Source organism: Lepidothrix coronata, unplaced genomic scaffold (genome assembly GCF_001604755.1).
Source record: "Lepidothrix coronata isolate B3197 unplaced genomic scaffold, Lepidothrix_coronata-1.0 Scaffold1, whole genome shotgun sequence".
Classification (NCBI taxonomy): domain Eukaryota; kingdom Metazoa; phylum Chordata; class Aves; order Passeriformes; family Pipridae; genus Lepidothrix; species Lepidothrix coronata.
The window spans coordinates 758,168-821,216 of NW_016690181.1; the positions used below are offsets into that span (position 1 = coordinate 758,168).

Below are 63,049 nucleotides of genomic sequence, written 5' to 3' on the forward strand. Positions count from 1 at the left end.
TTCTCAATAGTTCCTGCAGAACTTTTTACCAGGGAAGCTCAAGATGTGTGGAAACAGAAGCCCAGAGAAGTGACTTGCCCATGACTACAGAACATATCAGATGCATAACCAGGTTTCTCTGACGAGTCCCAGGTCAGTAGTCTAATTACCACACCCAATCTTTTCCTGTCACAGTGCAGAGAATAACAGTGAGAGACACATGGAGGTAAAGAGCAAAACAGTAGCCACGGCTACTACTGGTAAAGCTTTTTTTCTTTCTTAACCATGGGTATCATTTGATGCAATTGTCTCAATAGACACTGCCTCAACCTTCAAGGAAAACTCTTGAATTACCATTAATTCATTTGCTCTTCCAAACTTCTGAATAGACAGGAGCAATAGGTCTATAACTATATAAATCAGTACAAAAAGGATATTCACAGGTGTTCACAAATTACCTAATATGTAAAGCAAATATAATTAATTGAACATATAATGACTAGCTGTAGTCAAAGGCATAAAACCCATTCTCTTAATTTGCCCTAGTAAAGATTGAAAAGACAGGTTTCATAAGCTGGAGTTATTTCCTCTCTGTTACAAATGTTAGGCAATCAGTGCCTCCCATGAAGCACATCAGATATTGATAAGATTATAATTGCTTATCTTACTTTTCACTGGAGGGAAAAAACCCAACAAAACCAACAACAACAAACACAAACACCACCAGTCTTCTGCGACTGTAAATCATATTGTTACAGCAAAGTGTATCTCTTCCTTGCAGACAGAACAAATGCATGTTGTACTTCACCTCTTTGGAGGTTGGAGCAAAATGATGACCAGTGTCTTGTGTTTCACAATACTTAATCGTGTAAAAGCAGCAGACAATGGCAGAAACGTCATCATCCGGCTACAGAAGCTAACATTGCGCAGGCCAGGGAGTGTGCTGTCTGCCCTGCTCTGGGAGACATTCTAACGTTGTTGGTTTTGATAATTGCCCCTTAAATAACATATAAGGTAGATAGGAATCCTGCTGAGCCAAAGAAAGCATAGTAACCACAAGGACAAAGCTGAAACACGCTATAAGGTGCAAAATCTGTAGGAAAGGATGGTCGTATTTCCTAAACATACCAAATAGGATAAGAACAAAAACAAGTGAACTGGTAGGTACACCAACTAGTTTATAGACCTAAAATAGAAGCAGCACACTTAGACAACATGGTGTTTATAGAACTGTATGTTACTGTTTTATCTTACTGATATCTTACTGAGCAATAAAAGTTTTATGAAGTGTTTTGTAAAAATTTTGCCATTATACACTCACTCTTAGGTGTATAGTCTAGTTCCTAGACTGTTCCTCACGTTACACAGTCCTTACATCTTCTCTGGAACCAGCCATCATAATTTCTTCTTTTCAGTAGCAGCTTTTGCTATGCTTTTTCAGTTTACTTTTTCTTTCTCCTTTTCTCAGCAATTGCTGATGCTACATGACAGCTGCACTTCCATCAGTTTTACAGTAACAAAACTTAATACATACACATTCCCTGTTACGTCGTTATTTTATTGCTACATTGAGGAAGGAAGATTTCCTAGCTATCAGCATATAAAATCTCAGGTTTCTTTGGCTTGTACAGACACATCTTGTAGTGTAACAGCATCAACTCATATCATTAATAAACTGGATTGCACTGAGTCAGAATTTGGATTAAAGACTATGCTTTACATACTTAGATTTGCAAAACTGGGCCACAGGCTCAGTAGGTGGCACTCTTTTCACCACGTCAGAGTAGAGCCAAGGTCCCATCCTCTTTCTAGCCCTCAGAAGCTGAACTATTGCTCCAGCATGATAGGAGACAATAAGGAGCTAGTAGTTCTCGCTGAAATTCAGTATAAAATGAAGGTTTTAACCTCTGTAGCTAGTAAGAAAGTATTTACACCCTTTGTAATAGGAGTTTCAGATTCCGATAAGCCAAAAATTTCCACCTCATAATCACACTGAAATTTCCTCTAAAATTGGATGTGATATTTATTTTAAAAAACTAATGTCAGCATAAGCCAGTAATGAATAGCTGCAATGTTTATCCCATAAATATACTCAATGCTCAAGGGCAGGGCTGTCTCTAGACAAGGTAGAAAATGGACTGACAGGAACCACACGAAGTTCAACACAGACTAATATAAAGCCCTGCACTTTGACCAGACTAATCTTTTGCCATTGCACAGGCTGGGACTGACAGGCCACCCAGCACCACTGAATAAGAGCTGGGGATCCTGGTGGACAGTGGGTTAACACCAGCCAGCAGTGAAGGCTCACAGCATCCTGGCTTGGATAAAGAAAAGCAGAGCTAGGTCAAGGGAAATGGCTATTCCCCTTTGCTCATCATTTAGTAGTCTGCATCTGAAATACTGTGTCCAGTTTTGGGCACCCCAATACAAAAAAGATGTTGATAAACTAGAGCCAGAAGGAAGCCAAGATGCTGAGGTGCTGGCAGATGTTCTATGAAAGGAGAGGCTGATGGAAGCCAGAGTTGTCTACTGTGGCAGGAACAGGTAAAAGAGACAACACCAGTCTTCTAGTAGCTGCAAGATTAGATCTTTTCCTACAAGAGAAGACAAAACAAGGCCCTTTGTTGAGGTACACAGTGGGAGAAAGACAATTATCATAAATTGAAACAGTGGAAATTTCAATAGCTAGTGAGGATAGTGAAGCAATGAGCAATGCAGTCTGATTTCAGTGTTGACCCTGCTTTCAGCAGCAGATTGAACTGGTGACCTCCCAAAATCCCCTCCAACCTGAGTGATAGTGTGATTCAAGAAGCAAATCCCCTTATCTCATGTAAGAGGAGACTTAATTAAAAAATACTAAAATAGTTTGAAAAATTATCATAGGAAGTACAAGTGATTGTATGTGTTTCAGGTTTGTTGGGCTTTAGTTTTGAATTTGTCAATTTAGAAGACCATCAGCCTAAATACAAAGAAGCCCATTCCCTCACAGCCACCATTTTCCAGCATTATTGCAGAAGAAAATGTTTATAAAAATGTTTTTTATACAAGATCAATTACTCTTTACTACAGAGAAATTTGAATTTCCCCAGTATCAATGTCTATCTCCCATCTCTGTCATAATTAAAATTAATTACTCAAGATTTACATTTGAAATATTATTCTAGGGTACAACTTCTCTAGGGAAACTTGATGCAGACAGAGATAGAATGTTCGGAAAGAAGAGGTTTGCCTTTTCAAAAAGAGTTTTCAAAATGAAAAAAAAACCTGGCACATTTATTTGACTCTTCATATCTGAATTTAAAATTAAAACACTGAGTTTACTTCACTAACTTGAGCAAGATTCAGCTTCTTTGATCAACTTAGGAAGAAAATACATGTATTTACTTATAAAGCATGTGTGTGTAAATACAAATATATACACGTCCACACACACTATCATGAACTGGCTCCCTGAGAACCAGGATTATACCTTTGTTACATGAGGGAAAGGGAGAGACACTGTGGTTTAGAGAAGAAACCACATGTTAAACAAAATTATTCACGTTGCTTAAATGCTGCTGAAAGAAGCTCAGACACTGGGGTGAGAAACACAGTGCAAGAATCTATGAAGTATCAAATTATATGGCATGCTGAAAAACAGAACTATTGACCTTTCTTCCTAATTTTGCTAGCTTGTGAAGCCTTAAAAACTTTACAGTCCTTTCTGCATTTGCTATCACTTTTCCCAGAATCCCACATTATTTGTATACAAACAATAGTCTGTGGTAACACTGTTCACTGTTCATTGCAACTGAGAAAAATACAATATTTGAAGAAGCTAAGTGGTGAGCTGAAGGCCACAGAGGGGTTCAATAGCTGAGTTTTGGTTAGCTCCAAATGCTCAAGTGCACATGTAAACTCATCTGTTACACTATACTTTTCCTGTATTTTAGGAGCTCGGAATGCAGATTGTACTAAACTACAACATGTCTTCTCATCTAAGTGTCAGTAGTCTACACATACAATTATAGGATACCAAATGTTTCTTGCTCTTCAACTGACTGAACAATGACACAAGTTCTTCTGAAAATTAGGTTCAAATAACCTTAAGCAGGATGACGTTAAAAAAACAACCAGCCAAACAAACAAAAAACCACTTAAAATAAGACAATTTTTTAAAAAGCTGGCTGCAAACTTCATCTAATTATTTCTTAAGTATTTAGAGATTTTATTTTCTTATCCACTGTGTGAGAGGAACTGTTAGAAGATGAACTAATTAATATACATAGTATTCTATATTAGAATTCTGAAAATGTTAAGCACTATAAAGTAATTAGCTCTATTTAGCTATTTATCATTAAAATTTAGATAATATAAATAATAATACTACTACTTCAGAAAAAGTGCATGGACTAATAGATCTCAGCAAGATCAAGAATACTTCAGATCAGTGGAAATACTCCTGAAAAATATGGTGGGCAAGAATTATGAAGAACTAGTGGGCATATGCATATTTTAAATTCTAATACATATTTTTAATGCTAGAATCATTAAATGGTTTGATGACTACTACTATAGCAGATTTCTTTCTGGAATTTACCTCTCATTATGCATTACAAGAGTGCAACACGTCTTAAAGGAACACACTCTGCTACTACAGGCCACATCCAAGAGCCTTAGCTTAAAGCAGCTCCCAAGAAAATATGGCAGAAGCCACCACTGAGGCTTGTTTTGGCAGGTGACTTCCAGTAAAGCTTATTCTGTCTCTTCTTCCCCAAGATAACCAGCTGTGCTTTCTTTAGGTTGGCTTTGATCCCAGGCAGAGAAATCCCCTAGAAGCACTCAGAGTCCCAACAAACAAAAGAAAAAGAAATATTGACAGCATGTACTGTGGAGTAAAGTCACAGCTTGGTTGAATTTAGTGTAATAACAGAAATAAAGACTGGAATTTGAAACAATGAGCTGGAATATTTTTCTTTTTATAACATTAATGCTATTTACTAGGTATTAGTTTTACAGATGACAATCCAGTCTGTTCCTTTAATAGTCTGAGTAGACCAATTTTTTATTGAAGCACACAGAAGTTAATGAATTTGATCATTAGTCTATTTAATAATATGAAAATATTATTTGCCCCATTGACATCAAGAAACTACTCATAACTAGTGGTGTATTGTATATAAAGATTTGCAAGATTCTGGAATATTTCTATTATGTCTTATTTTTATGTGCAATTTTTATATATCCATTTATGTATGTGCATATGTAGAAGAGCATCCTTAAAATCATCTCTTAATCAACCAGGAACTTCTGAGGTTCAGTAGCTGATATATTACAAGTAGCAATCTCAAAACCCATTTCAAATCATTTGACACTTACAATCATTCAAGGAGCTTTCAGCACAAACAGATTTTAGTGGCAATGACTCAGTACCATGGCAATTACATATGCAGTATGTTTCAAACCTAGGACCAGCAGGGGAATCAAAAAGCAAGCATTTGCTAACATCAGGTTCCACAGGTAGCACATGGTACTCTGTCTCATGAGGACTCATTCCTGTTCCATCCCATAAATAAATGGTAGAAGGGCAGGGAGACATAAATCAATCATAGTGGGAGACACAAACATGCGAGATATATATGCCATGCATGTACCAAATAATCTGCAGCCACTTAGTTATGCACCTTGATGACCTTATCTGTCCCTCTACTCTTTAATCCTTCTTTACTGACACTCCGTTCCCGCCTGTGCTGGCAGTTTGCATTGGTGCAAGCCAGGCTGCAGAGCTTTTCCTGTCATCACTGTTATGGTGCAGTGTATTTGGTGAATTGCTGTGCAGTTTTTATTCTTCTTGAATTCGTGTGCAAGTTGCATCATACTGATTTCCAGGCCTGGACTCCAGAAGTATTTTGGTAATCCTCCAGATGCCTTTCAATACCAAGTTGTGACCTATCCCAACTAGCTGGTCTGCTTATCTCTGTGATCTCTGATTATTCCTTAGTTCTCTTATAAAGTACATAGCATGTACTTGCCATTATAAGGAAAATTAATTCACTTACTCTCTGTGTGTTTATCACCACAAATGTCATTATGGATGTTCCTCTTTTTTGTCTCTCCTTCTCTTTTTTTAATAGAAACCTGCTAATTTTTTTTTTCTTGTCAACAGGAACCTCAAAAGCCTTGTACTCATAGTACAGTCTACAACTAGACCTATTTATCAATATCTACATAGGGCATAAAATGCAATTTCAAAGCAACAGCCCTAGCTAGGATGTGGTATTCCAAGGCAGAAATATGGGTGTGGTTATACTGGTATATTGTCCACTGAGCATTTGCACATTATTAGTGTATTTCTGTTAGTCAACAGAAACACATACCTTCATGCTGCCACAAGATTGCTGGCCTGAAGAAAACAGGGAGCAGCAGTTCAAACAGGCAGCAAGGATGTCTTTCATCAATGCATCTCAGACATTTTGCAAGTACCCTCAAAACCCTCCCCTGCTATAAACTAAGCATGATTTTTCCTCTCTTGCAAATGCATGCTCCTCCTTCATCTCCCCCTGCCCCTGCTCCTGCAGAGACTTGTCTGGTTCCTTGAAGCCACAGTGGACTGAGAAAGCAAAGGATATGAGCTGCAGGAGGATAGTTTAACTGAGATCTGCAGTAGAACAGACAGGAATACATATGACCTACAAAGGCAGCAATTGAAAAAATATTCAAATACCAAGCAAAACCACTTGCTCAAGTGTTCTGTCTCTGCTGGATTCACCATAGCCTCTGTTTATTAGATACTTGTAAGTTAGTTTATTTGCTCTTTCCTCATATGTATGAGAGGCATCCTCTGATATCACCACTGCCTCAAGCAATAAAAAAAGCAATCACTATCTTGCTTTCAGCAGAATCTCCTCCCCACAAGAAGTGCTCCCCACAAGAATATGCTTATGTTGTCTTCATGGTGCCACTAACAAGAAACAGCAGAAATCAACCATGTTCAAGGCAAGGAGTAGCAAATCCATTGTCCACCAGCAATCACTGTAGAAGCATGATATTGGGCTTTACATATCAAAGTGCATCACAGAAAAGATGGAGAAAACCTATCTCTTCTAGAGTTTCTCAAGAATGGGAAGTGGTTCAGGAAAATCGCATCCAAAATCTGCAAGGGAAAAAACCAGCCCAATTAAGAAAAAAAACCAAAACAACAAAAAATCCCAACCCCCCCAAAACAAACCAACAAAAAGCCCACCACAGACAACCCTCAAACCTCCTCTTATCTTGAAACTATGTATAGTAATAAAAGTTATAGGATCATAATTAGTAATATCTGCACTAGCAAGAAAACAATGTTACTGCTATTCAATTCAGGTAACTATAACAGTTGGGTGTTCAGGGATTTTTTCCTTTTTGTGAAAGATTAGTGGAGGCTCTTGAAAGATGCAGATTGGCTAGGGAGCAGAAGACATTATCAGATGTTCAAAGCAACAGAGAGGACAAGAAAGAGGACTTCCTAACAACAAAACACTGTCACAATTCATTATGACAGATGACTTTCTAATTGCAGGGTGGAGCTTTGCTGCATAGGGGGCACACACAAAAATGAACAGGGACATAAAAGAATCAGGTAGTGGAGTTAAACAGGAACATATTTTTGGAGAGCATTGGTTTTAAAAATTGAACTCTCTCCTACTGCGTGCACTTCAGTCTTAGAGTCATCAGCTGTGATACAAGTATCACCAGCAGACCCTCAGCCACAATTCTTCCAGTCTGTTCCAGAAAACAGCATCCTGATTACATTTCTCTGACATCCAAGCATAAATCTGTAATGTCATTTCAGCTTCCAAAAAGTAGTGCTGGGAACTGTGAGAAAAGACTAATTGTAGAAATAGTGTCACAAGTTTACTTGGACAGCTCCTTGAGTTGTAGACCTGATATCTCCAATTAGTCATGTATTGCTATAATTAAAATATCCAACATTTTTGCCAGAACTAAGATACAGCCTATTTATTCCTGTCAATTTTCATTTACCATTCTACCTTAAATTAATGCAATTTGCAGTATTTGTAAAGCCAGTACCCACTAAGTGGCCTAGAGGAGTATCCTGTTACTACTATCTTGCATGGCACATCACAGAAAGCTGCACAAAGTACTCATTTCCTAAGAAGATGCACAAATGTTTTCCCCAAAATGCCCTGAGTCAGTCATTTAGAAATGGTATGAAGCCACTTCACTGCCTACCAGCTACGCTGGTGAAACTTGGTGTGCAGTTTTGATCTGAAGCCTGTTTTGCTGAGCTGCCTCAGCCCTGCCAGCTATCAATTGTTAAACACCCTCCAAAAGACAATGCTCACAGTTATCCTACAGCTGCTAAGCAGAGACTCAAAACAGTTGTCATCTAAGTTTCACATGTCAAATAAAATACTTTATCACCCATGATAATAAGGGCAAGCACAGTCTTAAAGAATATAGTAACTGGCATCGTTAATTCCTTCCAGGCCATTTCTGCTTACTGATCACTTTTCTTTTCCTTGGAGAAAACAGGTGAATATCTCTGCAAATTCTCATTTCCAGGACAGTGAAATACAACAGATGATTTACTGATATTATAGTCATTAATAAGTGGCTGATAACAACCAAGTGCTGTAAATTTTCAGAAGGGAACATCCATATCCTGAATGGATGAGAAACTTTTTACTTATATCCAGCAGCTCTGGAATAAGCCTTACACAGAGCTCCAAAAATATCCCTTTGGTTATCTTGAGATTTTGCAAATCTGCAGCTTAATTTACAATAATCTCAGTTCTTTCTAAATGTTTTCTTTTCAATAAATGTTTCAAATTTCCATTCACATTAGTGGGAAACAAGACAAAATAAGAGATCACTTAAATTTAACAACTGTGTTTCAAATCTCGCAGCATATTTTAGACAAAGTGGAAAAAACAGCAGTAAGAGAAATACTTTCAAGATTATCAGTATTCTTCACTTAAAAACCCTTCAATCTTTCCTGTTTTGAATTACAATTTTGCATGACAAAGCATGTACAACAACTACAGGCCATGACAACAACATTCACATTTTAACTGTTCAGTGGTGTCTTTTCATCTAATTTCCTCACCTGTTCTGCAATAAAAAATGAAAGATGTGATCCTGATATGATGCTGCACAGCAACAGGATAGTTTTCATCTACAATATGCTCAGGTCATTTATAAACATTAAATAAGTAGTTATACCAAAATGTAGCTTGGATTTAAGAAACTGTCACTAAAAAAATAAAGACAAAAGGAAAATCAGTCTGCAACAAGCATTTCAGTATTTTATTTCTTCTCTTAAGGATGAAAAAAAGGCACAGACATATAAGGAAGCAAAATTATGAATAAAGTTTATGATGGTCAAACAGTAGTAATCAGTATCAATTAAACTGATAACATATTATGCTCACTTTTTATGGCTTTAAAAGCTATTATTAAATACCAAATAGTTCAAGATCAGGCCCAACATCATTTATGGAAAAACCTTTTAAGCCTGTGTTCTCCTTACAGAAGCCACATATAAAGGTGTGTTACTGACATATTTTTCTTTACTAATAAAAGAAGTTATTTACCTTAAAATGAATGTGATTCTTCAAGATGTGACCTACAGATAGTCTTCTGTGTAAATCTGTATCAAAATCAATAGTTCTGACTGGCAAAGTGTGTCTATAGAGCAAAGCTTCTTTACCATCACAAAAATTGTAAGCAACAGAGCAAATCCAGATCCTGCCTGTGCCCTTCGGCCAGTCAGAACCCAGATGAAAGTTTTGAAATGATGACAAAGAAAGATGGGTTGGGGCATTCCCAATCATTAAACATCAGAAAAACAAATTATCATTAAAAGTAGCAATTGCTTCTTATCTGTATTCTTACCTGTACAGATGAAGCTCACTTTGTGATTAACCCAGCAATTAGCACCAGAAGACGTTAGTCTCTTATGACAGCTAAGCGTCCACCTGCAAAACTTTCCCACAAATATCTCTGCCTCAAGCTAATGCTCAGTCCACCAGGGATACATTGTTGGATACATTGCAGGACATGCATAAATATGAACTGCAAAAGCAGAAACAATTCAGAAGTGGATGGCATAACTTGAGTCAGCTGATAACTTGCTTTCCCCAGCAGTCTACCCTTTCTAACATTTTCAGCTAACAGGTAGCTGAGCTGCTCATAAATCACCTTTAAACTGCACTCCATGACATGGGATGTCACTCTGAAGTGATGGCAGCTGAATAGCTCAATTCAACCTCAGCAGCTTTCTCAAGCTAAAATTTTTCCATTCATATATTGCATCACTTACACTGATTCAAATAGTCACTGCAAATGGCTGTGATGACCTATGGTGTTACTGTCCTCTGCTGAAGTTATTGCATCCACAGCTCAGCTGCCAGAATGAATCATCTGCAAACTCTTAAGCCATTTCATGCAAACATACATGGATTAGCTCAAACTACGCTCAGCAGCACTTCAGGCTGTTGGCTGACATTTCATCGAGTGAACAAGGGAGGTTTCTCATTGTCTGGTCTTCTGGCTCAGCAAGGAGGGCACGAAACTTAACTGAAGACTGGTAAACTAATAGTTTAGAAAATCAGAAATATCAAGTCTACCACAGAAAATTTTGCAATAGTCTTTCCTACCGCAGCCTGAAACAGTGTTTTAGAATTTGTAGGACAAGTGAACTGATTTTGTTACCCAAGAACACGGGGTTCACAGAGCTCTTCCATAAGGCCTCTTTGTAAATGGAGAAACACACCTTCTCTCAAGATACCTCCATCAACATTTCATCACTTCTCCAAAGAACAGTTTAAAAAATGTTTCTCTAACTTTCTGCACCCTTGGAAAAAATGCTTCCCCACAGCAGAAGATGACATCTTACTTTCCTATCATGAAAGAGACTTGTTACATCAAAAAGAAAGATTTAAATTGTGCTGGATTTGAGTAATCTAATTGATCATTCCTATCCACAGAATCCATGAAGGATGTTTCCTGAGAGACCTCATAAACTGCTTTGCTCCCTAACACACATAGGCTAAAGCATCTGGTGTCATTTAAAGCTCATGCAAACCCCAGAGGATTTTGATTGCCAAAACCCACCTGCACTTCAATTACATAAGCAACATCTGTATTATTCATCTAGACAGATTTAAAGACTACTTATTATAGTGACATTTATTAAAAATAACAAAGAAAGGGCACACATCTGCCAAGAGCAAGTTACCCATGAACATGGCAATGTGTAAAAGGTGAATTATTTTGATGTAGACTCATCAAAATGACCCATGAGTCCAGCAAATCTTGGAAAATGAACAGGATTACTTTGTACTTTAAAAACATCTAAGCCTCACAGTATAGGCAGAACATGTAACTTTGTTTCTATATTAAGGGCAGGTAAACAGGAACAAAAAGGTAATTTGGAGTCAGACAGTCAGTTAAAGAAACTAAAAAAAAAGAAATCCTTGAGACTTTGATTTTTAACTTCTATTTTAACTATTACTTTTGGCTTCACTAAAATTGATGGCAATATGATTTTTACCAATGAACAAGGCAGCTGCTTCACTTTTACAGTTTGTCCAAGTTTACACATGATTTTGCGAGGTAATGACTTTGTATCCATGAGCCTTTTTTGGTTTTTGTTTCCTCTTTGTTCTAAAAGGATCAAATGGGACTAATTTTTTATCCCACTAGGTGACCAAGAAATGTTTTTACTTTCTCAAATTTGCCTGAAGTTGGTCAGAGAATACCTTGAGGATCTGTTCAGTGAAGTAAGGCTCAACTGAATGACATTCCCTATTTGGGTAGGCAGCAATAGTTTGTTGACAATTACCTCAACCATCTCCCAGCTCAAACACATCTTCCATTTCATCTCTGCCCCATCTCTGACTGACTTTAAAATTATGACATCCAGGTTGGTGTAGCCTTGTTTATAAGTGGTAACAACCCTTAATATCTGTTATGTAACAACTATTCTAAAATGGCCTGCTTGCTTAGACAGTTTTATTTCACATAAGGGGTAAATTTGTATGTTTGAGTCTGAGGTGAATCAAGCTGAACCACAAAAAGGGATTTTTAGAGTAGAAAATGTATCCAGAAGGCAAGTCAGTGCAGAATAGCTACTGCAGTGTAAGTACACAACTAAGCTTATTTTATAATAGCTTCACTTAACAATTACTTAACAAAAGAGACAAGGGGGAGGTGAGCGTGACCATAAGGGTTAAACAGCAAAATGCAGATGATTGCTGTAACTACCTTTCAGGATAACCTTGTTCGTGGAGGAAACACAGCCAGTCTGCTAGGTAAGAGAATGTAGGGTTGCACAGAACTTTTGAAATACTATTTAATGTGTTTGGGGTTTAGGGTTTTGGTTTTTGGTTTTTTTTTGTATTTTTATAAAATACCTATAGTTGTTTTGTGGTCATATAATACAGAGGAAAAAGATAGGTACATGTGCCCATATAGAGCATACCTTTTCCCTTTCCCCATTTTTCTTTCAATTATTACTAGTTATTGAGATACACAACTTCTAAATTAACAGGGTGCTCTCCAGTAATACATTCATTTTCATGTTTGCTCATGTAGTGACACGTAACATTGTTTTCTGAAATAATTATTTCTGTAATAATTGTGCTGCTTTTTTCTTGCACAAGTATGAGGCAAGTCAGTGCTCATTCATTTGAATGCAGGCCTCCTACATGCAAGATATGCCCATCCGAAACTATGAAGACATATTCAACCCTGAAGACCTGCTTTCAGTGCATTGCAATCACAATAAGTTGACCTGTCATTAGATCAACTGATTCAAGTTGGGGAAAAAAAAAAAGTATGGAGGTATAAATGCCCTTATTAAGACTTAATTTTTCGCCCCCTAGACCATCTCAGTTACAATTATGTCATTTTAACTAATGTGAAATGCAAAGTTTTATATATTATGGTGGCACAAATAAAAATCATTCACTTACACCTATATTACAGCGCTATGGGTAAAGCTACAACAGAAAGGCTTTGCCTGCCTTTATGTGAGAGGCAGAGTACAAAGTCATTGGGATCATTAGTCAGAGCTTTTCCAGTCTTAAGTGGTCACTCCAAGCTTTGCAGTAATTGCCACCAACTCAGTGGCCACTTCACAGACCTGTTTGCCCTTCCAGCATGGTGAGTCACTATGACATAGGGCATACACATAGGAATCCTGTCAGGCAGTGCCAGGACCTAAGCCCCATCCCAGGAAAGTTATGGCTCTTCCTGCAGCCTCTTTTTTAAGGAAAGAAACATCTTCATCTGTATTCAAGCATAGAAAAAGCGTGTATATAGTAAATACATTATATTGCACACAACAGCAATTTTACTGGAATTTTAGGAATGGCTATAAACAGCCCTATATCACAGCAATGAACAGAATCTCATCCACTGGAATATGCAAGGAGCAAACATCTCCTGGTGTTAACTGTGCTCTCAAAGAAAAAACCCTCACAAACTCTAAGCGGCTTTTCTCAGTGACTCAGTTTAATAAATTGAAGTGCTAGGTCCTGCACTTAGGTCACAACCACCCCATGCAGCACTACGGGCTTAGGGAAGAGTGGCTGGAAAATGCCCAGTGGAAAAGTACCTGGGGTGCTGGTCGACAGCAGCTGAACAGAAGCCAGCAGTGTGCCCAGGTGGCCAAGAAGGCCAATGGCATCCTGGCCTGTATCAGAAATAGCGTGGCCAGCAGGACCCGGGCAGTGACTGTTCCCCCGTACTCAGCACCGGTGAGGCCACACCTCGAGTACTGTTTGTACTGGCCCCCTCTCTGCAACAAGGACATTGAGGTGCTGAAGTGAGTCTAGAGAAGGGCAACAGAGCTGGCGAAGGGCCTTATGAGAAGCAGCTGAGGGAGCTGGGCTTGTTTAGCCTGGAGAAAAGGAGGCTCAAGGTGTAGTGAGGTGGGGGTTGGCCTCTTCTTTCAGGCAACAAGTGACTGGATGAGAGGACATAGTCTCAAGTTGCACCAAGGTAGGCTCAGGTTGACATCAGGAAGAATTTCTTCACGGACAGCGTTGTCAGGTATTGGAACAGACTTCCCAAGGAGGTAGTGGAGTCACCATTCCTGGAGGTGTTCAAGAAACGACTGGACGTGGCACTTAGTGCCATGGTCTAGTTGACAAGGTGTAGATCTGTCAAAGGTTGGACTCGATAATCTTGGAGGCCTTTTCCAGCCGTAATGATTCAATATGGTTTTGTGTGATTCTGCGATTCAGACGATGAGCCGCCATCCGCACCACAGCTCTGCGCGCCCGCCGGGCCGGGCTGGGCCATCGCCGCTTTAAGGGGGTGTCCCAGCGTTTCCCTGTTTAAGGCCCGCGCGCGCGCGGCGGGCCCGGGGTGGTGCCGGTTGTTGTCGGGCGGTCGGGGCGGCTCAAGGTGAGCGGGAACCTCGGGGGTCCTGGGGAATGGAGCCGTGCCGAGGGTCCGCCGGGGGGGAGCTCCGCAGAGTCCACTCGGTCCTCCTTCCCGGGAGTCGTTTCGTCAGGGATTAGCGCCTCCTCGCTGCGGGGCAGGCGGGGACACAGGTGTGGCGCTTGGGAGAGGCTGCTGGGATTGCCCGATCCCTGGAACGAGAGCGGGAATGGAGCTTTACTGGGCTCCGGGGTGCCGGGGCGGTGGAGCGATCACGGAGGAGAGGAGAGGGAGAGGAGCCCATGGCACCTCCAGATGAGCCCGTAGGACCGAACCCCCTGCGCTGCCTCTCGCCCCTCTCGGTTTCCCTCTCCGGGGCTGTTCTGTCCGCAGCTTCTGACACTGATCACGACCTGCCTGCAGGGGCTCCTCCACCTTTGGCAGCAATGATTTCTAACGTGGTCTTTAGGCATACCTGCTAAGGTGGATAATCAGTGCGCTCTCTGGGATTGCGTGGGAGCCTGCATACTGCATCATAGGCTTCCCCCAAAAAAATCCCGTCAGGTGATGCATCTGCCTTTCTGGGAACAGTCTACATTCCTTATGTAAAATTCTGCTAAGAAAAAAATAGGCCTTGTGTATATATACTATATAAATATATGGTATTTTAAAATAATTTTCAGCAACTCCAATACAACTATTTATATATATATATAAAAAAGCCTAGGATGCAGTACATGAGAACTTTTAGTTTTGGGTTTTTCTGGCACCTAAATCCGAAAAAGTAAAGTTTATATAGTCCTGTTGTATGTAGATATGAATGTGTATACTTACTGGAACTTTTGCTCTGTATGTCAGTGAAATCTGATAAAAAGCTCAAAAATATTAGGCTTCTTGGAATATATATATAAAAAAGATGGCTGGATCAAGATCCTACTACTATGGTCGTTCTTTCTTTTTCATCTGCTTCTTTCTTGGAGGAAAGACTGCATCTTTCCTCAGCCCTTAACAGTGTGTCAGAAAGCCCACATGAAGAAAACACTGTGGGAGGAACTTCACACCAGAGAATTCAGTGATAAGACATAGAACATTAGGAAATCTGGATTTATTAGTTCAGTTCATGAAAGTACTCAACCTTTTTATGGCATGTGCTTTTCTCCATTCATGACAGTCAGTATTGATTCTGGCTTGTGATTAATTAATATTCATCAAATGTAGAGCTCCTTAGGGATGTGGTGAAGACTTTGGTACTTAATCTACTACATTTTCTTTTCCATTTCCATTTACCTCACTTTACTAGTTACACTTTTGGTTTTTTTTTTTTCTTTTTGACTAGTCATTCCTGTCTCCATTTCCTTGATTCTGTCCCATTCATCATTCCCAGTTTCTTCAGTTCTCTCTCCCCATGCTGTTTCTCTTTTGTGTGCTTTACTGACCTTTAAGTTGCTATTCTTGCCACGTTTCCGTGTTCTGATTCCTAGTCCCAGTTCTTTCTCATCTTTCTTTCCTGTGCATTCCTCATTCAGAATCATTCTTTCCTGAAATTTCTTTTCTTGAGGTTTCCTCTGAGGATCCTTGCTCCAGCCATTTTGACACTGCAGTTTCAGAAGTCTTCCAAGTATTCTTGTCCTCTGTTTAAATTGACTGCTTTCTTCCTTCATGCTGCCTGGGCCTAATACAGGGCAACCTTCTCTTCCTTTTTTTTTTTTTTTTTTTTTTTTTTAACTAGGCTGCACGTGGCATGGGCTTTAACAACTTGAAAGCAGGTGAATCATTCTGGCAAAAGTATATGTAACTGAAAAGTGTGTCTTACAGGCAGTCTCAGAAACAAGAAGTTCTAGGAACCAAGCCTAGGACAAACGAACAAACTGGAGCATTTTAGCGTTGAGGAATTTATTTAATGCTTTTAAAAGGAATTGTCATGTGTGTCTGCAAAAATGGGGAAAGGCAAGGGAGCAAAGGGATAAGAATAAAACTGGGCTAAAACATACTTATGCTCCCATGCAGATACTGCTGTTGTGCTGCTTAATGGTCCTGTTGTACTTATAGTATGGGTCAGATAGTGTGAACTTGGCATAGAATGATGATGTTAAAACTTGCTATTGATTTTTACTCTATTTGATGTTTAAGTGTAAAACCAACTCAGACTGCTTTTGTTTGGAAAAGCTAAACAATGCTAATGTGTGTTGCTCTGTGTTGTCTTTTATAAAAAACAGAGTCAAAAACATCCTTCATGTTGACATTATGCATGTATTGGAAAAGATTGTGTATATGATACAAATCCCTTTTATTTCACTTTTAAAAAATCTGTTCTCTCTCTCCAAAAGCTTTCCTCAGTTTACAGTGCTAAAGGATGGTGCCTCTACTTATTTTCTTAAGTCACTTGCTTATTGTTTATAAGGTGAGGAAAGCTTGATTCGCAGTATGCTGTGCTGTTAGTGTGACCATTTGCTTGCATAATGGTGTTGCTGACTTCCACTGTAAGTGCACTCATATTTAGAAATAAATGGTCCATCTGCAGTGTTGTATTTACTGTGACAGTTATCATAAAATGAGTGACAATTCACTTGCCAGCTTAGCTTTCTGTCCACCCACTCACAGTGTCTGGAAGATCTTCAAATTAAATTAGTACACATGCTCCTCAAACAAAAGCTGTGAGAATGACCAGGGAAATAAACGGCATTTTTGTTCCCTCAAAATGTCAGGCATTCAAAGAAGTAGTCAAAACTTATATTGGATACTTTTTCCACTCTTTTTCTAGACTGTTGTTCTAAATTGTTTTGTCCAAAGAACTCTGCAGGTCACTCATTTTTCAGTGATGTGATGCTGTAAAGACACATTTGAGGTTCATTCCTTATAGCTTGTAGCATCCTTAGGTCTTGAAATACTGAAAAGAAATTAACTCTAGAATAAATTTTGCCAAATAAGTAGCTTTTCAAGTGCAAACACAATCAAGTGCTAAACCTTTATCTTTTTAATAAGATACTTGTGTTTTGAGTCAGTTGTGGGTTTTAGAGGAGAGGGAAAGGCCAGGGACACCTTTTCTCCTGATAACTTTTTAATTATGTTTTCAGCACTCCAGGCTGTAGTTTTTGATGGTCTGTGAGTGCTGTAATGTAAATACTAACGATACAGAAGAAGGTTCTGTATGTTGCAGTGTTTAAAGAATAAAGGTGTTGGATAAGTGGTGGTGAGGTACTCTTTCAAGGCTCATCTTTTAGCTTCACTCCAATTTGCCGTTCTTGTCAGCAAAATAAACATTATGACAAAGACATCAGCTATCATGTTTCATTCCATAATGTCCTTGGTTCATGTGGATGTTGGTTATTTATGACACTCTGCTGAGAACAGTAGTAACACTTTTATTTTGTATTAGCTCCGAAAGCATGCAAGATCATGATTTTTCTCCTGTTAAATCAGTTTAATTCCCTCTTAATCACTTTGCATCTCACAGGTGCAAGACCACAGATTTACAGTCCTCTTTTATACTGTTTAAAGTCAAGGAAAAATTATTCTGTAGATCAGATCAAGTGGAAATCTAATTCTTTCTTATCTCGGCCAGACCATTTCTTAGGAGAAAATGCACTGCTAGTAGGAAGAATTACTGTTTCACACAACACATCTTACACAACAATCTCTTTTTATCAAGTACCTGCAAACTGATATTCTGAAGTGCCTGTGTGCCTTTTATTGAGTGGCACCTGACTTTGCATGCAAAGCTGTCTCTGTGTCTTTTTGGTGGGAACAGAGTATTCTCAGTCAGCACACGAAAGCGAATCAAACACATTTCCTGCAACCTGGTAGGAGGTGGTGATGGTCTTACAAGGAGCATGGGACATTATAATTTTCAGTCTTTCCAGCATGTGCTACTGCAAAGTTGTATAAAATCTGGGCTTTAACAAGATAAACAGGGAAACTCCTTACTCACACATTTATTTATTTTATGTGTGAGGTTGGTTTAAATGATTCCTTGTATGATTCTTGGGCATGGATGCTGAAGCTGGTGGGGCCCGTGTTTCATCCCCAGTTTCCAAATTCTTTTTTTGCCCCATATTCTTTTTTTGAAGAAAACTTGTGTTTCAGTCCTTCAAACAACATTTTCTTTTGTAGAGATCCAGTGCGAAATTGCTGCAAAGCAGGGATGATTATACAGAGAGTAGTGCTGAATTCACGGCCTGGTATGTATTTCTCTCCGATAAAGAAGCCATTGTGTGTGTTATGGTTGCCTTATGCTCCAACATGGTGAGGGTAGAAACAGGCACTAACTTGAGATATTGGCATTTGTATGCCTTAATATTGCATGCAGCAATAAATAAAGTTTATTGTGAAGTGCTTTTATTTAGTCCGTATATACTGATTTCTAAACTCTTGGGTGAGAAAAAAAGGATTAATGCATAATATATGAGAAGTGTAGGGACTCAAAGGGAAGAAAGATTAGCAAACAGAGCTTTTTAGTTCTGACATTTGTTCTTTTTACATTTTAAGAGATGACTAAAATATTTTGTTACTATTAATTTTTGCTTCTTTTTAGTAAATATTGAATCTTTTATTCCATGTTTCAAAGTGTTTATTTTTTAAATTTATAAATTTATACTCCTGAGGGTTTGTTTACTTTCTTGCTTACACATTTGCTGTGTTATGGATGTCAGCAGAATAGTCTGAATAGTGAATTCATAAATTTTCTGTTGTAGAAGACATTAAGTTTTGCAGGGAGTATTGTATGCTGTTTAATGCCAAAATAGTCCTAAGCAGTAAGAATTATTGTTTGACCTGCAAATAAGTCTTTCAAAATGTTACAAAGGTAGCCTGCTGGAGTTGTGCAGTCACTCTGACTTAAAATATACAAGGGTGTCTGGCTGTCTCCTTTTAGTGCCAGTGGTTCCAGTTGTCAGTCTGATTGACCTGCTGCATGTGGTACCAACCCGAGGGTGAAGGCTCCAGTTCTGGGGCTCTTGGCACAGTTTTTCAGGTGTTTCTGGGAAGCTTTAATTTAAAGAGGTCTGTCTGTATATGCAAAGGGATGCTCTTGAAGCATATGCATGTGCAGTGGCTGTGATCTGTATTCCCTCAATCCTGCTTGAGTCAAAAGAGGCAGAAAGGTGAGAGTTTAAAACTGGTTAAAATTTATGGTCATTTGCTATTGGCAGAATAGTGCATGATGATTTTGTTGTGTGTGAGAAGTCCCAGTGCATATCTTAGTTTTGACCACTAGGGGCTTTTCAGCGTATAAGAGTATACAGAACCATTTTTAAGAATGGGAACAGTCCCTGATTTTATTTTTTTAAATTTGCCCTAATTGTTCATAACAATCATGTGTAGCAAACAGCATGGAAACTGAAAGTTGGTAGGTAGTTTTATACCTGAGTAAATATATAACCTAACTTACTCTAAAAAGGACTAACTTGAAAAAAGGCCTTCCTGTATTGATTTAGGGAAGCTCTATATTGATTCATTTATTTGTTTGATTTTAAAATAACTCTAGGGAAGAATGGAGTGCCAGTGGCTGAAAACTTCCAACTAGAACAAAGTACAATAGCGGATACGGTCCAAGCAGGACAAGTGCGTGTTAAAACCCTCTATCTCTCTGTGGACCCTTACATGGTAGGTGATGGACTTAGGGCTAAGCCAGAATTTGTTTTATAACATATCTTCAACTCTGTACCTGTCACGATGTTTAACACTGAAGTTACTAATTAAAGGACTCCAGTATATCTCTAGTATAACTTAATAATTGTATTCATTCTGATGGAGTTATGTTGGGAAGGAATTCAGCTTTAATGTGCCTTGGATATATGTAGAAATATGACTTTATAGAACCAGGAAGGGACTGTGAGCCCTGGTATACCATTACAGATTTGTTTGTATCAGCTTTTCCTTTAACCTTTAAAATTCTATAAGAATTTTGCCTTTCTTATGTATGTATTTTCCAATTCTATACAATTGTAAAAATCATGTGGTTGGGAGAGTTGGGGTTGAAATGAAAGTGAAGGTGGAAGAAGAACCAAAGAGACACAGTCTGTAGAAGTTTGCTATAAAGAGAATTCTGAGCATTTATTACCTGCATAGATGGAGATAGTAGAAAAGTCTACATTTCTGGAAAGTAGGTTTAGCTTGGGAGTTAAGAAAAAGTTTAATAATCCTGAAGTACTGACTTAGGCAACAGAGGGAGATGTAAAGAAAATACTTCTGATTTCAAGATATTTCATTAAACAGATCTCTGTCAAGGATGGTCTACATACGTTTGACTGCCCTTCAGTGCATAGGCACAGACTAAGTGATTTGTGGGTGTTTTTTTCAATCCTGCATTTCTAAGATCCATTCAGTTAAGAAATGGAATTTGTAGTATTCTTGTCAGATCTGAGCCAGTCATCTTTGGTTGCATGGGTGCCTTTGAGGCAACATCTGTAGAACGTGTTGGCTTTGGTAACACTGCCGGAGGAGAACAGAATGGTCCATCCTCCTTTTGTAGTGAGCAAACAAGGGGAAAGATAAGACAAGATTATGAATATTTGGGGCTTATTGAGAGATTTTTGAGGAGCCCTTTGTGTTTGAAGTTTTAAACACATCTCCTCAAGTTAAAGCCTTGTCTTTCAGCGCTGCCGAATGAATGAGGACACTGGCTCCGATTACCTCCAGCCCTGGCAGCTCTCTGAAGTTGCTGATGGTGGCGGTGTTGGGGTTGTGGAGGAGAGCAAGCATGATAACTTCGCTGAAGGAGACTTTGTAACTTCCTTCACCTGGCCCTGGCAGACAGTGGCAATTCTCGATGGAAGCTTGCTACAAAAGGTAATATAAATGCAAAGCCCGGATTATCTTTTACTATTTCTTTTACTAAACCTTTTTTTTTTTTTTCTAAATAACTGCTGATACTACTAGTGTTAACTACCGTTAATGATACTATTTTTTAGTCAAAAACAAGCCAACGTTACTCAAACAACTAGTTTTCAGAAGGCAGATCCAGTCATAGGTGCCAAAATCTGTATCAATTTCTCTTTTTTCATAGCAAAGAAAAATTTAGATGCTTTTGTTGGTTAGCAGGCACGCCAGTATTATTTCAATTGTTGTTTTTTTAATAAATTTGCCTGAAACTCCTTCTGCTAATTAATTCTGATAATTATTCTAATTCTAGTAGAACTCCTGATCCATGAGAGTGTAGTTGCAAGACATGAAAAGCTTTCAACATGTTTAATTTAATTTATTTCACTAATATATGTTAGTAAAAGCTTTTACTTGAGATTTTACATCCACAGAAGAAAGGGTATTCAATATTAAGTTGAAAGTGGAGAGGGAACAGTGCACTAGATATATTGTGTTGCTCGTTCTCTTGTAACACAGCAAATGACTGTAGTTAGAGAATTTATACTTTCCAATAAACTCCTCCCTTTAGGACCCTTTGCCACCAATCTGCAATCACAATATTTGATAAAATGGTGAATTGTCATTCCTTATAGGGATTGTTCACTTACTGGAAACTTCTTGTCTCCCAACTGCTTTTTGACACTTTCATAATTTAAGTTTTAAAAATTTTTTCTAAAACTATGGAAATATAAAGTTTTTGTATGAACTTGTTGTTAGGATAGAACTAGTCCAGAGATAGCTCCTCCCTACCAGTTGTGCCTTGCCTGGAAAATATCCTGAGTTAGTCTTCTATCCTCAGGCAATCAAACGGCAAAACCTCACCTTAAAAACAAATGAAGACCACACGCGTTTCTGTTTTGTAGCTTGTTCCACAGCTTGTAAATGGACGCCTTTCCTACTTTCTCGGTGCAGCTGGGATCACGGGACTGACGGCCCTGCTGGGTGTCAGGGAGAAGGGACACGTGGCTGTGGGTGCAAATCAGACAATGGTGGTGAGTGGAGCAGCCGGTGCTTGCGGCTCTTTGGCTGGCCAGGTAGGATGGGCTTAAGACACATGAACATACTCTGTGAGTAGGTATGACCACATGGGGAGAGCCAGTTTCACAGATTTGGCACACACTCTCACTGGGAAAGATTTTAGATGTGAAACTAAGTGTCATGAAACTGGGATAGGAGAGAGCAGCCCGTGGTGATTACTTGTTGCTAGCATAAGTAAAGTAGATGGTGTAAATACCTGTATTTATATACATTTATATAGTAGCCTGCCACCTCAACACTGTCTTTGTATTGACTAGAGACTTTAATTTTTTTTCTGTGGTCAGTAGGAAAAAATGTGGTAAACCCTTTGTGCTGTGTTCTGTGACATTCTTCGTGTTTTGAGGTTTACAGCCGTTTTGTCCTCCTCAGTTTGCTTTGCACACTGTTGCAGTGTGTATATGCATATCTACAAATATATATATAATACATACTCATATATACACAAATACAATAGCTATTAAGCAAGCTTTAGACTTACTAATAGAGAGAAGCTACGAAGAAACAATGCATAAGCAAATGGATGAAGAATGTATTTATATCCATTATTGTCTAATTTTTTTTCCCTTTTATTAGCTAAGTTATGTTACTTAGCAGATGTAATTGTATACTATATTTGGTTCTCAAGTACTACCAGTCATTGGTGACTCCACAAATTAAATCTTCTGCAGTCAGTGAGTTATGGAAAGATGGCAAATTGTACCTGCCCCTTATCTAGGTGTGAGGAGGGAGTGACAAGAGGCAATTGTATCACATGGGATAGGAACATGCACTGGACTTTGCTGCCTGCGGTTTGGTGGATGGGGGATAACTGTAACACTCTCTAAGGTCCCCTTTCACCCACTGGTACCTGTATGCAGATGAATGATTTGACTTGTCTTTATAGTTTGGGGGTTTTAGTTGGTTTGTTGTTATTTTTTTTTTAACTGTGTGCCTGCAGATTGGCCGTCTGGAGGGCTGCTCTAGAGTGGTGGGAATCGCTGGCACAGATGAAAAGTGCTCCATTTTGGTCCAAGAAATGGGGTTTGATGCTGCTATCAATTACAAGAAGGGAAATGTGGCAGAACAGCTACGTGAACTCTGCCCAGGCGGTGTGGATGTTTACTTTGACAATGTTGGTGGAGACATCAGTGATACGGTTATAAGTCAGGTGATTATTCCAGCTGTCAGGCTTATTCTAGTTATTCTGCAGTGTCTGCATGCCCAGCTTTGAATTAATTCATACTAGAGTCCATCCTGTAATACAGCAGAGCAGGTTTTCCACTTCAGTGATCTAATCCAGGTGCCGATTCTGGTCTTGAGGAGAAATCAGATATTTGAAATCAGTATCTGTCATTTGGACTAACCTGGCAGTACAGTAATTGAAACATGATTTCTGCTTCTTGTCTCTCACATCTTAGGCCAGGAGACTTGGTAATATTCTATAAAAATTTTGTCTATCACCACAGTAATCTTGTCTTTTGCCAGCTTTCGTTTTCTGGCTTGATGCAAGACTAGTTCTGCAGGGCCTCCATAAAGACTTCATTGTTAACATACAACCACTCTGTGTCGTGACAGGGAGGCTTCGGTGGCAATGCCATCTTTGGGAGTTCTAAATCACAGCTGTATCCAACAGCTGTATTAAATTTCTCTGTCCTATTATCCCTCTTCTGAAAAAAGGGCACACAGTAAGATAACAATTTCTCATATTCCTTTTATTTAGTGCCTTTTAAAATTACAGTAGGCTGTATAGCATTTATTTTTCCACTATTGCCTTGCATTTACCCATTTGAGTGCTGTCATAGGTTGAATGAGACTGCATGCAATTTTCCCACTCTTTTACAGGAAGTGTGGTTCATGTGAAAGTTTTGCAATATAATCTATTGCATCTCTGAAAAATTTAGTTTTTGAGACAGAGGAATGTAATTTTTCCCACTTTGTGCTGTCCCAAACAGATGAATCAGAACAGCCATATCATCCTGTGTGGACAGATTTCTCAATATAACAAAGATGTGCCTTATCCTCCTCCGCTGCCTCCTGACATAGAAAAAATACAGAAAGAAAGGAACATCACAAGGTACATTTCTCCTCCAGGACTAATGACCAGGTTCCAGGTCGATTGCACATGTGTTGTTGTGACTTTGATGTTTGGAAGGTAGTCTGTAGATCCTCAATAGACATGTGTAATCTGAGCAGAGTGTTGCCATGCCTAAAAAGGAAACTGTAATCGCAATGTCAGTAAATCCCTTCTCTTACATTTATCTTTATCAGCATAAAAAATGGGAAGTGATGTTGTTACACATGCTCATACATATCTATTGTTACACTTTTTTTGTGATGGATAAATGTAGTCCTGGAATTTCTAATAGATTCTTTAGTACAAGAGCAGGTATTGCTGTGGTTCTGTTCTCAAATGTGCCTTCTCAGAGTGCCTTCTCTCAAAGTGTAGTAATTCAGGCAAAGAGAAAATCAAATATTTTTGAAGTAAGGATGCAGCTGATGCAGTTAATTTTATTGAAATTACATTTTTAGTATTTGGAGGTTTTTTTATATAATGGGACTGTAGGTGTGACATATACAGGTAAAACAGTTTTGCTATGACTCTGGGAATTGCTGAATCTCCTATCAGGATTCAGATGCAGCTAAAGTAGAGATTGGGAGCAGAGTCTTAGGAGAGTTTTCAGTCATTGCATTGCAGAAAGTTGGGGAGACTTTTGATTTCTGTGCAAATGGATTGACCTCTTCTAATTAAAATTCTTTTCTTGTCCCTGTTACTCTTGTCTGCATTTCAAAAAATGGATAAAATTAGTAGAATACAGTGCAGAATTTAGTCAGTATGTTGCTACAAGTAATTAGGATTTTTGATGATCATTTCTGTTTCTTGATTGCTATAGAAAGCTGTGACAGCACGATATGCAAAATTTTGAGTAGCCTGAAGTTAATTTATAGCACCATCTAATTGCAGCCCCACTAATTATTCTCTCTACTACCAAAAAAAAAAAAGGTAAAAAATAATAGGAATTTGCTTACATTTTATGGACATTTGCTTATTCTGGTGATATCAGTTTTATTACTCTTATCTCTGATACTTTAACAGAATTACTTGTCTAAGACAGATGTTTCTGTCAAGTTCCCACTGCAGGGAGCTGTCACAACAAGCTGGCAAAGGTCTGAGCTACATCTCATTGTAATTTGTACTCATAACCCTTCAGTTTCAACAATGCTGTTTCCTGAAAATTTTTTGTAAATATTTTAAAATGTTTACCAGTGTTTCTTAAATCAAAACTCATTCTTTTCTTTCACAGAGAAAGATTCTTAGTGTTGAACTATATGGACAAACATGAAGCTAGTATATTACAACTCTGCCAGTGGATCCAAGAGGGTAAACTGAAGGTGAGAACTTTTAGGTTTGATCTATGGCCTCTGATACTATGTCCTCAGATCATGGTCTGACTACAAGAAGACCAATTTCTTTGTCCCTGGCTCTCTTACTGTGCTCAGAATTGGACAGACTTTCTTAAGAATGTGTAAGGATGATTGAAAGCTTATAAGATAGCACTGTTTTAGAAGGTACCTGTGAGGATGGTCTGACTAATATGACAGACTTCTCTAATTACATGCTGCTCATGTCTTTATTTCAGTTTTCTTTATTTCAGTATAGGGTGCACTTTTTACTTAAAGGATCAGGCCTTCAAAAATATGACTTTCTAGTATCTGATCAGTTAAGTGTCCAGAATGCTTCTGAGGATCTTGTCTGAAATTTTATTTCAAGCTTTATAATCATCATTTATTATTTTGTGATAGGTATATGCTTAATCTGTACCTTCAGACAGAGGTCTGTCTGAATTAGTTTTTGTTTCTTCTAGTGATCAGTAAATTTTCCTGGGAAAATCCTGAGATGTGAAATTTTGGCAGAGGCAGGGATCTAATTGAAGAATTAAACAGTTCCTGTTCTGAATGAAGAATTAAATCACCTGCACACTTCGAAGAAAATATCCATATCTCTCTTGATGAAAGAGTCTGGTCCAAACAGAGCACTGTCCATTGTAGCAAGAGAAATCTTTAGATTTTGGTGGTTTCTGTGGCAGTTTCTTGGGATGTTTCTAAGAAATGTGAAATGCTAATCTTGTTTGAAAGAAACTAAAAGGACTTGTTTGCACTGACAGGTCAGAGAGACCATGGTAGAAGGCTTAGCAAACATTGGTGGTAAGATTTTTACATCATTTTCTAAGAATAATAATAAGCTTATTAAATACAATGACATTAGAGGTTAACTACCTCCTTTGTTTTATTTGGCAATTCAGATTTTTGTATTTTTCAAAACCATGATTTTTGTTATAATATTTTTAATGAGGCATTAGAGTGTTCTGTAAGAAAATTAATTTACATTTATAAAATCACTGAATATAAATTTTTTTAGGCTGCTACCTTAGCAGCCGATGATAGTCATCCTGATCTTACTGGTTTAAAGTGCTGCCTGTTTCTTAGAACTTGTGTGTAAGAAAATGCTATTTTGACAACTTTGAAATTATAGTTTAAAAAAGCCAAATATCTAACAGAGGTTGTTTTTGGATTTGGTGACAAAAATAAAATGAAAAGTACACACAAGAAAGGGCAAAGCATATTGGAGATTACTAAAGAAAGTAATTTTTTTTTTTAGCAGAACAAAATATCATGTAGCCTGTTCAAAATATTGTAACAAAGGAAATATAAAAATAAAGGAGGTCTTGTGACATGAGCCATGTGATCAAAGATGTACTGTAAGAATGCTTCCATGTCAAGTAAGGGGAAGGAGTATGATTTAGTCCATTTAGTCTTTAGTCCCACAAGATTGGAACTCATAGAATTAAGCGATAACCAAATCTTAGAGATTCCAGTTTATTCTAGTCATTGCTAATTGCTGCTTACTGGTATACATATGTATTTTGAAGGAATTTGGTCAAATACAGCAGTCATATTTCATACTTTCATATTTTGTTTACTCAAGGTATATTCTTTTGTACCAGCTTCTCACACTATTATACGATATTTGTAAGCCTTTTCTCTCACAAAGGCTTGTAAAACCCACAGCATTTGGGGGCTCTCCAGTCAAGCCTTGTCTCTCTTTGGTGTTTGCATGACATGTTACAACAGCAGCAAATGTAATCGTTAATTTGTATAGAGTCAAACAGTTGCTTATAAATCAGATTTTTTAAATTATGACACAAAGCTGCCCCAAAATGGGATCTCTCCTTTTTAGGGAGCTGTTTAATACATTTGCTTCTACCATTTTTGATTTCTTTTTTAAAGGTTACTTGGCACTAACTTGTTTCATTACTTCTCTTGAAGCTGCTTTCCAGTCCATGATGAGTGGAGGCAATATCGGGAAACAGATCGTCTCAGTTTCTAAGTAAAAGTCACTGGTTTGAGAAAAATAATTGCACTTTGTCTCTAATAGTGAGGAAGCTTTTACTTATACCAATTTCCATTTTTTAAATAAACCATCAAGTTGTTCTGTGTGAATTGAAAGCAGAGATTTTGGGATGCTAATAAACTAAATAGAATGCAGTCATTTATACTCAAAATGAGTAATACATTCTTTGAGGTGGTTTTGACAGTTGCCAGCTATAACCCTTGCACGTATTTCATGGTATGGTTTAAAAGTTAGAAAATCCCAGTGTTGTCCCAAACACAGGCTCATCACCTGGTCTGTGTATGATGGCACTTCACACACCAAGGCGGTAACCCTCAAAGGGCTGGCTCACCATCATCAAAACCTTACACTATTTACACGTTTTTAGCAATCAGCATTCATGGGTTACAATTTACATGGCTTTTTCATTAGTTAGTGCTCAAACCCTTATTTGCTGGTTGTATCTCTTGCTTCTCATGCTAATTATTCTGCACGTGCAGTTCTTCCCTCCGTTCCGGTCGGGGTCCATTTTGAGTAGATGGTTAATGGGTTGGTGGTCACCATCTCACCTGCTGGAATTACCTTTCCTCCAGTTACTGCTCAGTCCTGCTGACTTCACTCCTGGTGGCTCTCGTCCAGACAGCCCATTCATTTTGGGATTGTGTTCCGTTTCCCTTAAAACAAAGGATTAGCCAAGATACAAGTTTTACTATTCAATTGCTTAGTCATATCTGCCTAGCTATAGCTACTGATTAACAACAAAAAAATTGCAAAGTTTGGTTCAAATCTTGAGGGACTAGATATCACTAGGAACAGTTTCCAGTAAGTAATTTGTATACAGCCACCTAGTTTTGGTTTTAGAAGAATTTACTAGTGTAGATGTGCACCATTCCCATGGTAGATTGTCTCAGTGCCCAGGAACTTCTCTAGGAATTTTTAATTTACTAGTGTAAGTTTTCCCTGACAGTTCAACCAATCCAGCTAATCATTTTAGAACATAACTATTCTTATTTTTTTCCAGATAATTGCAATAAAAATTTCATTTCTAGAATGCAAAGTCTCTAATAACAAAGGTATTTCCATTTTGCCATCTGAAGCAAATTTCCACCAATCTGTCTTATCCGTTTTCTGTATTGTGTCATTATATCCTCTGTTTTCAGAGCCCTTGAAACCTAATTCAATTACAATTCCCTCTGCATGCAACTTGAGACCTTAATCAGATAGTTCAGGTGTAGGGTGATCCTTATTTACTCTTTTCAATCTTTGCATTCCAGGCTTAAATGAAGTTTTCTTTTTAGAATTCCTTTTCTGAATTCCACTGTATCTTATATTTATTATAATCTCCTGATTTTCACTAGTTTTACTGTTGTTTTCACTTCTCCAAGGTAACAGACAGAGAATCTCAAAACAGGCTGCCTAATGACAGAAGTAATGTTGCAGACACCTGATTATCTGTTCCCTCAGTAACTTCTCTTGGCTCTGAATTTTTAGTCTAACAATGCTCTTTTACCATCTCAGTGGGGAAACTTGAAAAATGAGCAGTCAGCTGATCTGTCCACAGAATGGGTTATGCATTGTCACTACCCAGGTCAAACTAAGTGGAATCCAAGGACTGGGAAAGAAACACTGCAAGAAAATAATTTTGTGTGCTGTGGAAAGTAAGGGTATCAGAATTGCCTAATGTTGTTGTGAGCAATATGAAAAACAGTCCTTTCATTTCCTAGTGCCTAAGCTGGCCCTGAAAGAAGGAAGCATGCAGTGATGGATGCCATAAACTTTGAGGAGAAGAGACCTGCAGTATAGCATTAGATTGTCTAAAATAATAATAAATACCTGTATATTTCAGAAGAAATTTCAACTATGAACTGTGGTGAATTTCTATTGTATGAATGTAAGAAAATAATCATAACAATAAGCATTGTTATGCATTTTTCAACTACAAAACTAGGGGACTGGTTCACTTTCAGCTGGATTGTGAATCCAGTTTGTGTCCCTAAAAGTGAGATCATCACCCAGTATGCAGTAAGCCAATCTCACATACAGAGCCAAGATCTTTGTTTTTTTCATGCCTGTGCAGAGATGAGTGCTGGGTGGCAAATCCAGCAAGCCAGCACACCCTCACTATGACAGGTGCTCATTTTTATACACTTGGAACAATATAAAAATTGTCATTCCCTGTACAGGCAACCACCTAAAGCTGTAGTCACTGACTTTGCTTTTTCCTTGTCTCCATTTAAAGATACAGTGCACTGTTATTTTACCTTGCATGCTCTATCAGGAAAAGGCTTATGTGAATAAGGGGTGATCTTAGCCTGTGATCAGGTATTTTACTATATTAATGAGCACGAAGTTCTGAGAAAGTTGTTCCTTGGCTTTGTAGTTTGATTTATACTGTTCTTACTTTTCCAGTCACGATTCTTGGTTTCTGTAGGTTTGGTTATTCCCTCGTTTTTCATAAGTTCTTTTTCCTGTCCTGTAGTATAATGAATTTTTAACCTTCTCATGGTACTTTTTTCAAGAACACTGGAATAGAAGCCAAAATTTTTATACAGTAACTTCAGTATGTTGTCATAGTTGGCAAATGAAAGACAGAAAGCAAGAGGTGAGCAAAATTCTATGAATTCCTACATATTGACTGTTTATAGATGAATAACTCAGTTGTGAAAGTTAAGCAGTGCAGGCTTGTATGACTTGGTAATTGATGTGTATATTAGAATCAGAGGCAGCAAGAAATGCAGTGATCCTGAGCACTGTGTCTAGACTTGGATTCCTGTCAACTGGATTTAATGAGGAGAGTGCTGCTGGGAATACAGCCTTTCCAAACAGCGTCCCCAGTGAGTGTGCTGATGTACCCCTTGTCCCCTTTCCTTTCTTTATTTGCTTCTATGTGCATATGCCTGATAGGAACATTCAGGTTGAAACAGCATCACCATCACTCTATGCACCCTGTGTTCTGCATTCAGTTTCTGCCAGGCAGATTAGCCTTAATGCACTCTAACACATTTAATCTTTCTGAATAAGTCTCCTCATCCTTACAGTTCATTCTTAGAGCAAATATGTAAATGCAAAACAAAATATCCCACTCCAGTGTTAACCAGTCATTAACACTCTACATGACCAACCATAACACACACACACACACACACACACACACTGCAGAAAATCTGGCTTTAACCTGAGGCTCCATTGCTGCTGCTTCTGAAAATTGTTATTGATGCAAAAATATTTTTACAAATGAGAATACTGGGTGCTTTTGGGGGCATGGTGTCACCATGGTGTTTTCCTATTTTCTTCTACCCTCGAAGGCTAACCCACATAAAAGTTGCAATGTCCTATAACATGCTTTCCCTATATATAGCATCCTCCAATCTATCAATTTTATTTCCATTTCCACAGCTTGTTTTGAGAGAAATGTCTTTTATTCTTAAAACTGAGGACTGTTCTCTTTTATTCCAGCCTACTTGGAAGGAAGTATACATAGGATAGTATTCAAAGCAAGCTAATTAAATACCTGCATATTTCAAAAGAGACTTCAGCTATGAACTGTGGTGAGTTTGTGTTGTATGAATGTAAGAAAGCAATTATAGTAATAACCACTACTAAACAGGTGTTAAAATGTTAATTTTCTTTCATATGTTATGGGTAAAAGGCTCAGTTTAATCTATTTATGTTTCTGGAGTTGCATTTTTTTGTCCAAAGTACAAATTTTATTCTTTTCAACCATATTTGATGAAGAGCTAGTCCAGAGTGAGCTCGTCTCTGGCACTGTGAGTTGACACACCTTCCAGAAGTAATCATCCTCTAGGAAGTTATTTTTCACAACTGAAACAAACTGTGATAAAATGATAACATTCCCAGCAGTATTATTTTTACAGCAATTGCTTAGTAATCCACACAAGTCATAAATCTATTAAGAGTTGTGATGTGAGGGGTGATCCAGAGTGAGATCATGCTGAGGTATTGATTCTTTACTGTAATAAAGGCAGCCTGATTGCAGCAGCATTCCTGGAGTTAGGTAAGCTATGGAGGGCAATACAAGTTCTAGGAGCATTAGTCAAGTGCCTTTGGAAAAAAAAAAAAGATGGGGACAGTCAAAGTAAACTTCATCCTGATACCCCCAATGTTTAGGATTCTCATGGAAGTATTTCTTTACCTGTGAATCCTGGTTCATGTTACCTCCTAAGAACAAACAAAAACCAAAGAGAGAAGATTCTTTAAACCAAGTGCCAACAATTATAAAAAATATTTTTTCACCTTAATTTCTCAATTATTGTAATAGTGTGGCTCTTCAGCTGTCATATATTTTGTATTGTGAGAGGTGTCATTTAAGAAAGGGTAACAAATAACTGGTAACAAAAATCCAGTATGCTTTGGATGTAGTAGATAGTTAATCACTGGCTCTAGAAGCACCAGTATTTGTAGAGTAGGAGTTGTGTGACAGTTGTCCCTAAAGTAGGGTTATTTCATCCGGTGTGCAAGAGCCAATCAATACACTGAGTCGAGATATTTGATTTTATTGCCATACTGTAGAATAGGATGTTGGGTATCTAACACTGTTGACCCTGAAAAGTGGAATCTTTCACCTGGTGTGCAAAGCCAGTAGATATACGAGGTTGAAGGGGGTGCTAGGTGGTAACCCCCAAAGCTAGCACATCGAAGGCCAAAAAATACAAGCATATGTATACAGTTCTGTTGAGGCAATATGGACATGATGAATCAACACCATTATTTGGCTAAGCTGCATTTGGCTTAAATTTCTCTCACCTTGATTTAAAGGTGCATTCTAAATTCATTGTGCAAGTTCACTGGGTAGGGGTCTTCACAGGCTGAGAGCCTCAGCTTCAGAGGTGTGGTTTTCACATTATAACCTGCTAAGTTCATCCAGAAGACACAATTTCTTAAGTTAGTTGTAACATTTTTAACCCCCAACCTTCGGAGGCTTGTTTGGGCTGGTGTAATTGTTGCTGGGTTTAGGAGCTCTCTAAGCACAGACACATAGTCTAGTTTAGAAAGGAGACATTGTTATAATTTTTACTATTTATACATTTTAGCAAACAAAGGAATTAGTGTCCATTTGCTACAACCTGCATAATCTCTTATTAATTACTTCTCTACCTTCTATTAATGATTCTCTTGCTTCTCATGGTAATTAGTCTATATGCTTAGTCTTTCTTTTGAGTTGGTGGATTTCTTGGGTTGGTGGCCCGTGAGTCAGTGGTCGCGATCTCCACCTGCCAGAATTACCTTTTACCCAGTCAGAGCCGATTTCAGCACAGTTGCTGAGTTGGCTTAATTAGTTTCTTCCTTATCTTGGGGGTTCTGCACGTCCTCGTGGCCCATAAATTCTCCATTCTTCATGTCCACCATCAGTGGTACATCCTTCCCAAGCTTTGTTAACCTCCCACTGTGTCTGAGATCTTTCAAGCATGCCGAGCCCTAAACTCTCAAGGCCAACAAGTAATTTGTCTTTCTAGCACCTGGACATCGCTTAGAGCTGGCTTGTTCGCTGCTGTTTCATGGATTAAATCTTCTTTCTTGTTGATTTGGTGTGAAAGTATAAAAAAGATTAAACATCAAAGAACATCTTTTCTTAAGAAAATTTTCATGTATCTCACATTTTGCACCAATAAGGCAGGACTCTGTGTCATAACCCCCTTCTCATTCCCTGTAACTCTCTGGGCAGATTGTTAACTATTTCTTATTTATGTTATGCATTTCACAGCATCTTGGATGTAATTCACCAATGAACAGAATAATTCCTTCATAAGCAAACAGCAACATGAAAAATTACACATACATTTTCTAAGGGACTTGAAACCAAAAACGACAACCAAATGCATTTGGAAGACACTGTCAGATTTTTTCTTTCCAAATAATAATTTCAAGTGTACTTTTAGGTAGTTTAAAATGGGAATTAACTACTTTAAATGAGCTCCTCCATGCAGATTAGAAAACCCAACCAAAGCAACCCTAGAGTATTGTAATAGAAGCTTTTATACTATGAAAGATTGATTTGTCACAGATCATACTCATGTCCCCCAGCAGTATGTACAGTACTTACTTCAGCAGTCTGGTTGCATGATCTGTCACGTGCTTTGCTCATATCACGTAGCTCTGATTTGTCCAATAAAGAGCTTGTAAAGGACTCTTGACTTCAACAGACCTCTGTATTCTCATGCTTACCCTGAAACATCAATACTATTTTAAACAAAAGAAAACTATTTGCCAGAAATAATGAATGCCAAAGGCATTAGCTTCTCTTCAAATAGAAAAATCAATAAATATTTTTATCCACTACTCATCCATAAACTGGAAAAAAAAATGCCTTAAATCATGTAACACAATGAGATCTTACACTGATGCTGACTGATGTAAATGCTAAGATACATTACAGCCAATATTGTGTTATCTTCTCAGTAAAAATGCAGCCTTTTAGAGAGCAGAAGAGGTTTATTTTGAAAGAAGACCAAACCCAGGGAATTCATCAGGACAGCCCAGGATCTGTTATCTCTGGAATGTCTTGCTTCAGTCTGCTATGTTGATTTGTGCCTTCTGGGCACCACAGGCCAACAGAGGAGCAAATCCAATTTTCTTTAAAGGGTGGATCCCAGATTTATCATAATTTATCTATTTATCTGCATAGTTGTCAGAGGTTTGTCCAGTTACTAGTAGTTCTTTAAGTGAGTGGTGATTCTAGGAGATGGCTTGCATTTTACAAAACCCATTTATTTTGTTTGAATTTGAAAGGAAAACATCCTGTGTTGTGCATTTAGTTACTTACAGTTAACTTGGGCAACCACTTGCCTACATGATAGGGACTGCTGAATTAGAAGCACAGACTAGAGGTTAGCCTCTAATAACTGAGATATAAAGAATTAAGAAACTTCAAAGACAGTATTGGTAAATAAAATGTTCCTGTGTTAAAGTGTACAGCTCAAGTAGGAAAGTTAGGATTTTCCTACTAAAGTTTTATAATATTGGAAAACTGTTTAAGAAGGAGAAAATCTGAATTAACATGAGACAAAATAAGTTTTACTTGTCTTTTAGGCAACAAAAAAGCTGCAATAGCTGTGTCTGTAGAGCATGAGGTCAGAGGTGATTCCTGTGTAGGGTAGAGCTCTAAGCTTCTACAGTGTGCTCTTCACTGTGACAGCAGGACAGTAGGATGGCCCCTTCCTCTCAAAATTTATTACATTATTCTCACATACATATATAATTCACACATCAACCACATTAGGAGCATGTGATTCTTCTTTGGGTTGCTGGAGCCAGGGATAATGCATCTACAACAAAATATCTTTGCTCGCCACACTAAGAATAGCACTGAGAGCTCTTTAACAGAATTCCATCCATCTACCAAACACAGCCCACAGAGCCCAAAAGTAAGTATTTGACAGACTGTAAGATTTTTAAGTCTATAGACATATGATTGCATTGAGATTTGTTTATGTTGCAGTTGACTGTTAACACCACCAAAAAAAAAAGTCTCACTTCAGAACACAGTCTTGTCACAGGGTAGAAATACGAAGTATTTTATTGCCAGTTCTTATGCTCCCTTATCACATGAAAGTAATTGTGAAATGTCATTATTAATTTTTCAGTAGCATTTCTCACAAATACATTTTGTGCCCTGCCTCTGATTTTCTAACAGCTTTGCAAAACAAACTTATGTAGCAACAAATGACATTCTGTATTGTCTTAACAGTGTATTTAACTTATGCAAATGAGAACTCTATTATAATCATCAGTCATTGAAGAAGACAAATTAAAGAGTAGGAAAACTGTCATCTTTTAGAAATAACAAAAAGTCTTTGTTGTAGTCAACATTTTCTTCCAATTCAGTTTATTTTCCTATGTTCTACTACAGTCACAGGTGCCCTAAGTAAGTTACCTCTCCTTTTTCTTTAGAGGAGCCATACATAAATTACTGTAAAATTACCTGAAGTATTTTAAATGTTCTACTCACAGCAGTCTTCTGTAAAGCAACTCAGTGTTTTCCTTTACAAATCAAGGCACCTTGGCTCTCTTGGCTCTGGATCCTTGCATTCTTCATAAATGTGACTAATTGTACTATCATTTTTGGACTTCAAAAAAAGTGAAAACAAAAAAAGGAGTTCCCTTAGGTCACTCTTCAGTGCATTTGACTGACCTGCTCAGTTACAGACATTGTAGGCACCAGACCACATAATTCCTCCAGGATCTCCCCTCCTGAGGACATGGTCTCCATTGCTTTGATGTTGAACTCTGACTACAGGTGAAAGTCCCAGCAACACTGATCTTTCACTGTCTTTTCACTGGTCAGGTGTGGGAGAATTGGAAACAAGAGCAATAGTCCACAGCTCAGGTAAACATGACCACAAACACACATATACACACCTAACAGCCTATAATCTGCTTGTATATAGCATTATGCACTGAAAGTGTATAAGCATAGGACTCTTACTGTGAAGGCCACCATAGCACCTCTGCAACCACTATTACTTCATAAAGACATCTGGTCTAGTCTTGTAGTTATTCTTGTAAAAATCTTGTAAATCTTGAAATAAAAATCAAAGTTAAGCAAAAATCCTGAAGCTCATTATCAAGATTTATGCTCACTTTTCACAGCATTATAAAAATAAAAAATTTAATAAATCAAAAATATTTTTCCATTCACAGTAATAGACAAACATGTCCAGACATATCCATGCTCTGTATCACAAAGAACCCACTATTATACATTTGACTGAATGTGTAACTGTATTGTATAACATATATTATACAGTATATGGTATAATACAAGAAAACCATGTACTACATCTTGCTGTACATTTACTATTTAATACAGTTCTGTAGCAGTGCAGGTGCAACTTCAGATCTTACTACCTAATGGTTGAGCTGCATGGAATTCCAGCATCACAAAACGATAGGTTGTACCTCGACAGTTTTTAAGACAAAGAATTTGGAATAATTATACTGTACTTCAGGAGCTCTGACAGTTTTTCATTTCTACTATGTAAGTTCTGAGCTCAGATGATTTCAGTGTCCAGGTTTTATAAATGAGAGCTGAGGTCAGTGCCACCAGCCACATTCTCATTGGGGAGAGGAAGAAAGCCAAGGTCCCATAGGTTCGTTGTAGGAAATAGCAGGAATAGACCTGCCAGGCCAGGAGGAGTGCCATTGCCAGGTGAACAAGCACAGCCGTGGGGCGTCGGACGTGACGGATGTGAGAGCGGAAGCTGTGACCCCGGCATCGCAAAAACAGGCACCAGCACAGATAGGCCATTAATGGCAGGTTGAAAAACAACATCTGAAAAAAAGAGCAGAGAAAACTATGACAATAAGGCAGACAGGTTTTCTGGGTAGCATATGAAGAAAGATATAAGCACATAAAACTGTCCCGTTCTAAGGGTTGAGTACAATTTCCAGAAATGGAACCTCAGGATACACTTCAAGACTCTGCAACTGATAGAGCTGATAGTGCCTGTGCCTCAGTCTCAGGCCAAGCATTCTTGTCCACTCCCTTGCAATGAGAGGCACTGAAGTGCATCTGACTTCTCTTGGAGCTGATTCAGGGAGACAGACTTGGCAAAAGCTAGTATGGTACAAATGGAGGATCGTTATATCAGTTCAACTCTCTGACCCAGCCTGCTGTGGTGTCAGACAAGTCCTAGCACTGGTATAAGGGAGGGAATATGAAGGAGGAGGCAACACTGGCTTGGTCTGGCTTAAATGCCAAGGAACTACACCCTCTTTCAGATGAATGGCAGCTGGGGAAACCACTGCTGGGAAAACTGGACTTGTGTGCTTGGAGAGGGACACCTACTGATCTGAAGAGTTATTCAGGGTGCAAGGGCTGCCCTGGCCACTCAGTTTATTTTGCTTTGTCACTGCAACCTGTGCGTGAGCTGAGGACAAAACCAGAAAATTTAGAGAAGTGAATCTATAGAGATGGCCTCTAATCCAGACATCCAGGGAGTCCAAAGCAACATCAAACAGGAGAAAAGAGAAGTTGAAGAAAATAATGCACAACCTCCTTCCTTTCTGCCCTTTAAATTTGCAGAAAGTTAAGAAAGATCTGTTATAGTCAGGCATGGCCATTAATCTCCTCTGTCCTTCCAAGATTTCTTTCTTTATAAAACTATTAAAAAAAATTGGGAAAACAAATCCCAGAAAAAAGCAATTTTTTAGCTTGAATTTTTATAAATACGTACCTGTAAAATCCCAACCACAAATGTCATACTGCCCTGTAAGAAGGAACCACCAACGAACACCCCAAAGGAAAAACAGGCCCCCCACTGGCCATCTATCAGTTCACCTACAAACCACGGTCCTGCAAGAGAGGAAGCCAAACATACAGCACCATCAGGAAACACAACACAGACATGTGTGGCTGTTTGCCACACGGCCTTTTGTACTCCTGAGCACAAAACAGTTTACTGGGGAAAGTGACTTCTCTATTGCTTGTTCAGAGTAATAAGCCTAATGTTTTCATCTTCAACAAACAGCAAAAGGGTGAACATCCTGGCTGTGAAAATTTGGTATACCAGGGAGTTGTGGCATGCAACAAAAATACTTTTGTTTCATCTCTGTGACAATTTTCAACACCACATATAACATCTTCCTCATAAGAGAAGTGAAAAGGTAGATCCTTTCAAATGGTAGCTTTTTCCCAGAATTACAGTAACACATGAAAAACGCAGTCACAAACAATCCCAGCGTGGCTCAGCACAGAAGTTAAAATAGGCAGGCTGTTCTATGTTATGCATACTACACTGACTGCCAAGAAAGTAGCTATTTTAGTAACATAATATCAGAGGAGAATAAGCTAAAATCGTTAGCATGAGAGCTGAGATGTCTTAGTGACACGTACCCTCCATATACTCATTTTACACCAAGGGAGAGCAATTTAACAATTTAAATGTTTAATTAATTCAGAGATTCTAAGTTAGGATCTTATAAACAAACCTTTAGTCTCTTTGGACATAAACTTTTCAAGTTCCACAGAGATTTTGTAACTTAAGTAGATTTTTCCTGTTCTCCAAAATGTTAGAAGTCTTAATTTTCATCAGGATATGATGTGTAATTTCAAAATACTAATTTATGTCCTCCAGTACTCTATGCTACTTACCCAGAATGGTGTATAAATTCAGAACCAGAACTGAGTAATAGAAGGTGTTTGTTTTACTGAAGACATGAAGAGAGTACGAAGTCAGAGTAAGTAATCCTGGCTTTTCTAAAGAGACAATATTTAAGAAAAATATACTTAATTCAGGTTGCAACCCCCCCCCATATATATATATATAAAAAATACTGGTCTTTCTGAAACAAATCTGCACATTATGTACTCATTCCATTAAATAAGGAATATAGTAATAGTTCATATGTCTACAGAATAAATGCAGAGGAATGCATTTCTCCCATTACTGTGATAACTGGAAGTAAAGAACTGATAAACACACAAATCTATATTAAAAACAGCAGAGGAAGCTGCCATTCTAAATGAATAACACTTACTGTATGTAAATAAAATAGAACAACCATTCTATACCCAAAAAATTAAGTTAGCTAGAATGAAAAACATGGACAAAGTACATATTAAATGAAAACTAAGAAAATCAAAACAGTAACTGTGCAAATCCAGAAAGACGGGTCAGCATGGACCAGATTAACAGGATTTTTTTTTTAAATTGAAGCTACTTAGTAAGATCTGATAGTAACTCAGATCAAATGAAGGCTAGGCGTTAAAATGACAGTATTCTGATAAGTCTGTTAGCAGAAAAAAAAAGTATTAACTTTTAAATTGAAGCAGACAATTAATAGATTGAGACCAAGTGAGCCTTACAGAAGTTAGCTTGTGGAGTTTCAACTATTATGTGGCTGCCCTTCTCGAAAGAATTAACCCCTAGAGGGCAAGCTTGACCTTTGGAAATCAACAGCACTAACAGACTTGTTCACTAATTTGTAAAGCATTTGTCATGGTCCACACGGACCTAGCTGATCACAGAGTCAGCTCTTTTAATTTTTAGTTGCTAAATTCCATAAAGGCAACAGAAAATCTATTCTTTTTCTATGTAAGCAGTTGCTGTAGTTACCTCAGGATGCTACGTGATTATGAGTATAAAGGAAGGGACAAACACCGATATGAATAGGAAGGGAGGTGGCTTCCAGAAAAATCTCATTAGTAAGGTGTGGTTCAAATAATTGTTTAAAGGATAAGCACACAAGCTTCACAGTAGTAATTTTAATTTACCAGATTTATCACAAAAAAAATATCAAGTTAAGATAGAACTGGTCTTAATATTTAGAAAGACCCAATCCTGTTCACGTTCTATGCAAAAATTAACAAAATTATCTTTGCAGAAGGAAATCTGTTTCTCCACTCAGGTGACAAAGAATTCTGTGACAACTGTAGTGAAACAAGCACACATACAGAACTAAAACAAAATAAAACATTCCTTTCCCTATGCATTGGAGAAAATCAAAATAAAACTTTAGACTTCAATCAATTGAATTTTTGTTTAAACAAAGATGCCTGCTCAAGTTTTATGTTTTTAATTTACTTTATTTGATATATTGGAGGTTTTCCAGGTACCCTTAAAAGCAAAACAGCAGCTTCTGAGAAACCAATCGAACCCCAGAGTAGTAGATGCAAAACGCATATGGTCATTAACAGCACAATTACTTACCTATTGTTAGCACACAGATAAACAGTAAAAAGTTTAGGGGAAAATGATTCTCTAAAACCCACAAACATTGCATACCTTTGAGTACTGGCTTTTGGAGGTATCTGAAAACAACAAGCAAGGTGATCTGAATCAGCACAATCAGTCCAAAGAGCACACGAGCCTGAAAAGACAGTTTTGACTCTAAGCCAGCCGTGGAGTAGTAGCAGCCTTGGAGCATTCCTTATGGACATTGATAGAATGGTACAAAGATTTCTAACTGAAACACATATTCAAAGCTTGATGGTGTCATTGAAATGAGGAGTAAAAAGAAACAAGAGTTTCTAAGTTACTGAACTTGTTTCATACTGACTTGAATTCAGTTGAATGGCTGAAAGTGATAGACCTGAATCTTTAAAAAAATGGAGGTTGTAAAATACATCAATTGAAAAAGTACAAATACACTTCCTAGGCAAGACATTTTTTGAGTGCTGAAGAGAACTGCAGTTCAAGACAGTGTAGAACATCTGTTACTGATTAACAAAAATCATAACTTTGAGCCAATAGTAATATGAATACAGTCATGTGGACTCTCTTACGTTGTTCTAAAAGTGCACCTAAACTATCATGACATGCATTCTTTGCATGTACTGAGCTGTAACATCTGGATATGACCTGGAACTTACTGAAGTCGACAGGAATTTTGCCTTCCTCTTTGCTGCAGCTAGCTATAATGTCAGCAGCTGGCAGTGAGAATATTTCCAGCATTCTTGCCAGAACACATATTGCAACAGATCACAGTGAATTTTTTTTTTTAATAATCAGATCACAGTGAATTTTTTTTTTTAATAATGTTTCCTTTTCCTACCATGTCCAGTAGCTTCTTTTCAATTTCTTGCTTGCACAAAATGTGGGTATACCTATGCCCAAAAATGGAAATTGTGAACTAAATCCAGGAGGTCAACTGTTTGCATGAACCACTGCTGTACATTTGTGGTTGAATCATGCAACTTGAGAAAATTGAAGTATTTTGGAATTCCAATGGAGTCATATCTGGAAAAAGTGAACTGCATTCAAGTCTACCAGGAATTAGGAAAATGCCTACTGCAGCTCTGGGAAGCCAAAATGGAATGACAGCTGTTATGATGAAAGTACTTACTAAAACATAGTGGTCAGTGAGAAGAATCACAGATGGCCAAAAGTCAAATCTAAGAGAGAGGTTTTCTTCCATAGCAAATATATGGCCCCGCCTGCCAATTCTTCCCGAAGCATCCTACATTGATATAAAGTAAGAGAACAATTAGATACCAGTAGCACACAAAATAACAAGTTCCTAATTATCACTGAAGCTTTTCTAGAAAGATCTAGTTGATGCATGTATGTCTAGCATGCTGCTGTATTAAGTACTTCTACCTACAAATGATTACTTGCTGTCGATTTTACAGTTTCAAGTAACTTGGTGATTATAAGATCAGAGTCTGAAAGTGCTACATATGAAGGAGAACTTGTCAGAGACTCAGCAACTTGTGGAAGACAGTGACTGTTTACTGATCCCACCACCAATTTTTTTCTGAAAATTCAATTCCAGGTAACAGCCCATATAAAAATATTTTGAAGCTTCATTGTGCTTTGTTTCTGGTGTATTTGCCACAAACCAGTATTGATAAACAATAACAGTGCTTCACTTATTCAACAGTTTGATATTTCTCAATATGTAACTGACATCTGTGGCAGGCTGGCCCTGGCTGGGTGCCAGGTGCCTACCAAAGCTGCTCCGTAACTCCCCTTCCTCAGTTGGGCAAGGGAGAGAAAACTTCATGAAAGGCTCATGAATCAAGATCAAGATGGGGAGAGATCACTCAGCAGTTGCCATCATGGTCAAACAGACTCTTAATTGCAGAAACTAGCTTAATTCATTACCAATCAGAGTAGAACAAAGAGAAGTAAACTCAAATCCTAAAAACACCTTTCTTCCACCCCTCCCTTCTTCCCAGGCTTAACTTCACTCCCAAATTTTCTACCTACTTCCCTCACCAGCACAAAGGAATGAGGAATGGGGGCTGCAGTCAGTACATCACGTCTCTGTTGCTCCTTCCTCCTCACACTCTTCCCTGCTCCAGCGTGAGGTCCCTCCCACGGGAAATAGTCCTCCACAAATTTCTCCAACACAAGTCCTTCCCATGGGCTGCAGTTTTTCCTGATCTGCTCCAGCATGGGTCCCTTCCACGGGTGGCAATCTTCAGGAACAGACTGCTCCAGCATAGTTCCCCTACAGGGCTCAAGTCCTGCCAGCAAATCTGCTCCAGGGTGGGCTCCTCTCTCCACAGGTCCTGCCAGGAGCCTGCCCCAGCGCAGTGGTCCCATGGGGTCATAGACTCCTTCAGGCATCACCTGCTCCAGTGTCGGGTCCTCCAGGGGCTGCAGGTGGATCTCTGCTCCACTGTGGACATCCATAGTCTGCAGTGGGACAGCCTGTCTCACCATGGTCTGCACCATGGGCTGCAGGGGAATCTCTTCTCCGGTGCCTGGAGCACCTACTGCTCCTCTTTCTTCATTGACCTCAGAGCTCACATATATTCTTGCTCCTCTTTTCTCTTCCCACAATTGCTTTTCTCTTCCCACAATTGCTCCCACAGTAGCTTTCCCCCCCTTCTTAAATACCCTATCCCAGAGGCACTACCACTGTTGCTGATTGGCTTGGCCTTGGTCAGCAGCGGGTCTATCTTGGAGCCGGCTGGCACTGGCTCTGTTGGACATGGGGGAAGCTTCCAGCAGCTTCTCACAGAAGCCACCCGTGTAGCCTCCCACTATCAATACTTTGCCACACAAACCCAGTACAACACCTTATCTTCCAGTACCTAAGAAATGGTTTATTTATAGGTAAGGGTTCAGTATGTTCAGTGTGATTACAGCTGAGATGCTATTTGGACAATCCCAGAAACAATGTCCAGCAACTGAGTATTCATATTTTCTTCAGGTACCTGACTTAAGGTAACATTTCATTCTCCTCACTTTTCCAAAACTATTCAGTTACTAAATATAATAGTGATTTACGACTGGAGATCAAAAGAAATTAATTTTTAAAAAATCCCATTCAGTTATCTGATAACAAGGATGTATTTGCAAGCAAACTATTGCTACACAGGCCTGTATAATCCTCTTCAAATATTTCTCAATTTTGTGCATGTTTTCATCATAATTAGAAAAAAAAACCCCAAAATAAACCACTTTCTGAAGTAAAGCATCACAGAAATTGGTAACAAGGTAGGAGGTAGAACACTGGGCAGTACAGAAAGGCCATTAGAAAAAAACCAGTATCGCTCTTGTCCTGTGACAAATAATGCCTAGCTGGGTTCCACCAATCAGGACAAAGACAACCTTCCCATCACTATTGTGCAAATATGCAGAATGTTATAACAGTCTGATTGAATTCTTCAACGATCACTTGAAGGTACAAAAATAAAATATAGTAGTAAGAACAGAAGCAGTCACTGAAAAAGGTTTTTTGCACACAGTAATCTAATAGCAGTTAAGTTTTATATTATGAGAAACAGAAACTCTATTCCCTATCAGGCTGTAAGAAATCATGAAAAGAACTTCAAATAGTTAATCAAAGGCAGCATTCCAATCTTTCAGATCCAGGACTTTTGCCTTCTGAGCTACCATGATGCCATATTTTCTTTGATCAAGCTCAATTAATTGTTTTTCCCAAGACAAGTTAATTGTTTCCTGTTACTAAAAATTTAGTTTTGATCAATTACTTGAATCATAGAATACCAGGTTGGAAGGGACCTGAAGGATCATCTGGTCCGACCTTTCCTGACAAAAGTATGGTATAGACAAGATGGCCCAGCACCCCATCCAGATGAAATCTTAAAAGTGCCCCATTTTGAAGAATCTGCCATTTCCCTGGGGAGATTATCCAATGGCTGATGGTTTGCATTCTGAAAAATTTTCCTCTTGTGTCTAATCAAAATCTCCCCAGGAGTAACTTGCACCCATTACCCCTCATCTTTTCCATGCAACTCCTTATAAAAACGGATTCTCCATCTTCTTTGTATCCACCCTTTAAATACTGGAATATGGTGATAAGGTCTTCCCTAAGCCTTCTTTTCTCAAGGCTAAACAAACCCAGCTCTCTCAGCCTTTCCTCACATGGCAGGCTTCCCACTCCTTTCATCATCTTCCTGGCCCTTCTCTGGACCCTCTCTCCAGCCTGTCATAGCACGGACGAAAACTGAGCACAGTGTTCCAGGTGTGACCTGACAAGCACTCAGTAGACTGGGATAATGACTTCTTTATCTCTGCTGGTCATGCCTTGGTTGATGCATCCCAGCATTTCATTGGCTTTCTCTGCTGCACAAGCACACTCTTCACTCCCATTGAGCTTGCTGTCCACCAGGACTGCCGAAGTTGCTCCCCAGCCAGGTAAATCCCAGCCTGTGCTGCAAGCCTGGATTACGTTTTCTCAGGTGCAAGTTCTTAACTTATCCTTGTTGAAATTCATAATGTTCTTGTTGGCACACAATATGCCCTTGGTGAATCCGTGTTGGCTTTTCCCCATCATGTGCTTCATCTGACTTGTGATAGCCTTCCACACAGATTTGTTCCATAACTTCCCCAGGGACTGATGTAAGATTGATGGGCCTAAAATTTCCTGGATCCTCCTTTAAGCCCTTCTTATAGATGGGGGTGACATTAGCCTTGTTCTAGTCTTCTGGGATGTCCTCTGCTCCCCATGACTTCTCCCAGGCTACAGAGCGCAGCCTCACAACAACGTCAGCCAGGTCTCTTAACACTTTTGGGTGGAAACTGTCAGGGCCCATCGATTTGTAGGGTCAAGCTCCTGTAACAGCTCACACACCAACTCTTCCTTCACTGACAGTGGGGCTGTGTTTGCATCAACCTGGATCCTTATTTCCAAGGCCCAAGGCCCAACACTGCTGGTAAAGATGGAGGTGAAGAAAGTGTTGAGAACCTCTGCCACATTGTTGGTGACTAATTTACCTCTGCTGTGTAATGGTGGGCCAGTATTTTCCTTTTGTTTCTGCTTTTTGTTTATGTACCTCAAGAACCCTCTCCTGTATTTTTGACATCTATGGCCAATTTCAATTCATGCTTGCTCTTCTGTCATGTTTTAATATATTTCTCATGAAAAATAAGAAATCTGTCTTTTGTCCAGCTGCTTTATATTTCAGTGCTCAGCAGTCAGTGTCCTTTGGTTTTTTGTAATCAGACAAACGTGAAAGGAAATCTGTTATCATATATTTTGTTCCTAGTTATGTGACGCAGAAAGGTGATGGAGAAGCCATCACAACAACAAAAAAAATTTAATACAAAGAATGCCAACCTCACCTGGACAGTCACATCTATGTGATGGTACCCTTCACTGTAGTTTTGTGGGCTCCACTTCAGCACATAGAGAGGACCAGACACCTGATGCGCATTCCCCAAGTGAACTCTGTCTATGTAGACTTTGACAGAGACAATGACAGAAGGAGAGAATGCCAGAATTCTAAGGAGTGAATAAAGAGCAAAATAAACAGATTTGTTACAGGACTTGCAGACTTCTCATTGCTTCTTTAAGAGAAGTCCCTAAGGATTTAGTATCTTGTACTAAAGAGTTCAAAAGATTTAGAAATTAAAACGGTGAAGTATCGGTAGGCTAATGGTAACATGGTAGTAGCTCTTTCCTACAGCTAAAAAATGTAGTTCTATATGGCACTGCACAAAAGAACGGGATAGAAAACTGGCTGTGGAACACACAAAAAAGTGGCAGAGATCATAAGGTTCTGCAGAAATAATCTTAGAACCCTTGCTTTCAAAACATTTGCTAACACAAATGGGATGCATCCTCCTGCACATATAGACACAATCAAACACTTATAGATGGCTTCATTAAAAATTGCCAGTCTCTCTCTCTAAAGTCCTTTGTTGTTTGGTGTGGGTTTTTTCTTCTTTTTGTCTCTTTGCTAGTCAGAATATAACTTCTCAGTCTTTGTAACCACATTTATGAGACACAGAGTGGAACGCAAGACTGGTATTACAGATCTCAGACACCAACAGATGTATCATCACTTGGCAGTGCTTATATTCAGAGAATCAGTCATGCTAATGCAGACTTAAATTATTACACATATAATTTCTTTCATTTCTGGTAATACAAAAGGCATTCCAGTTTCAGTCAAATAAAGGAGTCTCATATAGTTATGGTGAACTATTCTACTAGTTCATATATTTAATATAATCATAAGAATGTTGAGATAAGGTTCTGAATAGGCAACTGGAAAGAAAGACACTTACTGGACACTACTTCTTAAATGAGAAGTATGACAAACTTTTTTTGATTGTAATTCTGTGTATGTAATACTTCAAGCATATTAGTCTGACAGCAAATACAAAATGTTGAAAAGGGCCAAGAAATTTGACATATAAATGAAAAAATTAAATAGAAGAGGAAATGGAAAGATGGAGAGATTTAAAACCAATATGAAAATTGGAAAATCAGAAGCTTCTTATGTTTCAATATATAAAGGATGTAAAACTAAAACACAAGAGGCTGAGAAGTCTGAAGTGAATAGAGAAACTTAGAAAAATACATAGACAAAATCCTGAAATTGGCAGAGGCAACATGAACACATGACATAAATAACACAGATTTAAACAACACACATTACATATTAATCTAACTCTATCAGCTTTGGTTACATAAAAAAGTTCAATTGACTTGAGGGGAAATAACTGCATAAATAAACATGAATCACTTCTACACTATTTCTTTATCCCATATGTGATATGAAGAGAGTTCTCAGGAATAATCTTCTAGAGAAAAGTGAATTCTGAGAACAGTGGACACATATTTAAAAGAAAGCTTTGTGCATACACATATATATGTAGTTAAATATTGTGAAATCAAGAGACTACAGGGTACCTGATATGAGTGGAATGAAGGATTTTGACTAGTGGTTCATGAGTAGAACTGCTGTAAAGGAAGGACTTGGGATTGGTGATGAGAACTACAGGCCATTCTTCAAAGTTAAGATCTGCAAAACTAAGGAGGTCGTGGTCAAATGCAAGGAGCCGGTACCTATAATGAAAAGAAAAAAAATTTGTTAATACAAACAAATGAGCGTGCACAGCTCATTCCCATGCTTCTCAAGTTCCTAAACAGAACTTCCTTGATTTATTTTCCATTTATTCTCTTCTGTAGTTGATTCTATATCAACCAACTCTACTGTGCAGCTGGTTACCTCTGATTAGGTTCATTTTATTATAAATCACGGAAGCAGTACTCAAAATTACAAGTGGCAAGATCTATGGAATTTTTCACACGAATCAGATAGATGAACAATAAGTTAAATAACTCAAATATAATATACATTACTACAGTGTCTGTGCAGGTACTCTAGTTATGGACCAAGACCCCACTGTGCCCTTTCCCTGTATGCATACAAGTATCTTCTTTGGATTACTGCAGAATAAAAGCTAATATACTACTATACACTCCATGTAGCATCAAATGTGTTTTGATATGCTGTTAAGGTAACATTTCTCATGTAGACTACTTATGCATCTAGAATTCTAACAGCTAGTGCAGAGCATGGGTATTTTGAAGTAATGATGCTGATTTTTTTTACAATTTATTCATCTACATTTGAATATATTTTTGAATATACATTTGAACACAACACATACTAAATGGACATTTAGAGGTCCCTTTTTTAACTTCTATATATCAAGAATTAATAAAAAATTATGTACTTTATTAGCACACTGTTAGTTTGGGAAAAAAATCCCAAACTTACACACAAAGACATTTTTCAAAAGCATTAATAGTAATAACCAGTCATTCTAATCTCATGCTCTTTTCAAATTCACCAGAGAGCGTAAGAGGGAATCACAGTAGAGCCAGGTGGGCTTCATATAATTTGCTCGCCTGGGCTTTACTTACCTTCTATTATCCATCCAGTCTCCCAGTTCGAGTTCCAGAGTGCCACCACGGTGCTGACTGTGCAACACTGGCATAAGCCCACCCATTGTATGGAGATGTCCACATAAATAAGCTGTGGCAGAACTAATAAAAGAATTGTGATTATTTGGGTGGGAAGGAAATATCACTACAGAAAACTTGAAAAGTGAGAGATAAGCATGTTAAGTGAGGCAAGAAATGTACTTCAAATTGAAAACACACAGGATAAAAAGACTTTACCTCATTAATGTTCGTATTCCTGGGGCTGGGGAGATGATTGTTGAGGTGGTATAATGGCCAAACCAGATAGTATGGTTGCTGTGCAGACTTTCTGTTGCCATCAAAGATAGCTCTGCCATTTGATTCTGAAATGGACAGGTGTTTGAAAGACAACCAAACAAATCTGATTAACATTCAGGCTATTGTGAAAGAATAGCAAAAAGAAAGCAGAAAGAAACCAATGAAGAATGCAATTAATCTCTCTCTCTTTCTTTTTTCTTTTATTACAGAGAATACTCGGAGTTGAGTTGCTTCAGGGACCTGTGTGTGAACAACTATACCACTAGATGTAACCCTAAAATCTGATGTTGGAAAAAGAAAATGAAAACCAGACGCTCAATGCCTTCTTTGCAATCTAACACAGGAAGAATGAAATGTAAAGATAGATGTTGGTAAACAATATTCTTATCCTTTCTACTGCTTATTTAAATAGCAAAAAAGTTAATTTTACAAACATCTTTACCTTACAATTATCGTCCTTACCATTTCTTGAGTTGCTAGATGGCCTTGTAGAGGCATGACAGACCACAGAACCTGTGCACCACATGCTTCAGTCATTTAACTAAATGAACTCAGATGCTGAATCTTAAAAATATTACTCAGCTATTGCTGTTAAAGTTAAGCAAAAGTAACACTTTACATAGGAGGTAAAATTTCTCTCCTACTTGTTTGAATTCCAATATTAAATCAACCACTTAATGTCCAGAGAGTGTCCCAATACCAGTAAAGTCTCAAAATCTAATTTTTCTAAATAAATGTCCCACATTCATAATAATTTAAAAATGTAAACACTCTTTTAGACAAACATACATATTCAAAACAATTTTTCTATATAGAAACAAATCAAAATTCCAAACAAACCACTACAGAAGTAAAATAGCCAGCAAAATGGAATGTCAAGACTTATACAATACCGTGTTTAAAATCCCAAAGAAATTATAGGGTCTCTTAGGGCCTGGGCTGAGTGTGGCATCCACGCAGATGAATGAATAGTTCCCAAAGGAGGTAGTGTGGATGTAATGGAAAGAGCCATCTTTACGCCAGGCAGAGTATTTCCTAACAAAATAAAGTGGAAATATTGCTGTTAGGAAAGCCTGTAGCAATGACAACAGTGACCTGCATAGTATAAACGCAAGATGCCTTGCAAGCATTAGATCTAGCTCCTTCTTGTTACTGCAGTGGTCTCTTAAAAGTCAATGGCATTGAGAAATCTGTACTTCAAAGAAGATGCATTACATGGGTTATGTGTTAAGCAGCAAGTTAGCACACAAACATTTAAAAAAACATTAGCACAAATATGCTTTCCCTGAGCAACACAGTACTTTTTTATGGATAAAGGATAGGCCAGCAGTGTACAACAAACAGGTGAGATGACAGAACAGCAGGATCTTACACAATTCTTAATTAAAGGAGAACTACAAATTAAAAATAAAAATTGTCCTGTGTTTATCATGGTATCCAAAAGAATTTTTCCTTGCTCACCTAGAGCATATCAGGGACATCAAGTCTTGTCTCCATTATTTTGTTGGATTTCTCTTAAGTTACTCTCATGTAGAATAATCAGCTCTTGGCTAATGGAATATGATATTGAAGCAAAGAAATGTTGAACTTTTTCAGTTATTTTCCAAAAGATGGAAAACAGAGACACTACATTAAATCTTATAAATAGTAAAGAAGGCAGCATTTCTCTTTGCTGCTTCTTTTTTATTTCTTGATGTAGCAAATCTTACCAGTTCTCTTGGTAATGTCATTATCAGGTTGGTGGAATGTCATCAGAGTTATTTGTTCAAAGAGTAAGAGGAGAGCAGAAAAAGGGTTGCTATTCTTTTGCACGTTACTGAATATTAATTGAACTCTTGAATCTTAATCTTCAAATACTCTAAGAAAGAACTGTGAATAGGGGAGGACTTAAAAGACATGTCAACTAATTCCACCTTTTTTTTTTCTCCTGTGCTTTTATCCTAATATTAGTTACAATAAATACATATAATAATGTATACATATGTTTCTTTCTCTCCTTCCATTGACAACAGATAATTTCAGTTTTTCTAACTTATAAAATTGAAGTGCTTTTGATACTTTATGCTAGATGGGAATTGCGTACATCTTCTACTGGCAAAGACAGATAACATTCCAACGCGTAGTAGCTACTAAATCCCTCTATTAAGAATTGAATTCTGTAACTAAAATAATTGTGTATAAATCTAAAATTAACTAAAATTCATTTGGTTCAATTGGGGGGGGCATTTTTTAATTTTCTTTTGGGGTTTTCGGCTGGGCTTTCTTGTATGGGTTTGGTTTTTGGTTTTTTTTTTTAAACTCCCTGCACAATATATGGAAGCTAAAACATTCCTGAGTTCAGATGATGAGTATAGTTTGAACATAGAAATCCAGAAAACAGTTCATAGCATTATTCCTCCACCAAACAGAATAAACAATAAAACTGCCTGAAAAGTTGTCCTGAATAAAATAAAAGCCAATATATTAAATGCAAGTTTTCGACATAAAGCAATACTTCTAACGCCATGGAAACCTTCTGACAATGTTTATTTTCTTGAAGTTATGGTTACCTTTATGAACATCATGAACTTCAATAAGAAAATTGGAAAGCTCAGTATCATAATCCTAAGATTTCTACCTTTAGTCCCTCTTAGAATATGTGTAACAGTTAAATCATCCTCTGATAATCCTGCGGCCATGAAATAGGAACCCATGGTTTTGTGTAAAAATATTGTTGTATATCAATACAACCTGCTGCCTTCTTAAATTTTAATACATAATGAACACCAGAATGTGGTGGCGAATAACTGCTTTTTCCAGCTTCTATTTTTATAATTTTAATATTTTCATATTATTTATATTTTTATATATAAAAAACCAACTCCATTTTAGTCTGCCATCTTCTCTCTCCTAGACTGAGACTAAACATTTTCTTAATATTTTTGTTCTAATTAAGTATTAGATTAACAAAATTATCCCTGTATGATGGTTCTGCTTTGAGTGATGCTTAATAGTTTTTGAGGACTTTTAGTGCCCTTCTTCCATCTTAGGTAGAAAGTATGATAAATCTTATGGAAGTTTCTTTATTTTGCTATGATGACAGACTATAATGGAGCAATGCCATCATGAGAACACATTAGTTTAGCAAGAGACTTAATTAATAAGCAAAGACTTTTTCACCTGACTAAGAATTTCACTCAAATTCCTAGGTTGTCTAAATTGCTTGGAAATTTCACCATAATCCTTTCCAATCCCTTTTGCTATCAGTACATCTTCAATGTGGATTAGAGGCAGGTGATCCATACACCTTCACAAAACAGCAGGCTTGTCCAGGACAAACAACAATTCAGGGATGATCCGGGGAACTGACTGGTGCAACATCTTCCCTTGTAGGACTTCTGATAGCAGCCTTAAACTAGAGTGGGAGACTGATACTAGATTGTCATGTAGCCACAACTTTGGCAAAAGACATAGAGATGTGCTCTGCACTAGCACATACAAAAGACTTATTAGCACCAATCATCCCCTGCTGGTAAATGCCCATGTGAATTCCATGTTCTCCTGCAAATGCAGCTGCTATAGGATCCCATGCCATAGAATTTCTGGGAAAATGTGTCTGCTCCTGCTGGGTCACAGGGAACTGAAGCAAGCTGAACTATCAGATGTTTTTGCAAAGAGGATGGCTCAAGGGCCTGAGTTGAAGTAAAATTTAGATTTCCAATTCCTCCTCCAGTTCCAAAGAGTCAAAATTGAAAGTGCCATCAATATTATGAGACAAGATTTTGTGTTCAGATGTGAAGGGCAAGAGAAACTGAGAAGTTAAACACAATTTACAACTGAGCCTACCTTTATAATGTACCAGCAATAGAGCCAGCTGAAGGGGGAAAAATTTCCTCACCTATCTTCACATTTAAATCTTATATGAATATCCCTGAAGAATATCTGTCCTCCCATCATCATTTGCCTTCTTACTTCTCTACTTTCAGTCTTCTAAAATGACTCAGATGGGAAGAAACAGCTCAAATAAAATTAAGACCCATATGACATGAAAATCCCTTTGGGCATACAGAAAGAATATTAAAAAAAGAGAAGTTTTAGATTGCTTTTTTTCCACCTATTTTAAGTAGGAAAAACATTCTCTGGGAACATCTTTTACAAAAATATATCACAACTTTTCTGAGGAAACTGAACACAACACACAGAACATTTTATAGACGTGAACAGATTTAACCCATTCAGTGTTAAACACAGAAGGATAAGAGATAAGTCTGCACAAAGAATTCTCTATTTTATCAACCTATTCTGCTCTACTAACTGACAATGCAAAAGACAGAGGGAATAGCAGATATGATGCTGGACTATAGGAAAGTTACTGAAAAACTATGATAACTGGAAGCAGAATATTGTTTAGTGAGTTTGACCTTGAATATAATGGCATCTGTATGGTAAATAAAAGTACCTGTAATAATTCTGAACGCTATCCAGGTGTGGAATGTTGAATGAATCTGTAAGGGAGAGAAAAAGGAAATGAGGAAACTTTCAGATCAAATTGATCATTGACCCCCATATTTAACCTAGTAGTATTGAAATATAGTGATCTCAGCAGGTGCTGAAGAGCTGGTTTTTTTTAAATGCATAATGGACAAGCAGAGTGTCTAACTGCAGAGAAGACATTATACACTTGATGCAGTTGACCTAAAAGTGGCAATATTTTTCTCATTTAAGTTTCAATTCAAAGATAAAGTTGTTGTGGGAATGTAAACTGTTATTTAGTGGCCAACAGCTAAAGCTCTCTCCACTTTGACCACAGAGCTTTTCAGAAGATTTTTGGTTTGGGTGAATTCTCTACAAGTAAGACCTAACTCATTCACAGAAAATAAAGTAGCAACAGCATCAGAGAATAGTGTGTGTAAATCAAACAGCAACCAGGGGAGGTTTGTACTTCAACTGGGTTCCACCTCTCCATTAAGGCTGGTAACAGAAGCCCGATAGGGAAATCGGTATATATGACAAAGCGTGTACTTTTCCCCACCCACCCAGTGCTAGGCTTTCTCGTTCTGCCCTTCCTGTAACAGATGGTTTATGTAGCCTACAAGGTTGTTAACTTGAGTTTGACTGATTAGAACGTGGCAACAACTGTGATGTGTACAAACTGCCATTAGTCCTTTCTATTCAAAAGAACCCAAATTTTCTTTACCTGCTGGAATGTTATTGCTACCTTTTTAACTTAAACCTGGGGTCCGGGGAGGTAAGAAATCTACGAAAAGTAAATTGAAACAATTTCTTCAGTAGGGTAAGGTTACATTTTGCCCTTCCATTAATTAATGTGGTATATAAACTAATGACCTGGAATCTGACGGTATGTTCTACAACTTGCCAGGAAAAAGTCTTACTTCTCTGGTAGTAAAACTCCAGTAAGTGCCTGTAAACAAAGTGTGCCCTCAGTAGACATGTGGATGGCAAGCCCTTCTCAGTTCATAATTACCACTAACATACTAGTGACTACTAACACTTTACCTCTATATTCTGTGATCTGTGATCACAGGATAGACAGATGTTTCACTGCCTTCTTACCATGATTCCCTTTGATGTCTATCCACTTGGTTTTCTCCATGACTCTTGATCTCTTCAGGATTGACTGGTAAGTTTTCCACTCTTCTTCTACCTGCTCAGACCCCAGTTTATCTCTTGTCTTAGCATCTGTCAGGTCACCTGGAGGTGTACAAAGGTGAGATTATAACTAGAGGCCTACACAGCTTATACAACTACTGTAACTAGACATGCATCCCTGCCTGTGAGTGTAAAAGGCTGCAGGCCTACTGAGTACAATCTGGATGTTCCTGTATCTGGTCCAAGAGGTTACTATAAGGGGAAATGCCTTCTAATGTAGATGCAGCAGCCTCATCGGACATCTATTGACCACATCACTGCAACGCTTTCACTAATGCCATGCCAAAACAAAGCAAACTGTTAGGCATTCACTATATCTGAAGATTTTACTCATAAGAGCTTTGTTTAACTGCACAGCTTCTGTATCGCCTCAAGCTCCAATTAAAGTTCGAACCATTCCCACTTCTGTTCACATAGTCATAGCAGGACAAGAAGGAAGGTAGTGGCTAGCAAGGACTAAGGTGTAGCAACAAATATTAAGAAAACAATATCCTGCATAATTGTGTCTGTTACATATAAAACACACTAAACTCACCATCAGACTCAAGACACTAAGCAAAAACTAATTCTCTTGAGTTGTTATTCTCTTCTGCTTCCAGCAGTCTATCTTCAGCTGCAATTTCATTTCCATTGCTTAAGACACCTTAACACTTTAAAGTTCTCTCTTGAGATCCTAAAATGTTGCTTATTTGCTCTTCCTTTGATAGCACACTCAACAGGAAATTCACACTTTTGAATTGCTTACCTGTTGCTAGAACAAGTGCGGGTTGAATTATGTCAAGTGTTTCAGAACAGAATTTTTCGAAGTCGGGAGCTCGTTTGGGATCCCAAAATCTGCTGATATGAATATCTGACACCTGCAAAAGAGAAGAATGAAACATTGTCCCAAGTAGAGGGTTACTGCTACCCAGATTGTTCTGCAAAGCCAACATAAGAATGCAACATCAGGGCAATCATAGTGATTCACATCAGTATTACAGATACAGGGAGACACAAGAAGTGGATGACTAGGGCAGAACAAAAGCAGAACAAGCATATGATATTGCAACTCTAATCCCTAAATCACATAAAAAAATCACAATAAAAAAATTTCCTTAAAACTAAGGGCATACAATAATATGGGGAAGTACTTAGCTATGCACAGTAAGTTGTGATGACTGTAAGTGACCTGCTGCCTTTCAAATTCTGTGAGTTTCTGGTGCAACGGAGTGGTTTTGCTGCAAGTGAGAACACAAAATAGTTCTGCAAAGCAAGAAGATTACCTAGGACTTGAAGTATACCAATAACTTATTTTGTACCTGGTGGGACACTTCCAGTACCTGGGTGAAAGGATTGTTAACATTCTCTCCATGCTTTTTAATGGATCTAATGAGTGTGTTTAGATCCCACTCCATGTGCCTTCAAGAAGGCAAAGATTGCCCATGAAGTCTTGATATGACTTGTACATAACAGTAAAAGTTGCTGTTTGTTTCTGAACCAGTCAAAGCCTTCACATCAGAAGAACCATTTGGGGCAAGATGGGAAAAATTAGACAAGTAAGATTTTTTTTTATACTGTGGCTTTTCAGGGCTGTACAAAATAAATCTTGGGTGAATGCTTTCAATTCCACATTCCATTCCACTTCAGTCAATCAACTAATAAATTGTCCTCCTCTGTTTAAACAAATGGTACTTGATGCTCAAGAAACAGTAACACATGCCCATGCTCATCTGACAATATCACTTGGAAAGAAAAACATTACCTTTTACATTCAATTTAATAAACCTGTTCTTGTAAAGCCTTTACTTTTTTGAAAAATTCAGATAAAATACCTTGGAGACAAAATGCCTTATTTCTACTTATTCAGTCATCTGCATATGTAGAAAATATTACTTGTATACAGCTTTTTAATTCTGCTTAGGAAAATTCCCCATTTGGAATTACATGGAACTTCTGCCTAGATCAGAAATGGATACCAAAAAAGGTAAACATTTTTAGACATAACCTTATATTCACTTCTATTGATACATTCAAGCTAGTGTGAATCAAAGAGCACAATAAAACTACCTCAATACATCAAACCTCATTTAATCACTGACGAGGATAGATCATGTTGTTTCACTTCTCTTCAGCCTGTGGATTTTCAATTCATGTATCTCAGCAATCAAACAGAAAAAATAAAAACTTCTATACTTTTTAATTTTGAAGAAAAAAGAAGTCTTACAGGAAACCTTACTCCTGCTCTACCAGTTACTACAGAGAATGTAAATTTCCAGCCTTACAGCAGAGCATGGTTGGGAAGCTTGATTTTCTACAAAGAGCTTCCCATTATCATATGAGTTTAAAATTTAGAAAGGGCTTAACTTTTAACTTCTAAGAGTTTCATTGTCCTGCTGGGACTTCTGAGAGCTGGGACTAAGTTTCTCTCATCACTAAAAACCCTGAAATATGAAGATCTTGGGAGTGGAGTGGGTTGTTTGTTTTTTAGTTTTTTTTAATTAACTTCCAAAGGTACCACAATAAAACAGAAGACAGCAGGAAGGGTGAAAAGCTTGTAATGCTCTTATTTAATTCCCTACAATGTAGGTAAAAAAGCCCACCTGCTGCACTTCTGTCTTTCTCCTCCCTCTGACTGATATGGTTACTTAGCCTCTCTCATTGCACCATAGGCAGTAACTTTCATCAAAATGGACTGGAAGAGATTTAGGGGTGAGGAGAAATCACCATCAACATTCCTTATCTAGCAAAGATGTGGTTCAGGACAGGCAGGCATTAACAAGGGAGAATTATAAGGTCTAGAGCAACAGTAGAATGAATCTACCTGAGAGAAACAGGAGAAATAATTGTAAACTTGTCAAATACTGAACTAGAGTGTCTACTCGGCACTGGGTAAGAAAGGAAATCCTGATATAAGAAAGATGGAAGAGCAATTAGCAGAAGATTGTAGTACAAAGATTAAATTTAGATCGGTTTAAGAAAAGACAGTCCTGTGGATGGGAAGAAAAACAAGGCAAGGAACTGCAGGATTATCTTGGCCTCTATCCAGTGACCTAGGCTAGACCTATGGAGTCACCAGGGAGCCTGAAGCCTGTTTCCCACAAGATCATCAGGCACAATGCTGGATTTAGTGCTTGCTTAATTTCCAAGTTAGGTCAACGATAAAGCAGCTGCTAAAGGGGACGCCTGAAAGAGAATACAACCACTTGAAAGTAAAGCCAAGTCTTAAATTATCTGCGCTGTGACCTATCCTTGGGAGAACTGCACTTGAAGTAACACAACCAGAGAAAACATGGCAAGAGAAGCATGAAGCTGTGCATGCTGCTTGTCAGTATAGCTCTGCAGCTGCAATATCCTGCTGTAGTTGACTCTTCACATGATAGCAACTCAAGATAAGGGCTCTACTTACATTAATTCAAACATACATCTTGTCTTGAAATCTACTCTGCAGTAAAAATAAGCCTTAAGTCACTTAAGGAAAAATTACTGAAAAAACCCTACTTTGAAAATACACAGCAAATGGAGAGAACAAAAGGACTAATAATGTGCCAGCTCCTGCACTAAGAACACCACTTGCAGTTAATACATTCAGACAAAGTGTTCTTGAGTTTGAGAATAAAAACAAAACAGTAAAAGCAGCTTATTTGTTCGAAGGAAATGCACAGCAACCCTTGTGACAACTCAGCTGTCCATTAACTGCAAATATGTAAACACCTTTGCAGCTAGTTCTACACTAAGTGCTTTGAGAATGCTCTGGGGAGAAGAGTCAGAAGAGGCCACAGAAGCACTCAGGCATGACAATTTGCTTCCAGGACTATGCCAGGTTAACTTGGATTTTATGTTTAGCCTGGAAACAAAGCTATGTACATTTAACCTTCTGAATACTAGTCTAGTTCGTTCTGTTGCTAAAAATCGGCATAACTATTTTCTCAGCCACACAACCTTTCTGAGTTTTGGAAGAGGAAAGGGACAGGCAGAGCCTGCACTTTTCACCGGGATATTAGACAATACTGCATCAGGCAGTGATGCAATATATAGTGTAACAATTAGGTGATTACCAATTACCCGCTTCCACCTTATCTGTTAAGGAAACTTCCCTGTCCGACCATCCAGGAGCCACTCCGGCAATCACTCTCATACCACCTGAGCTGGGACCGAAGTCCCTTCACAGCTACACACACCACACTCACAGTCAGACCAGGTTTCCTTACCGGCTCGACCCCAGGTTTCCCCAAACGAGAGTCTCAGAAGTCCAGATCCTTAAAATAATTTAATCGTGGTGCAATTATTAAATAACAAAATAACAGCTCGAGCTGGTGCCTCCGAGGAGGGACCCCTAAAACAGGAACCCCTGGGGTTTTATATCCTCACAATCTAAGTGGGAGAAGGCTGGGGGCCGTCCGCTCCCGCCGTGTCTCCGAGTGTCCGGTCACCTGGACGGGCCACTGGTCTCCGGGCCCTTTGTCATGCAAAGGGTCGCCAGGTCACAGCCTCTTGCCTCGGGCTCCCGCTCCCCAGAGCACAACCTGCAGCTCCACTGAAGCTGCACACCGAGCTACCGGCACAGAATGTATTCCATTACCTTTCGGGCAGCCTAGGAAAACACCTGTAACTCCGGTGTGGCCGCTCTGCCCCCAGCTCGGCGGCCGCCCCTCGCCCCCGCCCGGCCCCGCTCACCTGCACGACCCACAGCAGGCCGGCGGCCGCCGCGCCGGGGGCGGGATGCGGGGCCCAGCGGCGGCGCTGCCCCGCGGCCGGCGGCGCCCCCGACGGCCCGTACCAGTCCAGCAGCAGCGCCACGGCGGCTGCCGCCAGTAGCCCCGCCGCCAGCCCCAGCATCCTGTGCCGCGCCGCCACGGTGCCCGCCCCTGGAGAGCGCTCCTGTCTCCCGCCCTCCTGCCGGGCAGCACCGCCGGCTGCGGCACTTCCGCGTCCCACCCCCCGGCTGCCGGGCCGCCCCGCGCTCGGCCGCGGCTGGTTCGGAGGACCGGTGCCAGCGGGGCCGCGGGTCGGCGCTTTCCTTCTCTCGGCCGTTTTATCCGGCGAGGTCGGGGGATTCCGGCTCTGCCCGCGCTCCCTCCGTCCTGAGCGTGCCCGCTTTTACCCCTCCCAGGCGCAGCGGTGCCTGGAAACGCCTAGGTTAAAACAAAACAAAACAAAACCCAGTCGTACGAAGAGATCAGGGTCTCATCCTGCTACCTTCCGAGTACAGCATGTAAACTTTCGCTTTTTTTCCCTGACGATATTTATAATTCTACCTGCTCTGATATCTAGGCAACTGACCTTTTCTGGTCCCGACATACTTAAAGAGTTTTTTTATGGTATTTTGAACATTTCTTTTTCATATACACCATTTTAAACCTTGCTATAGCAACTGCACAGATTCATAATTGCTACGTTATTCTTTGCTATTAACTCTTTGTTTCCTAACTAGTGCCCACATTTACTGTTGAGATTTTTTTCTTACCATCTTAAGCATGAGTTTAGCTGAAAAAGCTTCTGTCACTTTCTTTGATATTTAATGTAGTATTCTTAAACAACTTTTCAGATATCAGAAGTTTCTGATTCAATATTGTGTAATTTTCATTATATTTTCTTATGATTTGCCATAGGATAAAGATTTAATTTTTTGCATTTTTGCATTTTAACTTTTCAGGTCAGTTAAACTTTATTAATATAATACACCCCTTTTCAGATGTTCTTGATAATTTAGCCTCTCTTTTGTAGGACTTCATGTATGTTTGTTTGCTTTGACTGTTTTCGGCTGCCTTCCATCTTGATTGTCTGCTCCCTCTTGCCCCCAAAGAACACCCTGAACAACTGCTTCTAAATCAACAGTTAGCAATCAGTAATCCTGGTAATCTTCAGGAGTAATCTTGACAACTGGGGTTTTCTCCCTTTCTTCCTGGAGGTCTACCATTTTATTTTGTGTCTAGCAGGGCTGCCAAACTACAGCATTTTGTCTCTATTAAAATTGATCTGAATCCCCGTTTTGTTCTTCTTTCCTCTATTACTGTAGTATCCATGGAGATCTTGGTGTTTTGTGCCATTTCTGCCTGGGCAGTGGTGCCAACTTGCTTTTTCAGAGATTCGTTGCCACTTTCTTTGCTGTCTCCCAGCATGTGGGTTCCAAGTCTTTGTGTTATTTTATTAAATAAGTCTAACAATAAGTCTTGTTCAACTAAAGCAGTTGATTTGCATCAGCATAAATTCTAAAAGTCACCACAGTATAGTGAAACCACACTGATAGTTCAGCTACAAGACATGGCCATGCAAGCTGCTTGTCTCACAGCACAGGGGGCTGCAGGCAGCCCTTCTGCACTTGACTGAGTTTGTTGCTTTCTTGGAATTCTGCCTTGCTTCTCTTGCTCAACTGTGTTGGAAGGTGGATTATACAATTGCTAGTGTTGATGCTAAAACAGGTGGAGGACTCCAGTAATCACAGTCTACACTTGGCTGTTGTGCAAACACATCTGATTAGTGGTGGGCCGTGCTGTTAAAAAGGATTGGTTATAGATCAGCAACATGGATAGACAAAATGAGATGAAGCTTTGAATTAATGGTTAAGTGGCTCAATGGCAAAATTCACTTTGTCTTTTTTACATCTCATGCCTAATCCTGTCTCAGTGATAATATCTACACAGTGATTTTAAGTGACAGATTTCAATAATGTAAAGAAGTCTACAGGACTTCTTAAAATGAAGATGAGCGGTAGCTATGACAGAAAAGCTACATTCAGATGTTTCGAAGATATAAGAGAAGAGTACTTGATGCCAGATGCAGTGAGAAAAATCATTGAATATACTGAAAAAGTCACCTGTAAACTTTATCCCATCTGTACTGACAACTGAAGAACATGGAAAAGCTGCTTGGAGGATTGAAACAGGAAGACTACAATGGAAGGAGGCAGTCTTCCTGATAGAGATATCAGGCATTTGATAGGTGGATATGTATGCCCCCAAGGTCCAGTGCTATGGCTGTTTGCCTATTTGCTCAGCCTTAAGAAGGTACAAACACAGGGAACTGTGCAATTAGACTGCAACAATCTGGAAAACTTCCAGCAGTGCTTAGGTCAGTCTGTCATATATCAATCGAGTTCCTGAATGCCTTAATTTTCTGCAAAAGTAGCAAATGTGAAGTACCCAGAACAGTTATGATATGCTGTAGGAGGAGGTGTGGAGGAAGATTTTAATCTTGGAGACAGGCCTTTGTTTAAAGCTACTGTTGCATCCTATACTTGTACCTAGTTTGTAAAATTTTGCCTTTGCTTAGCCCATACGGGAGACAGATGGGAGCCAAGTCTGCAGAAGTGGTGAGACTCCACACCTGTGTATATGAAATTACTTATGCTATTATCTTGCTAGCCAGGCGGGGGTCGGCCTCTTCTCCCAGGCAACTAACGATAGGACGAGAGGACATAAGCTCTGCCAGGGGAGGTTTAGGTTGGATATTAGTTAGAATTTCTTCATAGAGAGGGTGATTAGACATTGGAATGCCCAGAGGTGGTGGAGTCACTGTCCCTGGTGGTCTTTTAGGAAAGACTGGATGTGGCATTTGCGGCCGTGGTCTAATTGACATGGTAGTGCTCGGTCATAGGTTGGACTTGATTATCTTAGAGGTCTTTTCCAATCTAATCGATTCTCTGAATCTGTAATGGCAGGGTGCAAAGTGAACACCCACGCGGTGCAGTTTTAAGTGCCCGCAGAGGAGCTCCATCCATGTAACTCTGCACGCAAGAACAACACGAGCTTCGGCGACGACCGTCCCAACGGATCCCGGGGACGCGCTGTGCCGCAGCGGGCAGCGGGAGGCAGGAGGCGCTGCCGGAACGCCGCGACGGCTGCGCGCGGGGCGGGCCCTGGGCTGCGGGCGCAGCGCCCGGTGACGGCGGCGGCTCCTTCCGGGCCGTGACGGCGCCGCCGGCCGCGTCCCTCGCTCTCAAAATGGCGGACGGAGCCGACAGAGGTCCCGGAGCAGGAGCGACGGGCGGCCGGGCCCCCGCGCAGGCCCCAGAGCGAGCTATGGTGAGGCTGCAGCCGGGCGCGGCGCCGCGGTTCCCCCTGCCTGCGCTCGGGGGCAGCCTGTGCCCTGCCCGCGCTGCCGCCCCGGCGCTCGGGCGAGCAGGGCTGGCTCTCCGGAGCTGCCGAGCGGCTCCGCCGAGGGTCGGGACGCGCCCCTGTGCTCTCGCCGTAGCCAGCGGGCGGCGGCACCGGCCGGGGCGGTGGGGCCGGAGCGGGCGGCCCGCTGCCCCCCGGTCTCGCCGCCGGCTTCTAGGGGCCGCACTCGGTCCCTGGGCCTCCGCTGGCTGCGGCTCTGGCGGCCGCCGGGTCTGCCCTGGGAGAGCAGAGCCAGCCCTGCCTCGGGCCCGGACAGCCACTGTCAGGCGGCCCAGAGGGAAGCAGCATCTCACACCCCCCGTGTCTTACTTGACCTCTACGTAATTAAGTGAGACCAAACTTTAGAAACGTTCAGAAACTCTCCTGCGTTCTTAAAGCTTTGTGGTGTATATGTGCATCTTTTGTCCTGGTCCTGCCTTTACCTTTCTTAATTAAAGGTGACTTTACTATGGAACAAAAAAGACCAAATAAGAAATTACTGTTTTGCAGAATGTGAACGGAGCAGCAAATAGTATTGTTTAGAAAGGATGTAGATGAAGACAGTTGTTTATTTGCTGAACAGAAATACCCTCTTTTTTTTTTTCCTCTGTTAATTATTTTGTTCATCTATGAATTTAATATTCCATTATTGAATGGAATTTGATGTTGACCCTGTCTAGTGACATGCCTTCTGTGCTTTCCTTCACAACCTTGTATAATGATTACTATATTCAAAACACTTTTGATAGAGGAGTTTAAAACTGAAGGCTATGAATTTAAGAAAGAAAGTCAGATG

At 39.1% G+C, this 63,049-nt stretch overlaps 3 protein-coding genes across 8 annotated transcripts in view; 2 read left to right on the top strand and 1 right to left on the bottom strand.

The window, feature by feature from the left end:
• Nucleotides 1-14,338: 14,338 nt before the first annotated feature.
• PTGR2 (prostaglandin reductase 2) lies at nucleotides 14,339-27,770 on the top strand. 3 transcript variants are annotated; one of them, XM_017810480.1, is made up of 12 exons: nucleotides 14,361-14,379; nucleotides 16,683-16,756; nucleotides 18,466-18,533; nucleotides 19,226-19,454; nucleotides 19,838-19,956; nucleotides 20,950-21,141; nucleotides 22,077-22,247; nucleotides 23,189-23,398; nucleotides 24,183-24,304; nucleotides 25,533-25,620; nucleotides 26,394-26,433; nucleotides 27,556-27,770. In XM_017810480.1, the coding sequence occupies exons 5-12, from the start codon at nucleotides 19,954-19,956 to the stop codon at nucleotides 27,618-27,620; spliced, it is 891 nt and encodes a 296-aa protein (XP_017665969.1). In that variant the 5' UTR covers nucleotides 14,361-14,379; nucleotides 16,683-16,756; nucleotides 18,466-18,533; nucleotides 19,226-19,454; nucleotides 19,838-19,953; the 3' UTR covers nucleotides 27,621-27,770. The 3 variants fall into 3 exon arrangements, with proteins under 3 accessions (XP_017665952.1, XP_017665961.1, XP_017665969.1); XM_017810472.1 differs by lacking the exon at nucleotides 19,226-19,454 and having other exon boundaries at nucleotides 14,360-14,379; XM_017810463.1 differs by lacking the exons at nucleotides 16,683-16,756; nucleotides 19,226-19,454 and having other exon boundaries at nucleotides 14,339-14,379.
• Nucleotides 27,771-35,122: 7,352 nt separating this feature from the next.
• TMEM62 (transmembrane protein 62) lies at nucleotides 35,123-59,011 on the bottom strand. Its single transcript, XM_017810453.1, has 14 exons — nucleotides 58,835-59,011; nucleotides 54,927-55,038; nucleotides 54,086-54,223; nucleotides 52,971-53,016; nucleotides 49,426-49,567; nucleotides 48,473-48,597; nucleotides 48,215-48,337; nucleotides 47,195-47,350; nucleotides 45,619-45,778; nucleotides 41,423-41,536; nucleotides 40,363-40,447; nucleotides 38,730-38,834; nucleotides 37,813-37,931; nucleotides 35,123-36,908 (listed from the first exon to the last, which is right to left on the bottom strand). The coding sequence occupies exons 1-14, from the start codon at nucleotides 58,994-58,996 to the stop codon at nucleotides 36,582-36,584; spliced, it is 1,914 nt and encodes a 637-aa protein (XP_017665942.1). The 5' UTR covers nucleotides 58,997-59,011; the 3' UTR covers nucleotides 35,123-36,581.
• A 3,061-nt stretch (nucleotides 59,012-62,072) lies between these two features.
• Nucleotides 62,073-63,049, top strand: part of UBR1 (ubiquitin protein ligase E3 component n-recognin 1) — a 69,922-nt gene continuing 68,945 nt past the window's right edge. For all 4 annotated transcript variants that reach the window (XM_017809247.1, XM_017809267.1, XM_017809257.1 and 1 more), the window contains exon 1: nucleotides 62,073-62,181. In XM_017809247.1, the coding sequence (XP_017664736.1) occupies nucleotides 62,101-62,181 (81 nt within the window). In that variant the 5' untranslated portion in view covers nucleotides 62,073-62,100. The remainder of the gene's footprint in view (nucleotides 62,182-63,049) is intronic.

What these genes read in the sequence shown, in the direction of transcription:
- PTGR2 (XM_017810463.1), top strand. Translation starts at nt 18,497, where the DNA reads ATGATTATACAGAGAGTAGTGCTGAATTCACGGCCTG. An exon ending in AGTGCTGAATTCACGGCCTG is followed by an intron (nt 18,534 to 19,837) that starts GTATGTATTTCT and finishes AAATAACTCTAG; the next exon opens with GGAAGAATGGAGTGCCAGTG. An exon ending in GTGATACGGTTATAAGTCAG is followed by an intron (nt 23,399 to 24,182) that starts GTGATTATTCCA and finishes TGTCCCAAACAG; the next exon opens with ATGAATCAGAACAGCCATAT.
- TMEM62 (XM_017810453.1), bottom strand. Translation starts at nt 58,996, where the DNA reads ATGCTGGGGCTGGCGGCGGGGCTACTGGCGGCAGCCGCCGTGGCGCTG. An exon ending in GACTGGATGGATAATAGAAG is followed by an intron (nt 47,351 to 48,214) that starts GTAAGTAAAGCC and finishes TTTTCATTATAG; the next exon opens with GTACCGGCTCCTTGCATTTG. An exon ending in CTTCATTCCACTCATATCAG is followed by an intron (nt 45,779 to 47,194) that starts GTACCCTGTAGT and finishes TTCACTCCTTAG; the next exon opens with AATTCTGGCATTCTCTCCTT.